The 72,089-nt window shown below is 44.8% G+C and overlaps 1 protein-coding gene and 2 long non-coding RNA genes across 3 annotated transcripts in view; 1 reads left to right on the top strand and 2 right to left on the bottom strand.

The window, feature by feature from the left end:
• Positions 1–42,748: 42,748 nt before the first annotated feature.
• LOC147112666 (uncharacterized) lies at positions 42,749–50,431 on the top strand. The gene is made up of 2 exons (XR_015079542.1): positions 42,749–42,945; positions 49,618–50,431. It is a non-coding gene; the product is annotated as an uncharacterized LOC147112666 (long non-coding RNA).
• A 1,917-nt stretch (positions 50,432–52,348) lies between these two features.
• LOC147112665 (uncharacterized) lies at positions 52,349–63,255 on the bottom strand. The gene is made up of 2 exons (XR_015079543.1): positions 55,256–63,255; positions 52,349–53,509 (listed from the first exon to the last, which is right to left on the bottom strand). It is a non-coding gene; the product is annotated as an uncharacterized LOC147112665 (long non-coding RNA).
• A 5,226-nt stretch (positions 63,256–68,481) lies between these two features.
• Positions 68,482–72,089, bottom strand: part of epb41l2 (erythrocyte membrane protein band 4.1-like 2) — a 165,497-nt gene continuing 161,889 nt past the window's right edge. Inside the window, 1 exon segment of the mRNA XM_085997140.1 lies at positions 68,482–68,595. Within this exon segment, the coding sequence (XP_085853266.1) occupies positions 68,488–68,595 (108 nt within the window). The 3' untranslated portion in view covers positions 68,482–68,487.

The raw sequence follows: 72,089 nt of genomic DNA, 5'->3' as shown, positions 1-72,089 counted from the left end.
ACAGCACCCGCGGTGACGCTCTTCGGGTTCAGTTATACTGTCACTGTCATGCCAATACATCGCAGCAATGCAAAAGTAAAAGTATAACTCCAGAATCAAATCCTCAACTGACTGTGGAACACAGTGGTGAGACCTTCCAACCCCCTCCCCCAACACTTGAGGAGACTGCTCACATTGCTTGGGCTTGCAGGCAAATGACACTCAGCTCAACCTCTCCACCACCTCTCCCGACCCCTCCACTGCAGTTGTTTTGTCAGGCTGCTTGTCCGACATCCAGTCTCGGCTGAGCCACAATTTCCTCCAATTAAACATTGGAAAAACTGAAGCAATTGTCTTTGACCCCCACCACAAACTCCGTATTCTCACCACTGACTCCATGTCTCAGGTTGAACCAGACTTTTTGCAACCCTGACATCCCATTCGACAGGGTGGGATGTGTAATGTATATACCTTTAAGGAGGGAACTATCTTTTACAGCTCATGTATACTGCAGTACCGGCAGTGACCACACCTGTATATAACACTGAGTAGTAATCTGTACAGATCAGTTCCACTATGAGCCACGTTTAGTAAACACCTGTTGTATCGTTTCTCCTGCAGTCTGTGTCTTATTATACACGGACGCAACATTGGCGACGAGACAAGTTCGAACCGACCTGCAACTCTGCATCATCTCCCGGGGATTCGTTCCTGGAGATCAGTGGATTGGAGGTCAAGGCCAGAGACTCGGGCGTCGACCACGGGCAACCGCCCAGTCATCCAGCAGAGACTCGAGAATTGCAGGGGAGGCTGTCGAGAGCCAGGCTTGGCTTTCCAGTTGAGGTGGTCCAGCGAAACGGGCTGGCAACAGGTAGTGCGCAGACCCTTCCCGGACAGCGGCGGGCTAGAGCCCAACCGAGCGGCACAGCAAAGGGCTGAGCAGCGTCGACGGGGGAGAGAGAGAGAGGGCAGAGCGCACAGGGCGCAGCCGGTGTTCAGGGGCCGAGCAGCGTCGAAGAGAGGGAGAGAGAGACGCGCAGAAACCCGCGAGGCGCCGCCATTGCCACGAGGACCGCCGAGAGCGGCGTTGGCAGCAGCGCAGGAGAAGCACGCGAAACCTACAGGGCGCCACCATTGCCATGAGAACCGCCGGGAGCGGCGTTGGCAGCAGTGGGGAGGAAGGAAAGCGCGGGAGACGCCATTTTAAGCCATTGGGAGACACCATTTTAAACCACATCCAAAATGCCGAAGAGTGGCAGTATCACCGCATTTGACAATGAAGTCAAAGATTGGACTACATATGTCGAACGAATAGAGGTGTACTGCAAGGCAAATGAGGTGTCAGATGACAAGAAAGCGTCGGTATTGTTAAATTTAATGGGTGCAAAGACGTATGGTTTACTACGAAATCTAATAACCCCAACGAAGCCAATGGAAAAGAGTTTTGAAGACATAGTAACGATACTACAGGAACATTTAAACCCCACACCGCTGCTGATAGCAGAAAGATTCAAGTTTCACAAACGGAACCAGCATAAGGATGAAAGCAATGCTGATTATTTAACAGAACTGCGCAAACTATCGAAACACTGCCAGTTTGGAGCGGGACAAGTTTGTGTGTGGGCTTCAAAGTGAAGGAACCCAGAAACGGCTTTTATCTGAAAAGGACCTTACGCTGGAAAAGGCTTTCAGCATTGCGGTATCATATGAAGCAGCAGCACGTGGCGCTGCAGAGATACAACAGAGACCACAAGAATATGGCACAAACGAAATGTCATATGGAACAGAGAAGTGCTATCGCTGCGGCAGAACAACACACGACCAGAATGATTGCTGGTTCAAAGACAAAGTGTGCAGACAGCGTGGAAAAGTAGGACACATAGCACAAGTCTGCAGGTCGGGAAAGAAAACCAACAATAAGGAACCTACCAAAGAAAAGTACAAGAAGGTACATAAGATGACGGAGAATAGGCCAGACGAACAAAAGAGTGATAACGACTCTGAAAGCAGGGAACTGAGTTGTCTGAAACTACATAATGTGATCACAATGGAGGACCACCGAACCATTTGGGTCACTCTCAAGATAGCAGGAGTCCAGGTAAAGATGGAATTGGACACAGGATCCGCCCTAACAGTCATAAACCGACGGGACTACGAGCGGCTATTCTCACACATACCCTTGAGACACAAAAATTATTTTGAAGACGTACACGGGGCAAAAAGTCTACCCCAAAGGAAAAATAAGGGTGACCGTTATATATAACGGTAAGGAAACACCAAAACTAGAACTGTATGTATTACAAGATGGAGGACCACCATTACTGGGACGTGAATGGATCCAAAAAATACAACTGGATTGGTATTCCATACAGGCACTGACTGTGGCTGACAAAAAGGATGACGACGTCACACCTGGGCGACTGTCAAAGATCCTAACTGACGCGAAAGAAGTGTTTCAGCAAGGACTCGGAACACTAAAAGGCATGACAGCGATGATTAAAATTGAAGAAAACGCAAGCCCAAAATTTTTTAAGGCCAGACCGGTACCTTATGCGATCCGCCCAGCCGTCGAAGCAGAGCTGGAGAGTTTGGAACTTTCAGGTGTACTGTCCAAGGTAGACTGGAGCGAGTGGGCTACACCCATCGTCCCTGTGATGAAAAAGTCGTTGAGCAGCGTGCCTGGGGAACCAAGGAAGGTTCGCATCTGTGGGGACTTTAAGGTAACAGTGAACCCGGTCCTTCACACCATACAATATCCACTTCCGCGGATTGAAGATATTTTCGCCTCGCTATCTGGAGGGAAACGTTTCACTAAGATTGATCTGGCCCAGGCGTATCTGCAAATGGAGGTAGAAGAAGCATCAAAAAAATACCTCACAATCAACACCCATAAAGGTCTCTACCAATACAACCGGCTGGTATTCGGGGTAGCATCAGCTCCGGCTATTTGGCAGAGGGCAATGGAACAAGTCCTGCAAGGGATCCCAGGGATCCAGTGTTATTTGGACGACATCCTGATCACGGGCGAAAATGACAGTGATCACCTTGCCAACCTGGAGCAGGTGCTCACTAGATTGCAGGAATATGGGCTCCGAGCTAACCGCCCCAAATGCGAGTTTTTTAGAAAACAGATCTCGTTTTGTGGCCACGTTATCGATAAAGAGGGGTTACATAAGTCCCCAGAGAAGATTGAGGCAGTAGTCAAGGCTCCAGCACCGGAAAATGTGTCACAACTGAGGTCGTTCCTCGGGCTGGTAAACTACTACCATAAGTCCTTGCCAAATTTGTCTACAATACTACACCCACTGAACACCCTACTGCAAACTGGGGTGCCATGGAAGTGGAGTGACGAATGTAGACGAGCTTTCCAGAAGAGCAAAACACTAATCACATCGAAAGAGGTATTGGCCCATTACAACCCAGCATTACCAATTCAGTTGGCATGTGATGCGTCACCCTACGGCATTGGAGCGGTGCTGTCGCACAAATTCTCGGACGGCTCAGAGAGGCCAATAGCCTTTGCGTCACGATCACTAAGCTCAGCCGAGCGTAACTACGCCCAGATTGACAGGGAGGCCCTCAGCCTAGTGTGGGGAGTGAAAAAGTTCAATCACTATCTGCACGGGCAGAAATTCACCTTGCTGACTGATCACCAGCCTCTTGTCTCCATTTTTAATCCGAAGAAGGGCGTTCTGGTGATGACTGTGCAACGACTATAAAGATGGTCACTTTTTCTAGGGGCGCACCACTATGAGATTGAATATAAGGGTACGAAACAGCATGGAAATGCTGATGGGCTATCACGCCTGCCACTGCCTACTGCGGAGGAAGCACCAGCAGTGGATCCTGTCGAAATATTCCATTCGACTATAGTTGAATACCTACCGGTAACTAACGCTTGTATCGAAAAGGAAACCCGAAATGACCCGACACTGTCTCGGGTATATGATTTGATGGTGAAGGGATGGCCAGCACATGGCGACTCACTGTTGCCAGCATTCTCGACAAGGAGAGAACAGCTGTCAGTGTGCCGGGGGACCTTGATGTGTGGATCCCGAGTGGTAATTCCACCCAAGTTAAGGGATAGAGTGCTCAATGAGCTTCATGAGGGTCATCTGGGAGGGGTAAAAATGAAAAGCCTAGCCAGGGCTTATGTGTGGTGGCCGGGAATCGATAAACAAATCGAGGACCTGACCAAGAGTTGCTCAGGATGCCAGAAAGTCCAAAATGCACCACCACAGGCCCCTCTACACCCATGGGAGTGGCCCTCATCTCCATGGCAACGGGTGCATATTGATTTTGCTGGTCCATTCATGGACTCAATGTTTTTAATAGCCGTGGATGCGCACTCGAAATGGCCTGAGGTCATCAAAATGTCCTCCACCACCACGGAGAAAACTATTGCAGTCCTACAGACCATTTTTGCTAGGAATGGCTTGCCAGAACAGATTTGCTCCGACAACGGACCACAGTTTGTGTCCGAAGAGTTCCGGAGGTTCTTGAAAAAGAATGGGGTAAGGCATTACACATCCGCCCCGTATCATCCAGCCACAAATGGATTGGCTGAGAGGTTCGTACAAACCTTTAAGAAGGCAATAAAGGCTATGTACAATGACAACATTCCACTGCAGCACAAGGTGGACAATTTCCTGTTCGCCTACCGGAATGCGACACATGCAGTCACCAACCAGGCTCCAGCCATGATGTTCTTTAACCGAAGGTTAAGATCTCGCCTGGATTTGCTCAGACCAAACGTACGAAGAGATGTTGAGAGTAAGCAATTCCAGCACATCCATGAGAAGCCAACAAGGAGCTTCAATGTAGGGCAACCAGTCTTGGCTCGCGACTACCGAACAGAAAAATGGCAGCCAGGAACGATATGCACACGGCAGGGCCCACTAATGTACACAGTGGACGTTGGGGAGAGCATCGTGAGATGCCATGCTGACCAGATCCTAGAGTTACAGGAACAAGTCAACCCCATGCCTCGCCCATACATACCTGGTGATGAACCCGACATACAGGTCGCATCTACCCCAGAAACAGTAGCATCGGAAGCTGATGAACCAACCGACGACAGGGGGCCAGAATCGCCTCCGCACCAAGAGCAAGACACTCGGGAAAGGCGCTATCCAGAAAGTATCAGGAAGCCTCCCCAAAGACTGAATATATAAATAGACTATTTTCAGCTAATGTTGCATGTTAAAAGTGTTAATTGTAATTAGTTTGATATTTAATTGTTAAATGAGTGTTATGGTACTGTTAATCTAAAAGGGGAGGAATTGTAATGTATATACCTTTTAAGGAGGGAACTATCTTTTACAGCTCATGTATACTGCAGTACCGGCAGTGACCACACCTGTATATAACACTGAGTTGTAATCTGTACAGATCAGTTCCACTGTGAGCCACGTTTAGTAAACACCTGTTGTACCGTTTCTCCTGCAGTCTGTGTCTTATTATACACGGACGTAACAGGATGCACAAGAGGCCAGAGTTGGAGGAACACGGAGTTCTGGATGGAGGGTTGTAGGGCTGGAGGAAGTTACAGAGATAGGAAGGGGAGAGGTTATGAAGAGATTTAAACATCAGGATGACAATTTTAAATTGAAGGCGTTGGGTGACCGGTAGCCAATGTAGGTCAACAAGGACAGGAGTGATCTGTGACTGGGTCTTGGTACAAGTTAGGATACAGGCAGCAGAGCGTTGGATAAACTGATGTTTACAGAGCATGGAGGATGGGAGGCCGACCAGGAGAGCATTTGAATAGTTGAGTCTGGTGGTAACAAAGGCATGGATGAGGGTTTCATCAACAGGGGGCGGAGACGGGCAATGTTATGGAGGTGGTAGTAGGTGGTCTTTGTGATGGAGAGGATATGGGGTCAGAAATTCAGCTTGGGGTCGAATGGGATGTCGGGGTTGCGAAAAGTCTGGTTCAACCTGAGACAGTGGCCGAGGAGGAGGGATGGAGTCAGTGGTGAGAATACGGAGTTTGTGGTGGGGCTCAAAGACAATGGCTTCAGTTTTTCCAATGTTTAATTGGAGGAAATTATGGCTCAGCCGAGACTGGATGTCGGACAAGCAGCCTGACAAAACAACTGCAGTGGAGGGGTCGGGAGAGGTGGTGGAGCGGTAGAGCTGAGTGTCATTTGCCTGCAAGCCCAAGCAATGTGAGCAGTCTCCTCAAGTGTTGGGGGAGGGGGTTGGAAGGTCTCACCACTGTGTTCCACAGTCAGATGAGGATTTGATTCTGGAGTTATACTTTTACTTTTGCATTGCTGCGATGTATTGGCATGACAGTGACAGTATAATTGAACCCTAAGAGCGTCACCGCGGGTGCTGTTTTTAAAAATCAGTTACATCAGACATAAAAAGGACGTGCAGCCTGTAAGATTCGCAAATTTAATATTGTCAGATAAGGGTCCTTTGGCAAAAGAGGCCTTTACTTTTAAAAGACTGTTTTAAAAGAAGCCCAGAAAAGGAACACATAAAATGGCCGCCAGACCCCGTGACTAGCTTTCTGGACACTTTAAAATGGTTCCTGCAGTCCCCAGACAGCGTTTGTGGATTCAGCCCACAGTAAGTTCTGGAAGGCCATTTCGGAGAAAACGAAACCAGACACAGCCACATACATATGGATTGGATGCAGATCCAGTCAGATCGGCCTGTAGATATAGGCCATCTAAATGTTTACCCAGACAAAGGGAAACAGTTTTATATTCATAAGGGGAGCATCAAAGACCCATTAAAGACATCAAGAAGACATTCAAAACAATACAAGGTAATTCCAGACCAGAGATGGCCATCACCGGCCATCCCAAAAGCAGTTTAAATATAACAACTACCCGTTGTGATACAAGCCCGCCAAAAGTTAAACAAAGACTAACCTTGATTTGGCGGGAGATAAAGGCTTCTCTTGAGAAGTATATTTGGAGTCCCGGGTAGCCATCGGGAGCGAGCAGCCAGACGCACTTTGAGCTTGTCCTTTAGAGAACCGTGGAGGAACGTCAATCCAGAGACCAAGAAGGTGATTCGAGTCTGTGTCCCGCCCCGGGGTAACCATCGGGAGATCATCAACAAACCCCGGGCCATTGACGAGACAAAGGACAGCATCCCTACAGAAGAAATCTAGCTGAAAATGGTAATCAGCTAGACTCCGTGAAGAGACCTCTTCAACCATGGTCAAACAGGTGGCCGCCATCCCCGCCGACGTCCGGGCCTGCCAGTGTCCAGCCTGTCCATGACCTTCACCTCGAGGAAGAAGAGAGAGTGTCGCAGCCTGCAGCGCTGACCACGTGGAGACAGGACACCTGAAAGGATCAAAACACAGATCTGTTTTCAAAACTGTATACTTTCCAACTGGATTGGTGAGCATGTTTCTGGTCCCTCACAATCTGATCTAGCTAGGCTTAGGGGGTGGGCATTTTAGGGGTAATGAATTGTTGTCCCTCGATGTTCCGTGTGTTTCCCCATTTCATGATGACTGTTGTAAAGTATAACATGCCTGTATCTATTTCAGTTAGTAATGTATTATGAATTTGTTTTTCCCTCCCATGTACCCTTTTATTGACTTGCATTTGATTTGTTTTACTCTATGCAATAAAATATTTCATTTCGTTTCCATTAAACCTGGCCTATCGAGTATTCTCTACATTGTAGTTCCTGCATCAAAGTCCAGTGTCTAGAACCTAAGGGGTGAGTGGGTCGAACCACTCAAGGTTTTACTGTGCAAGAGAGAGAGGCCTCTAGAGAGAGAAACCTCTCCGATCTAAAACCCCTTAAAAGCCCTGGGATGTTTTTCTGTTAAAGGTGCTACATAAATATAAGATGTTGTCATCGTCACTGGAGGACAATTCTAGTGTATGCAAAATTGTGTTTAAAAAGTGTGCAGGCAGTTCATTCCACTTCATAAAATCTAACTGCTCAATCTTTCCATTATTCTAGGAGTGGACAAGGCATCAAAATGTTAAAAATGTACCAACTGAGAATGGAGCTCCCTGCATGCATGTAAGCACAGATGTGGCAGAGCTCTTGACTGGCAGTAAGGCTGATTCACAGCCAGGCAGTATAAAGGGTTTTTGCCAGCTGCACATTGAACTCTGCAGCTACTTGTCTCAGATTGTTAATGCAGTATAAATGTATCTTAAGATGATTAATAGGAATTCTTTCAAACTGACAGCAGTCCTGGAAGAGTACCTGAAATTACATAAATGATGCAAAGAACTTACTGCCTTACTGCCAGTCAAGAGCTCTGCCACATCTGTGCTTACATGCATGCAGGGAGCTCCATTCTCAGTTGGTACATTTTTAACATTTTGATGCCTTGTCCACTCCTAGAATAATGGAAAGATTGAGCAGTTAGATTTTATGAAGTGGAATGAACTGCCTGCACACTTTTTAAACACAATTTTGCATACACTAGAATTGTCCTCCAGTGACGATGACAACATCTTATATTTATGTAGCACCTTTAACAGAAAAACATCCCAGGGCTTTTAAGGGGTTTTAGATCGGAGAGGTTTCTCTCTCTAGAGGCCTCTCTCTCTTGCACAGTAAAACCTTGAGTGGTTCGACCCACTCACCCCTTAGGTTCTAGACACTGGACTTTGATGCAGCATGGTGGCATAGTGGTTAGCACTGTTGCCTCACAGCGCCAGGGACCCGGGTTCGAATCTGGCCTCGGGTGACTGTCTGTGTGGAGTTTGCACATTCTCCCCGTGTTTGCGTGGGTTTCCTCCGGGTGCTCCGGTTTCCTCCCACAGTCCAAAGATGTGCGGGTTAGGTTAATTGGCTGTGATAAATTGACCCTTAGTGTTAGGGGGGATTAAATACATGGGGTTACGGGGATATGTGTCGGTGCAGGCTCGATTGGCCGAAATGGCCTCTATCTGCACTGTGGGGTTTCTGTGTGATTCTGTGAAAGTGTCTGCACAACTGATGCCTCACAGTCGGTGGAGACACTGGAGTCTGGAGACCAGCTTCACCATTATTGAGAAACAGCAAAGTGTAAGATCTTAATGATCTCTCAGAGTTCTTGGACAAGATACCAATAGGCAGTAGCCAGTATGTTTGAGCAAGAGATCAAGATTTATTAAGCGTAATCAATACTTAACAAAAGGCGATAGTTTTAACGAATAGCTCGCAGGCCTTAGTCTCTGGAACCTCTTGGACACAGATGACATAAGTCTGTTCCTTTGTTCTCGCAGTAAGTCTGTGTAAAGTTGTTCTTTGAGTATCGAGGTTTTAACCCTTTTCTTATCAAAAGTTGGTTTAGCCAGTGTCCGTATATGGTCTTTAACAAAATCACCTTTTTTAATTGGTTCTAATGGTCAAAATACCATTGTCACTCAGACTAAGGTAGCATCCCGCCTTTCCAGTATTTTTCTGTCAACCCTTTCCTGCTGTCTTGTTAATAGTTTTTCACCCCATTTGAATTTACTTTATCTCTTTCATTTCCTACCTCCCTGGTACAAGGCCTTTATACCAAGGGCCCATATCAGCGCAGTTTCACTAGTCTTGAGGTATCCAGACTATCTCACTTTAATCATACAATTTCATACAAAAGCAAATACTGAGCTACTTTCCCAGAGCTGGAGACGGACACCCATTCTGCACCCAATGACTAGGAGAATTGCTGGTGCCGGATCATTAAGAATTAGAAACTTTGACCTTCAGAAAATTGATAAGCAGTCGATAAATGGCATTGTGTACATCACTGTCACAATCTCTGACCCAGATTGTGAGCTTCCGATGGGTGTAATGTACTTGGTCCCTGATGGTGCCTAGTAGATTAGAAAATGAAGCACACAGATTGCCTAGTCTACCAAATGATTGAGGGGAAATTTAAGAAAATTCAAACTAAAATGAATACTATAAAATAGGATGATCTGTTAAATCAGTCATTTCTGTATTTGAAAAAGATTCCATCAATAGTCCCAGCTTCACTTTTCTTCCCTGCATTAATATGCAACTTATTCATTTCTTTAATTGGCACAACCTTTATTAATTACCTCCACCGAATTGTTCAGAGAAAACACTAAAATTGGCAAATATTAATGGAGGCGTGGCTGCATGTATTAAATTACCTCGCTTCCCATACAGCTGTCTTCCTTATTCAATCTATTACTTTTCTCAGTTTATTGACTAAACAATTTTCCATATCAAGTAGCTGCAAATTTCCTTTGTTTAAAAAAATATAACTTTTTACGACCCTTTGATTAATGCCCACTGGGAAGATTTTACAAGGTACTTAACAACACTGAGACACCTAGAAGTGTCACAGATAAACCCAGCAGCTGCTATTAGATGTTACATCTCTGCATTAAAAAGCAATGAAACAACGAGGGTTCACTCCACAAGTTTTCAGAGAGTTACAAAAACCAAACTTGAAGCTAAACTTTGATAAGTGAGTGAGCATCAAAGTTACAAGATGTATGTTCCAAGGCTGTGCTTGCACTGTTACTGGTATGATACCAACAGCTGGCAACACCAGCGTTATACTGCAGGCTGATGTGGGTTCTGCCACAAGAGAGAGAGGAGAGAGCTCTGATCCTGGCCAATATTTTTTAAATGATTTGATCACACAGGCAGAAACATTATGGGGGGAATTTTAACCCGGTGGAGCATGTGAGATTTGTGTATGGGTGTGGGGGAGGGGGAGGGGGGTTGGGGAAGCTGGGGAAATTAATAGAGCGTCGGGAAGCTGGCTCCAACCCTCCGACTTCTGCCTTTCATTATAGCACGTTAGGTTTAATGAAAGGGAAATTGTGTTTGACAAATTTATTAGAGTTCTTTGAGAATGTAACTAGCAGGGTGGATAAAGGGGAACCAGTAGATGGATTTGGATTTCCAAAAGGCATTCAATAAGGTACTACATAAAAGGTTACTGCACAAGATAAGAGCTCATGATGTTGGGGGTAATATATTAGCATGGATAGAGGATTAACTAACTAACAGAAAACAGAGTCGGGATAAATGGGTCATTTTCAGGTTGGCAAACTGTAACTAGTGGGGTGTCACAGGGATCAGTGCTGGGGCTTCAACTATTTACAATCTAAATTAATGACTTGGATGAATGGACCGAGTGTACTGTAGCCAAATTTGCTGACGATACAAAGATAGATGGGAAAGCAAGTTGTGAGGAGGACACAACGGGATGGATTTTACCAGCCCTGAGGAGGCGGGTTTGAAGGCGGGACTGCTGGGAAAATCAAAAAGAATGGGAACGGATCCCGAACCCGCTCCCAACCCACCTCCAACCAATCTTCCCGGGAGTCGGGTCCCCGATTTGTGCAGGGACCCGACTCCTAGCGGCGGGAAGAGGCTTCTAGTCACTTAACTGCCTGTGAACAGGTAGTTAACAGGCAGTTAAGAGGCTTTTTCCCATTTTGCGACTTCTGCTGTGGGCTTCCTGACATCGGGGAACCCCGCCAGGGTAAGTGTGGCGTGCTGTGGGTCGGTTGTAATGTTTGTGTATAGATGACAGCTGCAGAAGTGGTGTGAAGGATCCAATGGGAGACTGGTGACTATCAGGAGGTAAGGAAATGTTGGGAAAGTCATTTTGAATGTGTTTAGATTTTCTGTAGGTGACAAGCTTTGAAGTGTTTGTGTGGCCTCACCTCATTGGGAGAAGTGACAGATCCCTTCTGTACCCTCACCTGCAGCTGCCATCTATTTTATCCTAAGGAGAGAATCATTGGAGAGCCTGGGTACAAGGGCTCACCTTTGTACAGTGATTATCAGTGTTTGACAGCACCTCAATGCTGTCAAACACTGTCAAATCATTTGTCAAAAATAGATGGTTCATGTCCCTTTAAGAAAACCGGCAGATGAAGCGTCATCAACTGATGTCATCTGACACCGGCTTTCCCTTAATTGGCCAGCAAGCTTAACAAGGCCAATCAGGAGAAAATAATGTCTGTGCGTCGGACGTCGCTGGGGGCAGGACTAGAACCTGGAAGGCAGCAGTCCCGCCCCCAACTCATCTCGGTTTGTAAAATCCAGCCCATAGAGTTTGCAAAGAGATATAGACAGGTTAAGTGAGTGGGCAAAAATTTGGCAGATGGAGTATAATGTGGGAAATGTGAGGTTATCCACTTTGGTAGGAAGAATAGAAAAGTAAAATATTATTTAAATGGAGACTACAGAATGCTGTGGTACAGAGAGATCTGGGTGTCCTCGTACATGAAACACAAAAAGTTAGCATGCAGGTACAGCAAATAATTAGGAAGGCAAATGGAATGTTGGCCTTTATTGCAAGGGGGATGGAGTATAAAATTAGGGAAGTCTTGCTACAACTGTACAGGGCTTTGGTGAGACCACACCAAGAGTACTGCGTACAGTTTTGGTCTCCTTATTTAAGGAGGGATTTACTTGCATTGGAGGCAGTTCAGAGAAGGTTCGCTAGGTTGATTCCTGGGATGACGGGGTAGTCTTATGAGGAAAGGTTGAGCAGGTTGGGCCTATACTCGTTGGAGTTTAGAAGAATGAGAGGTGATCTTATTGAAACATATAAGATTCTGAGGGGGCTTGGCAGGGTAAATGCTGAGAGAATGTTTCCCCTCGTGTGGAATCTAGAACTAGGGGGCATAGTTTCAGAATAAGGGGTTGTCCATTTAAGACGGAGATAAGGAGGAATTTCTTCTCTCAGAGGTCTCGTGAATCTTTGGAATTCTCTACCCCAGAGAGCTGTGGAGGCTGGGTCATTGAATATATTCAAGGCTGAGATAGACTTTTGAACTACAGGGAGTCAAGGGGAACAGGAAGAAAAGTGGAGTTGAGGCCAAGATCAGATCAACCGTGATCTTATTGAATGGCGGAGCAGGCTCAAGGGGCCGAATGGCCTACTCCTGCTCCTATTTCTTATGTTCTTATGTTTTTATGTTGCGTGCACGCAAGCCCCTCAGGTGAGGCAGGTTGCCAATTACCATATGTTAATCGCTCAATTAGTTATATTTACACAGACTTTTGAGTTTAATGTTGGGGGCCACAGCTTTCCTGGAATTCCTGAAACTCGCCAGTGAAAGCAAACTGAGAACACAGCGGCAATTGAGGTGGCTCAACCAATCTCATGGAAATATGACGTTAAATACTCAGTACTCACAGCTGTTTTCTTACCTGTTAGTGGGAAAGGGTGTTCACAGTACTTTTGCTGAGCGTTTACTTTCTACACTTTGGTAGATCGTTCTATCGCATCAGGATGGGTGGCGCTTTGGCTGCCTTAGATTGGACCTCAAATGAGGAGCAACGTGACCAGCACCAGCAGCCTGCTGCCTACCAGCAGCCTACAGATGTGTAGCTGCACAGCAGAGAGGGGAGCTGCAGAGAGGGGAGCAGCAGAAAGGGCAGCAGCAGAGGTGTGCAGCTCACAGGAGGCACTATCCATGAAACAGGGCCTACAGGCAGAGGCTGAGTTTCCTTGACATGTCTGAACATCAGAGTCTCAGGAGGCTGAGGTTTTCACGTCAGGTGGTGGCAGACATCTGCAGCCTGCTGGAAAAAGACTTGCTCACTGCTGGATCCGATGGCCATGCTTTACCAGTGGCTGTCCATGTCACCACCACCCTCAACTTTTTAGCCTCCAGATCCTTCCAAGGCTCTGCTGGAGATATATCCAGAATCTCTCGGTCAGCCACCCACAAATGCATAAGACATGTAACTGATAACTTGTTTGCTGGCCCGACAATTATGTACACTTTTCCTGCAATGACGCCAGTCAGAATGAGCAGGCACTCGGGTTTGCAGCTCTGGTTGGCTTCCCACCAGTGCAGGGCATCATCGACTACACACATGTGGCAATTAAGGCACCCCCCAGATCACCCAGGAGTGTTCGTGAACCACAAGGGCTTCCATTCCATCAATGTGCAGCTAGTGTGTAACCACAAAAAGATATTTATGCAGATGTGCACAAGATTCCCGGGCAGCTGCCATGATGCTTTCATCCTGCGGCAGTCCAAGCTTCCTGATATTCTGTGGAACTGCAAGAAGACTTAAGGGCTGACTGTTGGGAGACAAGGGATACACACTTCAAACTTGGCTGATGACACCCGTCAGAAACCTGCCAAATGAAGCACAACAGTGCTACAATGAATGCATTATCACCACCAGATATGTGATTGAAGAAGCCATCAGCATACTGAAGATACATTTCAGGTGCCTGGACAGATCTGGAGGCGCCCTTCAGTATGCACCAACCAGGGTCTCCAGAATGGTTGTAGTTGCACAGCAGCAAGGTTTGGATCTGCAGGAGGAACAAGGCGAAGGGCTCAGAACCTCCTTGAATGATTCAGAGGGGGAGGAGGCGGAGGGGAAGGAAGAAGATGAGGTGGAGGAAGATGATGAGGGCAATGCAACCCCAGCTGCTCACATTGCTGCCTAAGATAGCAGGAATGTTCTTATTAATACAAGGTTCACTTAGGTTGCACCAGTGGACCCCATCGCAAGAAAATGTAAAAGCCACATCCCCCCTGCAATACCACTGACACAAAGCAGTCCTCAAAACAACCAACCACCCCTTGCACACCCCCCATTGGTCCCTATCAATTCATATCTTCACATTCATCATTAAACAAGTTAAAAAGCAACTTGTCACCCAGCACCCAAGAATGTACAAGATGGGAACGTGGTGCAAAATAATATTTATGTGGCCTAACTAAAAAACAGAGACTTAACAACACAACGGGGGATAAATTGAGTATAGCCCCGTTTGGGGCGCCAGCCTTGCCAGGGCGCTAAAAGTAGCGCCCCGGAAACATTCGCGCCCCCGCACCGGAAATTGAGTGGTTGCGCCCCAAAGGGAAGCACGGCGCTACTGGAGGCGCCCCGCATCCCTCTTGGGGCGCTGCAAGTGAATATCGTGGTGCTACATGCCGCAGCGCCACACGCTGCGGCACGTCACGCTGCGGTATTGCAGGCCTTCCTCCCCTTCTTAAAGGGGAGGGGCCTTGTGCAGCGCGATCTGGGGCCCAGCTGGGCCCCCGAGGATCGGGAGTGCAGGCAAAAGAGCCCGGCACTGAAGAGAAGTGCCGGGCTCTTGGAGCGCAGCTGGCACTCCGCGAGGGGGCGGTTCAGGAGGCCGGGGCCGGGAGCGCAGGCAGGTGCTGGCAGGTGGCCAACAACAAAAATGGCCGCCCCGCACCTCGCCTTTAATTTGCACCTCCCCGGCCACAGGTAGGCCCCCCTGAACCCGTCGGACATAGCGTCCGGCGGTAAATCAGGGGGCGCTGCCAAATATCGCGGCCGGGGCGTCAGTGGGGCGCTGCGCACACCAATGACATCATCGGCAGCAGCGCAGCACTAACGGTTAGCGCCACCACTGACGTCCCGCGGAATTTAGCGGGAGGCGTGGGCAGTGCCGCGCCCGGGCACCAGTTGGCTTGCGACCCACTTAGCGCCCTCTTAAGGCACTAACGGGTGGCGCAACCTACTGAATTTCTCCCCCAACATTTTCTCATACACCCAGGTGCATACCCTTTTGCAACTACAAAGCTTTATTCTTCCTTTTCCTACAACTCCTATGTGATGCAACCTGTGTGGCTTCAGCAGAGGTAGAAGCAGGCTGCTCACATCCCTGCTCTGACTGCTGAGATGCTCTTGGCCGACAATCTCTGAGTTTTGGAGCCCACGAGGGACCCCGCCTTGGACTGCTCCACCCGCACCTCTGCAGGGGCAGACTCAGTCATCGGGAGATGAGGCAGCATGTGGGCTACTGACTGGGGGTGGGGGGAGCGGCAGCTGGTGAGAAGTGGGAGTACTTTGAATGGAGTCCCCACTTGCATGTTCCCTTTTGCCATCATCTCCCTCATGGTTCAGCCACACTTCACTATGCTGGAGAGCACTTTGCTCCCAATCAGTGCAGCCCAGTAAGGCAAAAGATTAAGGTATCTGTCATCCTATTTAAGGTGACAGACATGTTAGCATCCAGAGTCTGCATGGCCGTGGTCAGGGTCTGCATGGACTCATTTGATTGGAGTGTTTGATGTTCCATGGCCCCTCTATTCATGAAAGAATACATCATCTCAATGGCCTGTGGTAGCAACCCACTCATGTTCGAGGCAGACTCGGCCATTCTCTCTGCAGTCGTGGTCAGTGTGCTTGGAAGGCCTGTCAGTGCATCGCACATTATCTGCTGTTGCTCAATGATTCTCTTTTTCATCGACAGCCACTGGGGTACAGCATCTGTGTCCAAATGAGCAGAGCTTGGAGAGGGCTGCGCCCTATGACATGGACTCTCCACTGCTGTCCTTGCCACCACCATCAGCTCTTGCTCACTTGTGAAGTGTGAGTCATAAGAACATAACATAAGAAATAGGAGCAGGAGTAGGGCTTTATGCCCCTCAAGCCTGCTCCACCATTCAATATGATCATGGCTGATCTTCTACCTCATTTCCACTTTCCTGCACTATCCACATATCCCTTGATTTCCTTAATATTCAAAAATCTATCGATCGCTGTCTTGAATATACTTGACAACTGAGCCTCCACAGCCCTCTGGGGTCGAGAATTCCAAAGATTCATCACCCTCTGAGTAAAGAAATTTCTCCTCATCTCAGTCCTAAATGGCCAACTCCTTATTCTGAGCCTGTGACCCCTGGTTCTAGGCTCCCCAGCATCTACCCTGTCAAGCCCTGTAAGAATTTTTTGTTTCAATGAGATGACCTCTCATTCTTCTAAACATGTTTCAATGAGATTACCTCGCATTCTTCTAAACTTTAGAGAATATAAGCCTAGTCTACTCAATCTCTCCTCATAGGACAATTCCCCCATCCCAGGAACCAGTCTGGTGAACCTTTGTTGCACTCCCTCTACGGCAAGTATATCCTTCCTTAGGTAACAAGACCAAAACTGTACATAATAATCCAGGTGTGGTCTCACCAGGCCCCTATATAATTGCAGTAAGACGTCTTTACTCTTATACTCAAATCCTCTTGTAACAAAGGCCAATATAACACTTGCTTTCCTAATTGCTTGCTGTAGCTGCATGCTAACTTTCAGTGATTCATGTACAAGGACACCCAGGTCCCTCTGAACAACAACATTTCCCAATCACTCACCATTTAAAAAATACTCTGCTCTTCTATTTTTCCTACCAAAGTGGATAACTTCACATTTCTCCACATTATATTCCATTTGCCATGTTCTTGCCCACTCACTTAGCCTGTCCATATCCCCTTGAAGCCTCCTTGTATCCTCCTCACAACTTACATTCCCACCCAGCTTTGTATCATCAGCAAACTTGGCTATATTACATTTGGTCCCCTCATCCAAATTATTGATGTAGATTGTGAATAGCTGAGGCCCAAACACTGACCCTTGTGCTACCCCACTAGTTACAGCCTGCCAACCTGAAAATGACCCGTTATTCCTACTCTCTGTTTTCTGCCCGTTAACCAATCCTCAGTCCATGCTAGTATATTACCCTCAATCCCATGAGTCCTAATTTTGTTTAATAACCTCTTGTGTGGCACCTTATCGAATGCCTTCTGAAAATCCAAATACACCACATCCACTGGTTCCGCCTTATCTATTCTGCTAGTTACAACCTCAAAAAACTCTAACAGATTTGTCAAACATGATTTCCCTTTCATAAATCCGTGTTGACTCGGCCCAATCCTATTATTATTTTCTAAATGCCCTGTTACCACATCCTTAATAATAGATTCTAGCATGTTCCCTACTACTGATGTCAGGTTAACTGGTTTGTAGTTCCCCGTTTTCTCTCTCCCTCCTTTCTTAAATAGTGGGGTTACATTTGCTACGTTCCAATCTACGGGACCATTCCAGGATCTATGGAATTTTGGAAAGTGACAACCAATGCATCCACTATCTCTATAGCCACCTCTTTCAAAACCCTAGAATGTCGGCCATCAGATCCAGGGGATTTATTGGCTTTCAGTCCCATTAATTTCTCCAGTACTATTTTTTACTAATACTAATTTCTTTCAGTTCCTCATTCTCGCTAGAGCCTTGGTTCTCCACTATTTCTGGGAAGTTTTTTGTGTCTTCTTCCGTGAAGACAGACACAAAGGGCAGGAATTTAACTCAGGAGTCGGGTTGGAGGTGGGACTACAACTTTTGGAGTTGTAGTCCCGCCTCCATCGAGATGCGGCCAATCCACATGATTTTAACTTGATTGACCTTGTTGAGCCCGCCCAGTGGGCTCAGCAGACCAATTAAGGGCCACCCGGCAACAGGTGACATCACAGACTGAAATTTCATCTGTCAGGAGCTTTTGACAGATGAAATATCAGTGTTTCACAGCTGTTTGAAGCTGTCAAACACTGACAGTCTTACTTCTAACCTGAGTCCTTCTCCACAGACTCAGTTAGAAATCTCTCCTGCACAGAAAGCTGAAGGCTGTCACTTTTGACAGTTCGCAACCATTCTGCTTTCTGTGCTGGTGAGATGAGGGACTCCCGATGTCCTAGGGGGAGTGATTGCTAGTGCTGTGGGGGAGGGTTTAAACTAAAAAGGCAGGGGGTTGGGAACCTGTGCAGGGAATCAAGGGGACAGAGGAAAGGGAAACAAGGACAGAAGCAAAAGACAGGAAGGAAAAAAGCAAAAGTGGCAGTCAAGAGTAATCAAGGGTTTAAATCAAACATGGCCACTGTAAATAATAATTCTAAAAGGTCTAAGAGTGTTAAAAAAAACAAGCCTGAGGGCTTTGTGTCTTAATGCAAGGAGCATTCGTAATAAGGTGGATGAATTAGCTGCGCAAATAGATGTAAACGGATATGATATGATTGGGATTACGGAAATATGGCTCCAGGGTGATCAGGGCTGGGAACTCAACATCCAGGAGTATTCAATATTCAGGAACGACAGGCAAAAAGGAAAAGGAGGTGGGGTAGCATTGCTGGTTAAAGAGGAGATTAACACAATTGTAAGGAAGGATATTAGCTCTGATGATGTAGAATCTGTATGGGTAGAGCTGAGAAATACCAAGGGACAGAAAACGTTAGTGGGAGTTGTATACAGACCCGCAAACAGTAAAGCAGAGGTTGGGGATGGCATTAAACGGGAAATTAGAGATACGTGCAATAAGGGCACAGCAGTTATCATGGGTGACTTTAATCTACATATAGATTGGGCTAACCAAATTAGTAACAATACTGTGGAGGAGGAATTCCTGGAGTGTATGCGGGATGGTTTCCTGGACCAATATGTCAAGGAACCAACTAGAGATCAGGCCATCTTAGACTGGGTTTTATGTAATGAGAAAGGATTAATTAGCAATCGTGTTGTGCGAGGCCGCTTGGGGCAGAGCAATCATAATGTGATAGAATTCTTCATTAAGAGGCAGAGTGAAGTATTTGACTCAGAGACGAGGGTCCTGAATTTAAATAAAGGAAACTACGATGGTATGAGGCGCGAGTTGGGTAGGACTGATTGGGAATGTTACTCAAAGGGTTGACGGTGGTTAGGCAATGGCAAACATTTAAAGATCGCATGGATGAACTACAGAATTTGTTCATACCTGTTTGGCATAAAAATAAAACAAAAAAGGTGACTCAACCGTAGCTAACAAGGGAAATTAGGGATAGCAAAAGATCCAAGGAGAGGACATATAAATTGGCCAGAAAAAGCAGTAAACCTGAGGATTCAGAGCAGTTTAGGATTCAACAAAGGAGGACAAAGGGATTAATTAAGAGGGGGGAAATAGAGTATGAGAGTAAGCTTGCAGGGAACATAAAAACTGACTGTAAAAGCTTCTATAGATATGTGAAGAGAAAAAGATTGGTGAAGTCAAGCGTAGGTCCCTTGCAGTCAGAATCAGGGGAATTTATAATGGGGAACAAAGAAATGGCAGGCCAATTAAATACATACTTTGGTTCTGTCTTCACAAAGGAGGACACAAATAGCCTCCCAGAGATGTTGGGGAACATAGGGTCTAATGAGAGGGAGGAACTGAAAGAAATCAGTATTTGTAGGGAAATGGTGATAGGGAAATTGACGGGATTGAAGGCCGATAAATCCCCAGGGCCTGATAATCTACATCCTAGGGTACTTAAGGAAGTGGCCCTAGAAATAGTAGATGCATTGCTGGTCATCTTCCAAAATTCTATAGACTCTGGAACAGTTCCAATGGATTGGAGGGTAGCTAATGTTACCCCACTATTCAAAAAAGGTGGTAGAGGGAAAACGGGGAATTATACACCGGTAAGCCTGACATCGGTAGTGGGGAAAATGCTAGAGTCCATTATAAAAGATGTAATAGCAGAGCACTTGGAAAACAGTGACCAGATCGGACAAAGTCAACATGGATTTACAAAAGGTAAATCATGCTTGACTAATCTACTGGAATTTTTTGAGGATGTAACTGGTAAAATAGATAAGGGAGAACCAGTGGATCTGGTGTATTTGGACTTTCAGAAGGCTTACGATAAAGTCCCGCATAAGAGATTAGCGTGTAAAGTTAAGGCACATGGGATTCGGGGCAAGGTACTGACTTGGATAGAGAACTGGTTGGCAGACAGGAAGCAAAGAGTTGGAATAAACAGGTCTTTTTCCGAGTGGCAAGCGGTGACTAGTGGGGTGCCGCAAGGATCGGTGCTAGGACCCCAGCTATTCCCAATATATATGTTAATGATCTAGATGAGGGAACTAGATGTAATATCTCCAAGTTTGCAGATGACACAAAGCTGGGTGGGCGTGTGTGCTGTGAGGAGGATGCCGAGAAACTCCAGTATGATTTGGACAGGTTGGGTGATTGGGCAGATGCATGGCAGATGCAGTATAATGTGGATAAATGCGAGGTTATCCACTTTGGTGGCAAAAACAGGAAGGTAGATTATTATCTGAACGGCAATAGATTGGGAGAAGGGGAAGTGCAACGAGACCTGGGTGTCCTTGTGCACCAGCTGCTGAAGGTAAGCATGCAGGTGCAGCAGGCAGTTAAGAAGGCAAATGTTGGCCTTCATAGCGGGAGGGTTTGAGTACAGGAACAAGGATGTCTTGCTGCAGTTGTACAGGGCTTTGGTGAGACCACATCTTGAGTATTGTGTGCAGTTTTGGTTGCCTTATCTGAGGAAGGATATTCTTGCCATGGAAGGAGTTCAGCGAAGATTCACCAGGCTGATACCTGGGATGGTAGGAATGACGTATGAGGAAAGATTAGGACGATTGGGCTTGTACTCACTGGAGTTTAGAAGAATGAGAGGGGATCTCATTGAAACTTAGAAAATTCTAACAGGACTAGACTGACTAAATGCAGGAAGGATGTTCCCGATGGCTGGGGAGTCCAGAACCAGGGGTCACAGTCTAAGGATAAGGGGTAAGCCATTTAGGACAGAGATGAGGAGGAATTTTTTCACCCAGAGAGTGGTGAACCTGTGGAATTCTCTACCACAGAAGGCAGTTGAGGCCAATATATTCAAGAAGGAGTTAGATATATTTCTTAAGGCTAAAGGGATCAAGGGATATGGGGAGAAGGCAGGGACAGGATACTGAATTTGGATGATCAGCCATGATCTCATTGAATGGCGGAGCAGGCTCGAGAGGCTGAATGGCCTACTCCTGCTCCTATCTTCTATGTTTCTATGTTTAACCTAAAGGAAGGAAGGCTGAAAAAGTAAGAAAATGTATGTAAAACTCATTTAGTCACTTTAGACACACTAAACACACTTACCTTTGCACTCATGCACACATCACTCACCTGAACACCGACATATCGACCCCTCCAAGTCCTTCAACCAGATGGCCCGCGTCCTCTAACTTGGCGTGGTTTGGAGCCATCGGGAATCCCACACTTCAACATCAATAATAGGGATTAGGCTAAAAACTGCCTGCTAACTACCTGTTAACAGGCAGTTAATTGGCACTAATCCCTTCCCGCCTCGGGTCGGCGGGTCCCAGTGCAGGGCGGGTACCCGCCTCCTTTGAAACTGGCATGGAGGCGAGTTTGGGTGCGGGATGGGGTCAGGACCCCTGATTTCGGGATTTTAACCCCCCGCACGCCTCCAATCCCGACTCCACGGCACAATAAAAATCCTGCCCAAAGTATTTGTTTAATTTCTCTGCCATTTCCTTATTCCCCATTATAATTTCTCTTGTCTCAGCCTGTAAAGGACCCACGTTTACTTTCGCTAATCTTTTCCTTTTTACATACCTATAGAAGCTTTTACAATCTGATTTTATGTCACTTGCTACTTTACTCTCGTTTTCTATTTTCCCTTTCTTTATCAATTTCTTGGTCCTTATTTGCTGAATTCTAAAATTCTCCCAATCCTCAATGCTACTACTCTTTTTGGCAACAATATAAGCCTCTTCCTTTGATCTAATACTTTCTTTAACTTCTTTTGTTAGCCACAGTTGGACCACTTTTCCTGTGGGGTTTTGGTGCCTTAAAGGAATGTATATTTGTTGTAAATTATGTATTAATTCTTTAATTGCTTCTCTACCATCATACCTTTTAATGTAGTTTTCCAATCTACTGTAGCCAACTTGCCCCTCATACCTACGTAGTTTGCTTTGTTTAGATTTAAGATCCAGGTTTCGGATTTAACTAAATCACTTTCAAACTCAATATAAAATTCTATCATATTATGGTCACTCTTCCCTAAAGACCCCTTTACTACAAGGTTATTAATTAACCCTTTCTCATTGCACATTACTAGATCTAAAATAGCTTGTTCACTAGTTGGTTCCTCAACATACTGACCTAGAAAACTATCTTGCATACATTCCATGAATTCATCCTCCACACGATTACTGCAAATTTGGTTTGCCCAGTCTATATGTAGATTAAAGTCCCCCATGATCACAGTATTACCCCTGTTACATGCGCCTCTAATTTCCTGATTTATACCTTGCCCTACATTACAACTACTGTTTTGGGGCCTATAAACAATCCCCACCAATATTTTCTGCCCTTTGCTGTTTCTTATCTCCACCCAAACTGATTCTACTTCTTGATTTTCAGAGCTAAGATCCTTTCTCTCTACTGTCTTTATCCCATCCTTTATTATCAGGGCTACCCCTCCTCCTTTTCCATTTTGCCTATCTCTTCTAAAAGTTAAGTGTTCTGGAATATTTAGTTCCCAACCTTGGCCACTTTGCAACCATGTCTCTGTTATGGCTATTAAATCAAACCTGTTCATTTCTATCTGCGCTATTAACTCATCTATTTTGTTGCGAATGCTTCGCGCATTCAGATATAATGGCCCCGATTTTCAGGCAGCTGTCGGGCGACTTTTCATGCGGCCGTGGTCCGAAAATCGCGGAAAAAGCGGGTCGGGACCCCCCCCGCCTGATTCCCCGCCCCGTCCGACTTTCGGACTGCCGTTTTCACGCGCCCCGCTTCAGTCCCGCCCGCCGCTGGCGGGACTGGTCGTCGGAGCACTAACAAGCAATGATCTGCTTGTTGAAGTGGATTTTCCCGTGCCGTTGCGACTTTGGGGCTTTCCCCACCTGAAACCCGCCTGCGGGGAACCCCGCCGATGAGAGCTGGCGTGAAAACAGCTGGCTTGCTTGCTTGCAGCAGCAGGTCGCTGAGGGCTGAAGATATTTAAAGAGGCAGCATTTGCAGGCTGCAGGACCTTGTTGATCAAGGCTTGAGTGAACTATTTGAAGCCTTAGGAGCAGCTGCAGAAAGTTGGAGCCTCACACACTTCTTCAGTGTGAGCTCCTGGGAAGCCCCTCTCACCACCCTAACTCAGGACCTCCTCAACCGAGGCATCTGCTAGAAGCATGGGAGGCCTTTGGCACCTTCCCTTCCTGGCATTAGAGGATCTCCAACAGCAGAGGCGGCAGCAGCAGAACCAGGAACAGCAGGATGATTACCAGGAGCACCAGGCTGCTGCTCACTCACCTGAAGCTGCACAAGCCAGAAGGGGCCAGCACTTGGAAGTGGCTTGAGAGCACCTTGCTGCGCTTTAGGGGGCCAGTGGGAGCTGTTTCTGCACTGGCAGTCCTACTCAGAAGGACTTCCATGAAGATCTGGTTTCTCTGTTCAACAGATGGCCAACGCTCCTCAAGAGATGTCATTCTCTTATGAGCACTCACCATGTTTTCCGTATGCTGGCGAGTTATCTCCTCCATGGAGGTTGCCAACCTTTCCATGGTGCTGCGTTCATGCACCAATGACTCCACAAAGGCTCTGCTCATGGTCGCTATGGACTCCTCCATTTGCTCCACACTCGCAGCGACCCTGGAGACAAAACCTGCCAGAGACTCCTGCATCTGTGCATGGAGATCCATCACCTCTTCTCTTGCGGATGGACCCAGAGGCAGAGGGTCGAGATGCAGCGCAGCTGAGCTGAGCTGGCAGAGCCCTGCGCCCTCCGACGAGGACTCTCCACTGCTGTCCCTGTCTCCAGAATCTGCTGAGGCTCACTTGTCAGCTGTGAAACACCAGGTGACAACACTACTCTATGTCCCAAAGGTCCCCCCGAGGTGTGAGTGTCTGCGCTGGTGCTGGGTGCACTTACTTCTGATGACGCTGCACCCTCAGAGGTTGGAGCTTCCTCTGAGGAGTCTGGCTGCACAGCCTCTTCCTCCTCCACAGTGAGGACGGGGGCTCTGGATGGTACTGTGGGGGAGTAAAGGAAGGAGTTAGAGATATAATGCCAAGGTTCCTCTGGTGACTCCCAGCGAGTTGGCATCTGCTGACACCTGCATCCATGCAGCCTTGGTCTCAGTGGGAGGTCCTCTTCCCTAGGTCAGGGAGGAAGAGGCCTCCCTGACCTAGGGAAGAGGACCTCCCTGTGGGCCCTAACCCCATCCAATAATGCCTGCAGTGAAGCCTCGTCGAATTTGAAGGCAGCTCGGGGTCTGGCACTGGCCACAGCTGCTGCAGGCTCCTTACGCCATCCTGTATGGTTCATTTAGAAGCCTTCAGAGGATGCAGTGCTTGCCATGGACCTTGAAAGCACCACGAATGATGACATACTGTGGGGATTCCTGACTCGATTTAGACAATTAGCAAGGCTTCCCACATGCTGGGAATTAATTGGCCAATTGAGGGAAAATTGCGTGGGGCTGGCTGACACTTTTTTATGTGTGTCAGAAACCCCACATTCGGGGAAATCCGACCATTTCCCACACAAGCCGAAAATCGGGCCCAATGCCTTTAGCTTTAACTTATTTCTATTTTTCCCTGATGTCACCTTAGTCACTGATGCCCTATTACCTTTGTTGCTCTCTCTGTCCCTTCCTGACCCATTCTGCTTATTTTTACCCAAAACTCTACTCTGCTCTAGAGCCTTGACATTTCTCTTGCTGCTTTTAAATTTACTCTTTCCTGAATCCTCCCACCCCCCACTTCATTAGTTTAAAGCCGTGCCTACTGCCCTAGTTATTCGGTTTGCCAGGACACTGGTCCCAGCCCGGTTTAAGTGGAGCCTGTCCCAACGGAACAGCTCCCTCCTTCCCCAGTACTGGTGCCAGTGCCCCATGAACTGAAACCCCTTCCTCCCACACCACCCTTTGAGCCACACATTTAAACCTCTAATCTGTTTGTCCCTATGCCAATTTGCACGTGGCTCAGGTAACAATCCAGAGATGATTACCTTCGAGGTTCTGCTTTTTAATTTGGATCCTAGCTCCTCAAACTCCCTCAGCAGAACCCCATTCCTAGTTCTACCTATGTCGTTGGTTCCCACAACAACTGGATCCTCCCCCTCCTACTCCAAGTTCTCCTCCAGCCGCGAGAAGATGCCTTTAACTCTGGCACCGGGCAGGCAACACAACCTTCGGAACTCTCGGTCGTGGCTGCAGAGCACAGTATCTATCCCCCTGACTATACTGTCGCCTACCACTACTACATTCCTTTTCACTCCACCCACTTGAATGGCCTCCTGCACCATGGTCAGCTTGCTCATCCATCCTGCAGGCTTTTCCTTCATCCACACAGGCAGCAAGAATCTCATACCTGTTGGACAAGGGCAAAGGCTGAGGCTCCTCCTGCACTGCACCTGGGGTCCCCTTACCTGCCTGAGTTACAGTCACGCCCTCCAGTCCCTGACCACTAATCAGGCCTGTACCACTACCTAACCTAAGGGGTGTGACTGCCTCCTGGATCAAAGTGTCCAGGTAACTCTCCCCTTCTCTGATGCCCTGCATTGTCTGCACCTCAGACTCCAGCTCAAAAACTCTGAGCTGAAGTTCCTCAAGATGCAAGCACTTACTGCAAACGTGGTTGTCCGGGATCACAATGCTCTCCACAAACTCCCACATGCTGCAGTTGCGGCACACCACCTGCACTGCCATCCCTATATGCCCTTATTTAATTAAATTAAATTAAATTAAATTTGTAATTAGGTAACTTAGTTTACAGTGTAGTTTCTTGACTACTTAATTGATCTAGCTTAAGTTAAGGGTATTGAAATTAAATATCTATCTGTAACACAAAGCACTACAAGTAGTGTAGGCAAAAAGCAACAACTCCTTCCCCCTCTTCTCCAAATTCCCACTCTTTCCAAATTCCCAAATAAAACACTCTGTTCAAGTCCACTCCGTTTAGTCCCGCTCTATGCAGAGTCACCAGGGAAAACCCAATTATCTGTCTATGAGGTCCCACCGAAGTGCGAGTATCTGAGCTGGTGCATGGTATGCATGAGTCCTCAGAAGGATCGTCATCCGCGACCTCTATCAACTCCTGCTGCATGCGTGAAGGCCCTGTCGGAGGTAAAAGACATGAATGAGTACTGGCAAGGTAAGAATGTTGCAAGTTATTATTATGAACATGATCGTATTTCACTCGCTGTTGAAATCAAGTCAACATGACTGAGTGCTGTATGACATGTGGGTGGCTGATATTTTATTGTGTCACCAGGTAGCTGGGAGCTCCCCATTGTTCCATCTCCAATGGCCAGGGATGCCGAAACTCCACTGATCTTCAGTACCTCCTGCTCTGCAGTTGTTAGTTGTGAGATGCTGGAGGGTAACCTCTGGTTCTCTGCCTCTCCCTGGTGTTCTTTGCTCTCTTTACCTGCAACAAGGGAAAGAACTGGCTTATGAGTGAATGTAAAATGACCTTTCGTCAGAAAGGTCTAAGGAAAGGTCATCAACCTGAAACGTTAACTCTGTTTCTCTCTCCATAGATGCTGCCTGATCTGCTGAGTATTTCCAGCATTTTCTGTTTTAATTCCAGATTTCCAGCATCCGCAGTATTTTGCTTTTATGTTATGCATGAGTGTAATGGCATGTGTTCAGCCGAAAGATGGAGAGCATTTGGTGAGGGCGACTTTGAGGGAGTGGCATAAAATTTCATAAGGATAAGGGTGAGTAGGAGTGATGGATGGATAGATGGGGATGTGAGGAAGTGCATAGACAGAGAAGGATGGGTGCACCTGCAAGGTAAGCGGGTGTGAGGAGTGCTGGAGTAGGCTTGAGAAGGCAGAGTGAGAATTTGGGGTGATGAGCACAGCAGGGATGTAGGTGAATGTACAACTGTACTCACCTTTCCTGACCTGGTTAGGTCATTAAAGCGCTTCCTGCACTGCATCCATGAGCGTGGCACCACGCTCCTGCTGCTCACCTCCTGGGTAACTTCCAACCACGCCGCCTTTGTTTCTGCCGCGGGTTTCTTCCTCCCGTTGTTGGAATATTATCTCCCTCTGGCTGCTCACTGCCCTTAGCAGCACATCAAGGAAGCGTGGCACAGCCTTGGAATGTCTCGACTCCATTCTTTAACATCTTTGGATTGGCCCTTTAAATACCAGAGTTGACATCATGTCATTTGGGTCCACATCACGCCTGCTGTCATGCATTGGACACCAAACCCGGAAGTAAAACGATAATGAGGTGGCTGAGTTAAAAAGCCCCTGACAGACACGCTGAACATAATCCACCACCCCCACCACCTGTCCCCACCCACTACCCCCCACCACTGGAGGTATTTGTTGGGAATTTCTGTAGGACTTCTCCTGATCTTCCACTATAACTTTGAGAGGAAGATTGGCAAAAACCCCAGGGGAACGGTGTAAAAGGCTGTTTTCCTGAGGTTTCTGTTGATCCTCTGCCTAAGTTATGGTGGGAGGTCAGGGAACCCCATGGAAGTTCTACCCTGTACTCCTACTGTCCATGAGGCGTTAGCTGTCCTCCCGGAGGGGCCTCACACTCCTTAGTGTTACTGTCCATGAGGCGTTAGCTGTCCTCCCGGGGGGGCCTCACACTCCTTAGTGTTACTGTCCATGAGGCGTTAGCTGTCTTCCCGGAGGGGCCTCACACTCCTTAGTGTTACTGTCCATGAGGCGTTAGCTGTCCTCCCGGAGGGACCTCACACTCCTTAGTGTTACTGTCCATGAGGCGTTAGCTGTCCTCCCCGAGGGGCCTCACTGCTTCGCTATAAAGCCATTTCAAAACAATGTAAAAGTGACAGTGACCTGCGCCCATAACTGGGTTTAAGGAAAGCTCCAGTAATGAGGTCGATCTTGATTCAGAATGTAACTGAAGTCAAACAGAAGGTGCCTATTACCGATTGTATTCAAGCCAAACTAGTAGCTTAAGGTCATCAAGTTTAGGTGAAGCACATCTGCTCTAAAATATTATGCATTGTGCCCAATCACTATGCCAAGTTTAAACAATGATCATGATTATATTTAAAAGCTGTTGCTTAGCATAGGTTAGTTAATCTGTTGCTTTCTATTATTGATTTAGGTCATGCACCTACCCAGTCCTGTTATAAGCTTGAAACCTACTGGTTTTGAATTTTAAAACACTACTTAAAGAGAGGTGGCTGTATAAGTAAAGATGGATTGTTTGTTAGTTTACAATGAACAAGGACAGAGCACTCACCTTTACAGTCACCCATTGGCTGAATCTTGGTTTATACCCGTGCATTATACATAACGAAAACTTCTTAATCGACTTTCTGTTGGAGAAATCTGCTGAACATGGGATTCACAATTGTGAAGGAGATTTTGTCCCAGTAATGAGACAACAAACTATGTATTAAACAGTTTGTTAAACATTGGGACAGTAATTACAAACGACAGTTAATAAATCTGATTATGAGCATCTTAAAGCATTTTGAGGAAAATTATAATTTTATTTTAGAGGTTATTTATACTGGTAAATTTAGTTGTCATTTTGTGTATGGCTCTGCTGAACTAAGTGTGCCACAGGGTGGCAGAGAAATGTTTGGAGCCACAATTCCTCAGACAGTAAGTTCTTGATTTTGGCCGAGCCTTCGGGTAATTGCAGTCACTCTAAGCAGCTCTTGCACGTCTCCTAGTGGCCAGGTCCAGTGCTCTGGGTTGTCTGCTCATCCTATCAGCTAGGGAATGTTGGTGACAGAGGGAGGTGATCCAAAGTTCAGTAACAACATAGATTAAAAATGGGGGAAATTATTTAAATATTTTGATATTTATAAAATCCATCCAGTACAATGTGCTGTAAACTATTTTCTTTATTTAGACCCAATTAATTAGGGAACAGGTGCTTTGAAGTGAATAAAGGAAGCAATCGATTTGAGTGGCTTGGTTGACATCATTAACTGCTGAAGTGATAGTAATTTACAACCATCGTCAGAAGCCCAAAATTAGAATACAAAGCTATAACCTTTGAATTTATCCTCATCCCCCTGGTAATGGGCTGGAATTGGTGGTCGGAGGTGTACCTCCGGAGTACGCCTCCGACCCGAAAAAAAAATCCCAACCTACCTGCTGGCTCCTGGGCTTCGGAGACTTTGGGTCTCAGGCCTCCAGGCGTTGTCTGTGTAAAGGCCCACGGATCCCAGGGATGTAGGCGGTTCGGAAGCATACCCAGGATCACGTGGGCCAGGTCCTCCAATCAGAAAGGAGGATTCCTCATATGCTTATGGGGATTCCATTTATGAACGGAATCCCCATAAGCATATGAGGAATCCCCAAATAATTAAGAATTTACACAATTGGAATAAAAATAAATGTTCCCATTTTCAAATTTAATTAAAAGTCCCTTTAATGAAGTATTTACAATAAAAATGTAATTTTTACAAAAATAATATTAAACATTTTTAATCCGGGCCAAAATTTACATGAACTAATTTTAAATGTTTGCAGATGATTTTTTATTATTAAATTTTTAATTTAACATTTATATTAACCCGTATGCTGGTGAAAGCAGACCCTACGCCAGCCTTTACCAGCCGTAAGGGTTTCGTGAGCATTTGCTGTCAGTAGTTGGGCAAATAGCCCAACTCTGCGCCAGTGAAAGTGATTTTAGGGTCAGTTTGTATCGTCCGTCAAGGCAAACCTTCACAGATGACAAGTTCCGGGTTTTCATGTGTGCGCAAACCTGGAACTTGCAGGGCCTTTTACAAAGCTTCCGAAAAGTAATTCTTGGGGCCTGAGTTTAAGCAATAAATTAACAATTAGTTTCAAGGAAAGACAACCCACCTCCATTTATGTTTTTGCATAAACATAAAATCTAATCAGGTTTTAACTTGTCTGGTCAATACCTCCATTTTGTGAAATGATGATAAATGCATGTTTGCCACAATGAGAGGACACAGGCCTCATTGATTGTGACTGGCACTACCACTATGCTATGCCATGCATAAGCTCCAAAAGACTTTATTTCAGAATTGAGCGAATTACCATCTGTTCAGACAGTAATGAGGCTGCTATCATCATCCACTCAGGAAGTTGAAATAATTATTATAATTACCAGCCTGATGAGAAAGCCTGTGTGAAAGATCTCTTTTAATCAGGCTTCATGGGCAACCTGGTACTCAAAGACCTCTCAGTCTGTGATTCATTCTCTATAACATCGAAGCCTCTGGTATTAGTGGTAATATATTGAGCTGGATTGAGAACTGGCTGGCAGGACATAGGCAAAAAGTGGTTATAGATGGATTTGGATCCATTTCGAGACCGGTCACCAGTGATGTCCCACAGGGGACTGTTGTTCTTTACAATTTTTATTAACGACCTGGATGTCAGTGTTGGGGGCACAATCTGCAAATTTGCAGATGATACCAAGATGTGTGCGAGTCTTAGGACTGTAGACGACGCTCGTCGACTTCAGGAGGACCTTACTGTGTTGGGAGATTGGGCTCATGACTGGCAAATGATGTATAACTTGGATAAGTGCAGTGTTCTACATGTGAACAGGGCAAAAGCTCAACATACATACACCCTTCAGGGAAAAGCATTAAAGAAGGTGGAGATACAAAGAGATTTGGGGATTCTAGTGCATACATCTTTAAAGGTACATGAGCAATGCCATGAAGCGATAGCTAGAGCAAATAGGGTGTTGGGGTGTATCCATAGGACAATTGAGTATAAGACAAGGCATACTATTCTGTCTTTGTACAAGTCTTTGTACAAGTCAGGCAGCACTTGGAATACTGTGTCCAGTTTTGGTCTCCTCATATGGTGGGTGATATTGAGGCTTTGGAAAGGGTGTAGAGGAGGGCCACTAAACAAATTCCCAGTTTAAAGTAGCTTAGTTATCAAGATAGACTGAAAGAGTTGGGAATCTACACTTTAGAGAAGTGTAGACCTGGGGGAGGGGGGGGATCTGATTGAGGTTTATAAGATAATGAAGGGAACAGATTGTGTTATTGTTGACAGTTTGTTTCAATTACAGTAAATAGGTTAGGGAGGACCAGGTGTCACAAATTTAAGTTGTTTAAGGCCAGATCTAGATTAGATATCAGGAGGTGGTTCTTTTCCCAGAGAATAGTGGACCTCTGGAACAGGCTGCCGCCTCGTGCGGTGGATGCTGATTCGCTGAATTCCTTCAAGCGAGAGCTGGACCTGTTTCTGGCTGGGGCGGAGATCACCTCTTACAGGAGGTAGGTACTGCAGGGAATTCAGGGCCAAAGTGATCTCGTGGGCTAATTTTGATTGCCTAGATGGTTTGGAGAGGAATTACCCTGATTTTTTTCCCCAAATTGACCTGGGGTTTTTGTAGTGTATGTGCCTTTAAGAGCCCCATGTGTACTGTAATGCCGGTAATGGCCACTCGGGCTATATAAGCCTGTATATTGTGTTGTATCAGTTAGTTCCCCTCCAGACTTTGTTCAGTAAACACCTGTGAAACCAACTCCTGTCTTCAGTGTCTCTATTAACACACGGACACAACAGTGGCGACGAATTGGAAACGGACTTACCTGCAATTCGGCAGCACCTCAAGGACATCGATTCCTCTGGCGTCCAAAGTTGAAGAAAATCAAGAAAAAGAAAAAGCTGTGGTTTCACCAGCTAGCCAAGCTGGTGGCAGGTACTGCAATAATCCTTCCTGGGTGTCGGGCTGCGGCTCCAGCGGCTGGCTCTGCAGCTAGGCCAAGCAGCGACGGCAGAGGCAAGCAGTAACAGACGGGGAGGGAGCACTCGGGAGACGGCCGGCGCTGCAAGCAGGTCGGCATTCAGACCTAGAGAGAGAGTCCGGCGGGAACGAGTCTCCAACTGTAAATAAATAAATAAAAAGAACGGAAACCCGCGGGAAACAGCGTTGCCATCGGCAGCGGCGGCGGGGAAGCGCCATATCTTTTCTGCAGAAAAGAAAGAAAAGCGCGGGAAGCGCCATTTTTTTTCTAGGATGCCTAAGTCTGGCAATATTGATGCTTTTGATAACGAGATAGAGGATTGGACCACATATGTGGAAAGAGTGGAGGTATATTGCACCGCAAATGGAGTAGAAAATGAAAAAAAAGCGTCAGTACTGCTAAATCTAATGGGCGCAAAGACATACGGGCTGTTACGAAACTTAATCACTCCAGCCAAACCAAAGGACAAGAATTTTAAAGAAATTGTTGATACCCTACAGGAGCACTTAAACCCAACACCGCTGCTGATAGCGGAACGATTCAAATTCTTCAAGAGGAATCAACACAAGAATGAAAGTAACGCTGATTACCTCACCGAATTAAGAAAGCTATCAAAGCACTGCCAATTTGGAGCAGGACTAGCAGATTATCTTCGAGACAAATTCGTCTGCAGTCTCCTAAGTGAAGGAACACAGAAAAGGCTGCTTTCTGAAAAAGATTTAACACTGGACAAGGCTTTCAGTATGGCTGTATCATACGAAGCAGCCGCAAGAGGAGCTGCAGAGATACAACAAAAGACACAGGACTTCGGCACCCATGAAATGACACAGGGTTTCGAGAGATGTTATCGCTGCGGCAGATCCACCCATGACCAGAGGGACTGCTGGTACAAGGACAAAGCATGCAGGCAATGCGGAAAGATTGGACACATTGCACGGGTATGCCGATCTGGACAAAAAAAATCCACGGACAGGAAAAAAAAATCAATAAAGAAAAGTACAGAAAGGTACAAATGATGACGGACAGTAGCTCCGAAGACCAGAAGAGCGATAGCGACTTCGAAAACAAGAGACTAAGCTGTCTCAAATTACATAATGTAATTGCCAAAGAAGATTACCAGACCATTTGGGTTACCCTCACGATAGCAGGGTCCCCAGTTAAAATGGAGCTAGATACAGGATCAGCTCTGACCGCCATAAATCGACGGGATTACGAGCGGCTATTTCCGCATATACCTTTAAAAGACACATCAATTATCTTGAAAACATATACGGGGCAGAAAGTATACCCCAAAGGAAAAATAAGGGTGCCTGTTGTATACAACGGCAAGGAAATACAAAAGTTGTATTTATACGTTCTACAAGATGGTGGTCCACCGCTGTTGGGACGTGAATGGATCAGGAAAATACGTTTAGACTGGCACTCCATTCAGGCACTGACGGTGACCAGTAAGGAAAAAAACGATGATGACGTCATACCTGAACGATTAAAAGACATCCTGGCCAACGCCAAAGAGGTGTTTCAAGAGAAACTAGGAACCTTGAAAGGCATCACCGCCTCAATAAAAGTGGAAGATGCAGCAATTCCCAAGTTTTTTAAGGCAAGACCGGTGCCATACGCAATTCGTCCAGCAGTCGAGGCAGAGCTGGAGAATTTGGAAAAGGCAGGCGTATTATCCAAAATAGATTGGAGCGAGTGGGCAACACCCATCGTCCCAGTCATGAAGAAAGCATTGAATAATGATAAATCTGAAGAACAGAGAAAAATTCACATCTGTGGAGACGTCAAGGTGACTGTAAACCCGGTCCTTCACACGGTACAGTATCCTCTTCCGAGGATAGAAGATATTTTCGCCTCACTATCCGGAGGGAAACGTTTCACCAAAATTGACTTGGCACAGGCATATCTACAGATGGAGGTTGAAGAGGCCTCTAAAAAGTATCTCACGATAAATACACACAAAGGTCTATACCAGTACAATCGACTGGTTTTCGGAGTAGCATCCGCTCCAGTTATCTGGCAAAGAGCTATGGAACAAGTCCTCCAAGGGATTCCGGGTACTCAATGCTACCTAGACGACATCCTTGTAACAGGAGAAAATGACAACGAGCACCTTGCCAATTTGGAGCAGGTGCTCACTAGGCTGAGAGAACGGGGCCTACGAGCAAATCGCCCCAAGTGCGAATTTTTCCAGAATCAAATGTCATATTGTGGCCACATAATTAATAAGGAAGGGTTGCATAAGTCACCTGAAAAAATTGAAGCGATCATAAAAGCCCCAGCACCTGAAAATGTTTCACAATTAAGGTCGTTCCTGTGATTAATAAATTACTATCATAAATTTTTACCGAACTTATCAACTCTTCTACACCCTCTTAATGAACTGCTACAAACAGGAGTAATTTGGAAATGGAGCGAAGACTGTAAACGTGCCTTCCATAAATGCAAAGACTTAATCACGTCCAAAGAAGTTTTGGCTCATTACAACCCATCACTGCCAATCAGACTGGCGTGCGATGCATCCCCTTATGGCGTAGGAGCAGTATTATCACAAAAATTCCCTGATGGCTCGGAACGGCCGATAGCTTTTGCGTCACGCTCATTGAACTCAGCTGAGCGTAACTATGCCCAAATCGACAGGGAAGCACTCAGCCTGGTATGGGGAGTGAAGAAATTCAACCATTACCTACACGGACAAAAATTTACCTTGTTGACTGACCATCAACCCCTCATCTCCATATTCAACCCTAAAAAGGGTGTTCCCATTATGACAGCGCAAAGGCTACAGAGGTGGTCCCTTTTTCTAGGGGCACACCAATACAACATAGAATACAAAGGATCAAAACAGCATGGGAATGCTGACGGGTTATCGCGCCTACCGTTGCCAATGGTAGAAGAAGCACCTACCGTAGACCCAATGGAGATTTTCCACTCTACCATAGTCGAATGTCTACCAGTAACAAATTCTGCCATTGAAAGGGAAACTAGAAATGACCCGACTCTCTCACGAGTCTACGATTTAACAGTGAAGGGATGGCCAGCACATGGCAAACCACTGTTGCCAGCATTCTCGCAAAGAAGAGAACAGCTGTCAGTGTGCCGAGGAACCTTGATGTGTGGATCCAGAGTGGTGATTCCACCCAAACTCCAGGATAAAGTTCTAAAGGAGCTTCACGAGGGGCATCTGGGTGGAGTGAAAATGAAGAACCTAGCCAGGGCGTTTGTATGGTGGCCAGGTATCGATGGAGACATCGAAGAAATGACCAAGAGCTGCCCAGGATGCCAGAAGGTCCAAAATGCTCCAACACAAGCCCCTCTACATCCATGGGAGTGGCCCTCATCTCCCTGGCAAAGTGTACACATCGACTTTGCTGGTCCATTTATGGACTCAATGTTCTTAATCGCGGTTGATGCACACTCCAAGTGGCCGGAGGTAATAAAGATGTCCTCCACCACCACGGAAAAAACCATCACAGTATTAAGGACCATATTTGCCAGGAATGGGCTGCCTGAACAGATCTGTTCTGATAATGGACTGCAATTTGTGTCCGAAGAATTCAGGAAGTTCTTAAAAAACAATGGGGTTAAGCACTACTCGTCCGCCCCATACCATCCCGCCACCAATGGATTGGCTGAAAGGTTTGTCCAGACCTTCAAGAAGGCCATAAAGGCCATGGGTAATGAAGACATAAAACTTCAGCACAAGGTGGATAACTTCTTGTTCGCATACAGGAATGCAACACACATGGTTACAAACCAAACTCCCGCCATGATGTTCTTCAATAGAAGCCTAAGATGCCGGCTGGATTTGATCAAGCCAAACATCAGAAGGGATGTGGAGAACCAGCAATTTCAAGGCATGAATGAAAGGTCAACTAGAACCTTCCAGATAGGTCAACAAGTTTTGGCCCGGGACTACTGTACCGAGAAATGGCAGCCTGGAACTATCTGCACACGACTAGGACCGCTGATGTATACCGTGGACATTGGAGAAAGCATAATAAGGCGCCATGCTGACCAAATCAGTCATCCGAAAAGGGACAACCTACACCACAACTCTATACGCCTACTGATGAAGTAGAGATACCCATATCTACCTCCGATCCGGTGATACTGGAACCCGATGAACCCGACACTGGCATTCAAGCCGAATCAGCCTTGCCAAAAGAACCTACTACACCACCAGAAACTACTACACCACCGAGGCGTTATCCGGACCGAGTCAGGAAGCCTCCAGAGAGACTGACTTATAATTAATTAACTGCAGCAATGTGTAGATTATTTTTCTTGTAACATGTAATTAATGATTACTTAAAATATTATGTACTGGTTGGCTAAAAGGGGAGGAATTGTAGTGTATGTGCCTTTAAGAGCCCCATGTGTACTGTAATGCCGGTAATGGCCACTCGGGCTATATAAGCCTGTATATTGTGTTGTATCCGTTAGTTCCCCTCCAGACTTTGTTCAGTAAACACCTGTGAAACCAACTCCTGTCTTCAGTGTCTCTATTAACACACGGACACAACAGTTTGAATCTGTTTTTTTGCCTCTCCCAGGAGATCACAGGGTTTCAGGTGGGGTGGAGTGTATATTGTAATACACAAGATATCATAATTGTGTGGGACAAAAGGGTCTTTACCTGTCCGTCATTTTTCATATGTTCTGTAGGCTAGTTCTTCATATCAGTTTTGGTCGTGTCAAAGGTGACATCTGATCTCGATGAAGATGGCAGGAGCAGTGCTGTTCCCATGTTCAAACATAATCAAAATATATTGTAGTTTATTGGGCTATTTAAGAAATATACTGTGGAGCAGTCATTTTATTTATTTGTGCATTGATCTAAATCTTTGTTTTTTTATAAGGATCTATTTTACTAGTTTCTTCCTGTTTTCTTTTCTTTCTGTGTAAAGTTAATGTTTCAGATAAATCTTACTTGTAGCTTTAGCCGAAATAATAGTCTCACAGCATACCCCAGAAATTCGGGTCGGGGGCTTCCCGCAGGTGCAAGCCCCCGACCTGCACTTACCTTGCGCGCCGGCCGTTGAGCTGTGGGCCCCTGTGGAATTACGATCCTGGGCCTCCTCCAACTGCCGGCGCGCAGTGCTTGCGTATCCCAGGGGCGCAGTTAGTTCGATGGATCACATGGGCCATGGAGAGCCAATGGTAGCAGGGAATGCTTCATTCATAAGTTTGACAGGAAGACCTGTCAAACCTATAAATACTATAAGCCCTAAAACATCACTAAATCTTCAAATAAATTTTTAAAAAATCACATTTTTAAAATAAACTATAAATTACATGAAATAACTATTTTAAACAATAATTTAAATTTTTGAAAATTTTTTTTTTATTTTCTAACGGGGCTAAAAATAAACTTACCTTTCTTTAAAGTATTTAAAAATAATAAACCTGTGGAAAAATGTTTTAATTTTAATTAATTCACCACTTACCTTGTAAAAAGCAGGCCCTGTGACTGCTTTTTATATGTTTAACTATTGGAGACTTACCTTCCCGGGAAAACCTGCAAAAAAAAGTAAGTTCGATGCACACACGTTCCACCTCTTACCCCCTTCTTTCAGGGGAACGGAAGTGCCGGTTTCCCGCACATGCGCAGTGCATGCACAAAACCGGCACTTCCATTGAGCTTACGGGTGAGTACCCCATGCGTACTCACCCGTGGAGACCCAAATTTCTGGGCCAATATATTTTTCACCTATCCAAGAGTATAGGTGTGCAGGGTGGGCAGACTATGCAACTTATGGTGTGAAACAGGCTGGTAAAAGGGCAATCGTTGGTCCTGAGGTACATTACTTCCATTTGTGGTAGACGTAAGATTGCAAGTTTTAGAAACTGCAAATTACTGTGAACACAAGGCTGGAAGAAAGCCTGATCACAACCTTTAAAGGCCACTTTCAGACAGCAAAATCCAGTATTTGGAAAGTTGCCCCACCTCCAAAATGGGCAGTGAGAGTCATGAGGAAAAGGAAAAAAAATAAGCAAATGGTTTAAAGTTAATTTATAGACACGGTTAGTTAATAGATTAGGTTAAATTTGTTAATAAATAAGTAAAAGTAAAGTTAAAACAAAAATAGAATGAAAGGAAAATGGGGAGATGGCAAAGTGTTTCAATTTGCGATTTGTTTCTCAAATGCATATTTTTGTAGTTTAAGGCTAATATTCAGTCAGAAAGCTGCTCCTGATATTTGTGTACCTTTAGTACTCTAATATTAGTGCTTGTATCAGTGTCAGTGTGTGAACCGTATAAATTTCATAGTTACATTCTTCACACGTTCAGAAAATAAATTGAAATAATCTACGGTGATCAGATTAACAGCCACAGATTTACTTCACAGCCACTGCATGTCAGGTTCACAGTAACAAAGTGACACACAATTCCCTACTGCGAATGCTTGTATTTGATGTCAGGATTGACCTTTCACCTCCAATGTCAGTATTGTCTTGAGACCTGCCATGTCCTGTTTTACAGGTGTTGTTTTAATTGCTGCAGGATGTGGAGGTTTTCTGCTCAAAAATCACATCTTCTGATCGTGCAGTGAATCGCGAGTGTGTGAACATTTTAACCACTGTAATACACTTGCACTTTACGGAAGTCACACTTCATATTAATTACTGGATTCCATGCTACATTATCTAAGTCTTAAAGGCTTTGAACAACTTCCACTTGTACAAGCCTTTAATACAGCAAAATGTCCCAAGGCACTTTGTAAAAGGGGGATGGGTGGATGGATGGCAAGAATCAGGCAAGTTAGCATAAGAGTTGGGGAGGGGGTGGTTGAAGAGACAGATTTTGAGGTTTTTTTTTGAAGGAGGCGAGAGAAGTAGTAAGATGAAGGGGTTTAAGAAAATAATTTCAGAGTGTAGTGTTGTGATGCTTAATGACTCAAACTTAAAATTTCTCAACTGACAAATTAAAATTAGCAATATAGAACAGGGGTTTTAGAATGTGATTGTAAGCCTCTGGTATTAGGGCATTAAACTTAACAAACCCAGGACAAATATAAAGCTAAAAGTAAATGACGGGTTCCACACAACTAATATGTGTACTAGATATGAGATTGTTTTCCAGAAACGAATTACATACATAAGGAATTGCAGACTAAACTATTACAGTGGATGCTGATTATTCTTTTATATTTAATGTAAGGAATTCTTTTTTATTCATTCTCGGGATATGCACATCACTGACGCGGCTGGCATTTATTGCCCATCCCTAACTACCCTTGAGAATGTGGTGGTTTTTTCTTGAACTGCTACAGCCTATGTGGTGGAAGTACTCCCACAATGCTGTTAGGTAGGGAGTTCCAAAATATTGACGCGACGATGATGGTAGGCGATATATGTCCAAGTCAGAATGACGTGATTTGGAGGGAGCTTGGCGGTGATGGTGTTTCCATGCAACTGGTGCCCTTGTCCTTCTAGATGGTGGAGGTGCTGCCAAAGAAGCTTTGGTGAGTTTCTGCAGTATATCCTGTAGATAGTACACACTGCAGCCATGGTACGCCAGTGGTGGAGGAAGTGGATGTTTAAGCTGGCGGATGCGGTGCTAATCAAGCGGACCGCTTTGTCCTGGATGGTGTTGAACCTCGAGTGTTGTTGCAGCTGCACACATCCAAGCAAGTGGAGAGTATTCCATCGCATTCCTGACTTGTGCCATGAGTGGTGGTTAGGCATTGGGGGGTCAGGCTATGAATCACTCACCACAGAATACCCAACCTCTGACCTGCTCCAGTAGCCATGGCATTTATGTGGCTGATCCAGTTGATATGATCAATTGTGACCCCCAGGATGTTGATGATCTGGTGATGGTAATGCCATTGAATGCTAAGTGGCTGTGGTTAGGCTCTCTCTTGTTGGAGATGGTCATTGCCTGGCACTTGTGTGGCACAAACCTTACATTATTTGTGTTCATAAAACTGACTAGTGTTGATTTTGTTTTAATTCATTGGGCGTCGCTGGCAAGGCCAGCATTTATTGCCCATCCCTAATTGCCCTCGAGAAGGTGGTGAGCCAACTTCTTGGCTTGCTAGGCCATTTCAGAGGGCAGTTAAGAGTCAACCACATTGCTGTAGGTCTGCAGTCACATATAGGTACGGGCAGCAGATTTCCTTCCCTAAAAGGACATTAGTGAACCAGATAGATTTTTATGACAGCCAGTAATTTCATGGGCACTATTACTGATACTAGCTTATTTTTAATTCCAGGTTTATTTAATTGAATTTAAATTCCTCAGCTGCCATGGTGGGATTTGAACTCGTTACCAGATTACTAGTTCAGCAACATAACCACCATGCTCCCGTACCACTAGATTAATGCAGGATCCAATGACCAATCCCTTCAATTTTGTCTTGTTTTTGCCTCACCCTCAGTCCCTTTCCCAAACAAAATGTCCTTTTTCTCCACAAGGAAACAATCTAAATTAAAGACAATTAAAAAAATTCTTTTGAAACTTACAGACTTTCTCAACAAAGGTAACAAATTGTTACAGCTTATGATAAAAGGCCAATTTATTTCTCATTCACCCTCAGATGTTTCATGCTGATGCTCAGCACAACAACAAATGAAAGCTACCTTATATGGATTAATAGTTAGTTTTATTTTTATTACCTAAATTATAATAGGATTAGATGGAGGAAAACGGCTGTTTGACTGGGCGGGATAGTTGGAGATGTGATGAAACCTCCCACCAACCAGATATGTCTAACCAGAGGTGCCATCCTTATGCATCTTACCCCGCACTTTACTCTCCTGTGACCATTTCCCCCACCCCACCTGTTCTTGCCATACTTCATCACAACCCGACTAACCTTCCCCTAACACCGCCTCCTCGGTCCCAACATCTAGCCTATGCCATACCTTTATGATACCCACTCACCCTCGCCATTTCCCCATCCTAAAAGCTTCACCCTTGAATCGTTCCCTTCCATTTCCAACCCCTCAGCCCATCCCTTATCTCACTTAACCTCATTCCACCTTCTCCCTTTTTGCACTAGACTGATCCAAAGCATTACGCTGGCAAACCACAATTTGCATAGCACTATAAATAGAACATAATGCTACAAGTGTTTTTAAAAAAACAAATTGCTGATGTGCAGTAAATAAGGAGCTTGATGGAGGCCCGGGGAAGGGGCAGGAAAGTATGTGAAATAGGGAGGGGGAGCACAAAGCTCAAGGCCTGGTGGGCAGCTACACCAGCAGCTCCAACTGCCCAAGGCAAGAGCAGGGCCATGGGCAATAGCAAATGAGAATTCAAAATATTACCAATAAAGGGGTTCACAGAATCACAGAATCTACAGTGCAGATAGAGGCCATTTTGGCCCATCGAGCCTGCACCGACACATATCCCACCCTATCCCCGTAACCCCACGTATTTAATCCCCTAACACTAAGGGTCAATTTATCATAGCCAAATCAACCTAACCTGCACATCTTTGGACTGTGGGAGGAAACCGGAGCACCCGGGTCAAGGGCGTGATGCTGGGTGTGCAAGGCTGGACCACTAACAAGGGGGTGGGAGGTGACTGTAACACCAACGTGGCAGCCAGAAACAGGTCAAGTGGGTAGACCCAAGTGGTCAACTTGAGGCTAAACCCCATTGGGTGGATTGGCAGGCCACAAATGAATTGGGCAGATAGGCAAGGCAAGTTCTATGTGCTCCAAAAATCAGCTGTAAAATCTGAACAGCACATTTGAAAAACTAACTAAAAAGGGGGAAAAGAACACCTCAAAATATCATGAAACAACAAACGATAAGGGTATCTGGACATCTTGCATCACAGTGCCACTTAGTAATGGGAGGCCTTCAACCAAAGAATATCAGGCAAAGAGGTTTTCACCATTCTAAAATGTTGATGTAGGATAGAGCTATTATAAATGCCAAGAAATGTGAGTCAAAAAATCATGACACAGGAGGTAAGGTTATTGTAGCCAGTAAATACACGTCACATGTAAGATGTTTAATATATCCTAGATAAATATGATCCAGGGGTTCTTTGCTTATGAAAATTAATACAGTACAAACTAGACCCGATTTCCAGATTGGTTGGAAAAAGCAGCCGTAATTGTGGCAGTCACACGTGGTTCCACAGCGGTAAAGAGATTGGATTGTCGTTGGAGTCAATTTAAATAATTTAATCATAATCAGTGTACAAGGAGCTCTTTGGGAACAAATGAGCAGGTTAGGGCACTACTGTCTCTGCTTCCATTCCTAATAGCAACACCTGATATTATTGCTTCTACATTTTTTCACTGAAGTAATCAATATTCATAATTCACACAGCAGGAAAAAATAAGGAGACAAGTTTGTTTTGATAACATTAATTTAATTATTTTGGGATGATTAACATTCAGTAACAAAATATAAAAGTGAAAATGTGTCTTTATTGTTAATAAACTTATTACAGACATTTGCTTCGAACAAATTTTAATAAGTGAGAACGTGAATAGAGAAGATGAAAAAAGATATAGCCACGTGATGTAATCATCAATGTTTATCCCAGGGCATAAGGTTATAAATCACAAGCTTACTCAAACAGACCAAAGTCCACAAAGTGCACTTTGGTATCTGATTAAAGCAGAAGAGATGCAGTGACTGCAACTGAAAACCAAAGACTATATCATGGTGTACAGATTTTCAGGAATTGTGGCAGTGTTTCAAGCTCTCCCACTGTGGTTTCTTATATTTGGAGTATTCATCCCAGTTGTTCTGCTATTGTTGCTGATAATTGCTTACCTCAGATTGGAACTAATGGAAGGTATGTTATTGAAAGCAAGTGAAAGGAATACAGCGTTGGTCCACGTTTCATTTAATGTACACAAGAAAATATCAAATTAGAAAAATGCATGTTATTAACCTCATAATTCTAGTATCAGAACTAATATTTAAATATAAAAATAGTTCTAATAATGAAGTTGATGTTGAGGATAAACTTTTTACATAATCCCTACAATCAAAATCCTAAGAGAAACAGAGATTGTTCAATCATTAACTTTTGAGGCTGGGAAACTGTATGAACTTTACTACAATTCAGACACTGGAATGAGTAGTTTATCTCGCAATAGTGTCTCTTTAAAAGGTAATGTTCAAAAATTGCCACTTAAAAAATTCTGCAGTCAAAGATGTGTTAAAACCAGACATTTAGTTTGGAACTAGGCTTTATTTTTTAAAATTTGTATACTTTACAGTAGAGATCCATCATCAAGTAGAAGCCAAGAACCTTTCCAATAGGACTGGGGAGTCATCATTACAGTATCTGAGTGCCTCCTAATATTTCGAGTGTCTTCAGAAGAGACCCACGATAGGGTCACAGGCCTACCTTATAGGTGCAGTGCTAGGAGACCAGGAGTGAAAGAGGGCACTAGAGTGTGACATCCTCTTCTAATGCTCATAATTTTAGTTACTTAACTATCATGTAGAAACGTAGTATACATGATGAAAACTTATTTTATTTTGGATACTTTTAAAAGCCCATGTTAAATGTACTTTTATCTCCTCCTTTGGGCACCTCTGTGTTTTGCAACATTTTCCAGACTTCTGCTCGAGCCCATCATGTGGCTGTGTGTGGAAGAGTGCCTGTGCCTCAAGGCACCAGCATATTTCCCTTTTTATAGAGAAATTCCTCCACTCAGCACCTTCTCTAATCCTATCTGTGGCAGGATTAAACAAGATAATTACAGATGGAGGACAACATTTGGTTTATTCTAGTTCATCCATCTAGAGAGATGTTAACCACCATTGCCTGTAGCATCCAATTGTTTCTTAAATTATTTTATGACTTGGTTAAATGTTTGTCTCCTTTTAATATTTTATGGCATAAAAATTGTGTACTTTGTTCATATTGGGCTGGATATTCCGATCCCTACGGGTGGGTACGTGCTGTGTACTCGCCCGTAGGGACATCGGTAATGCCGGTTTCAGGCATGCACTGTGCATGCGCTGAAAACTGACATTTCCGATCTGTCAAGAAAGCTCTTGACAGATCCTCCGGCTGTCCGAGAGAAGGGCCTCTGCGGGCGGATAGTTCCGCTTTTTGGAGACCCTCCGCCTGCAGAAAACCCTTACAATTCTTGCGTCTGGTAAAAGCAGGCATAAGGCCTGTTTTTACCAGGATAACAGTAGAAAAAAGTTTTAAAAATTTTTTTTCCCCGATTTATCATTTAAAAACTTTTAAAAAAGTTTATTTTTAGCCCCGTAAAAAACGAATTATTTTTTTCAAAAATTTAATTTTTTGTTTAAAATAGTTAATTTATTGTAATTTCAAGTCATTTTAAAAATGTGAATTTTTAAAAAATGTATTTAAAGTTTTACTATGTTTAGGGGGTGATCTCCATTCATATATTTGGCAGGTATTCCTGACAAGTGTATGAAGGGAGATTCCCTTGTGATTGGCTCCCCACGACATCCCAGGGACGCTGCGAACTACCTGCGCCCCTGGGATATGTGGGCCCTGCACACCTGCAGTTTGGAGAGGCCCAGCATCGGAATTGTGCGAGTCCCGGGAGTCCTCAGGTAAGGGCGCAAATTTTTCCAGATTGCAGTCCTCTGCCCACGGGAGGCCTGCGATCAGAATATCTGGGCCATGTTTTTGGAGGTGGAGGCATTGACTCTGAAAATTCTGCTATTAAGGAATAGGACATTAAAGACAGAAAGGGAAATTTTGTTCAAATAAGGGGCAATTTGAGTTAGAAGATTCTCTTAAAGACTATTGAGAGTTTGAAAACTTCAGAAAATTATAAAAGATTAGATTTTAGAATTGCAATCTTATGCTTTTGTCTACTTGGATTTAGATGAAAGGTGGGCTACTGAATGATGTATTAACTATTAATATCACAGATTATTTGCTTGATCATGTGTGCAACAAATTCACTTCATTTACTGAGATGCTTGTTTCATTTCTGAGCACTGAAGCAAAATTTAAAACAAGTTGAATAGCAGCTTTACAGTAGAAAAAAATGGCACAAACAAGATTTCAAAGAGATAGAAGAATTAGGACTCTAACTGCCAAAGAGAAAGTAAAAGAATGAGTTTCAATTAGAGTTGCTAAGATGCAAAGAAGAGAAAGAGCACTGTTGATGGGTAGAATGAGAATGGCAGAAAAAGGGGAGAGAACAATGGGAATTTGAGATGAAGAAGGGATCTGGCAGAGAAACTCTACAAGTCTATTAGACGAGGAAACAACGTCTAGCACTCAACTGTTGAATTGAAATGAATTTAATTCAAAAATTTAAAGAGAATATTGACGATTTGTGGTGCTGGGATTCACCTGTGAGTTATCTGAAATCAGAGAGCCAAAATAATGTTGGCTAAGGTTTAAAAAGACCCAAAAATGTAAAAGGAATGATGGAATAGGAATTAGATTTACAAGTTGAAGCTATTCAATTTGAGCTTTTGCAGCTTTAAAGAAATTCTCACCTATTATTGTATGATCTGATTGAAGTGGGGTGATCTGATCGAAGTTTTCAAGATATTAAGGGGAACAGATAGGGTAGAGAGAGAGAAACGGTTTCCGCTGGTTGGGGATTCTAGGACTAGGGAGGTATTGTCTAAAAATTAGAGCCAGACCTTTCAGGAGTGAAATTAGGAAACACTTCTACACACAAAGGGTGGTATAAGTTTGGAACTCTCTTCCGCAAACGACAATTGATGCTAGAGCGATTGTTAATTTTAAATCAGAGATCAACAGCTTTTTGTTAACTAAAGGTATTAAGGGATATGGGCCAAAGGCCCAATGGAGTTAGGTCGCAGATCAGCCACGGTCTTATTAAATGACGGAACAGACTTGAGGGGCTGAATGGTCTACTCCTGTTCCTATGTATACTCAAGACGATTGTTACAAAGGTGAAAAGTGCTGGAGAGAAATACTGGAGAGGTGTAGCCACTTCAGTTCCAGCTGCACTGTGTACAAAATGTAGCTTGAATCTCAAATGCAAGGAGCATCGTGCCTTGGCAGCACTGTTATAGGTCAGTGCTCCCAGATCAGGATTAGGTTTATCTTGTGTATATCAGTTTTCCTATGTTGCTTGTAACAATGGGGTAGATTTTCCCTCCATGCGGTTTTCAGGGGGCTAGCCAAGAGTGCCAGTGGGATTCCCGCCCATTTTGAAGGCTGGGCTTCATGAACATATGGCTGGTGGGCAAAGTACAAGCAGGCCGCTGGATCAAGGCCACCCTAGTGCCAGTCATTCTCGCCAGCTTCCGGGCCCGTGCTCTGGTCTCGGGATGGGCTGAGGACCCGGGGCAGCAGTTGCCAGCTTGTTCTGAGAAGACAGGAAGAGCACTCCTGTTCCTGCTGGCCGCATAGATTAAATTTATCTTTCGAGCTCCGCTTCGGCTGGACCTCAATTTGCACGTTTAAAAGGGTCTACCGCCGGACTCAGGCAGATGTTCTGATCGCCCAGCAAGCGGCCGGTGGGAAGATAGCATAGTCAGGGAGAACTAGGCAGTTAAGTCATAAACCACTATAGTTGCTTTGCTGCCATCCTCTTTCTGCCAGGCAGGAGGCCTCAAAACCACCCCCAATATGTCTGTTGCAGTAAATAATAATTGCAGTGGGTTAACAGCATCTCAAACCCTTACGGCAAGATGGTACAGCAACCCCATCATTGAGCAAATTAATCCATGATGAGTTTAAAACCACATTGATCCAATAGTTTGCTGAAGTGGTAGTAATTTAACAAGGACAGTATCTTCACGAAGAAAGGTTTAACTTTTTGGTGAAAGAGCTGAGCCATATGTCAATTTCATCAGCAGGGCATTACGTTACATTTTGACAATTCAACTCAGTGTATTTTGTTTGCAAATGTCCACATTTCTAGGGTTTGATTACTATTAAGATTTTTGTCTTATTTGGGAGATTGGTCCTAATCCATATCTCCAAGAAGAAAGCAATAAAAATAAAACTGCAGGAATCTGTAAGCTCAGTAAATCAGAAAAAATCTGTTCCTGTGACTACGGGCTGGATTTTGTTGGCGCTCAAAGGGCGGGTCCGCTGTCAAAATAGCAAAAATTGACAGCGGGTTTGAAACCCACCTCCACGCGAGTCTCCCTGGTGTCGGGTCTACCTGTGCAGAACTGACCCGATACAAAGTGGCGGGGGAGACAATTTAGATAATTAAATGACTTAACAGCCAATTTAATGCTATTTTGAGCCTACCTTGCAATTTTACGTGCTCCGAGTTACCCGCTGCTTGGGGAACACGCCAGCTCACCCTGTCAGGAGTTGAGTTTGCTTTGATGTATTGATAAGCTGACAGCTGCAGAAGTGGTGTAAAGGATGCCATGTTGCAGATGTTCAGTTTCAGAGCTCAAACAGTTGGTTACTGCATTTGTAAGTCAGATTTTTTTTTTAGCTTGCAAGTGTTTAGAGCCAACTGTATAATCAGTACCACCTCATTGGAACAATCTCTCTCACCATTGACAGATCACTTGTGTCATCTCACCTATAGCTGCCATCTATTGCAGCATCGGTGACCTTGGTCCTCTGAATCCTTCCACTATCAGCCCCAACACCATCACCACCAGGCACGCCATCACCAACCTTCTCAGACATCACCTGATGCTGCACACTACACAGGGCATCAGCCCCCGACAACATTGCTGCCCGGGAGGCCAGCGATGGCATCACCATGGCCAGCTTTACTTCACTTGACGCTGTAAATCCTGGCTGCCACGTGTGCCAGGTTGACACCATCCCACACCAGCACCATAAAGCATCCCTTTAATGTCCAAGCCATTCCATGCACACTCATCACTATGGCAGGGGGAATGGTGAAGTTATGTTTCAACATTCACTGGAACTCAGTAAGACACTTCTCAAGGTGCGCACAGATCTGTCCAATAAGGTGAAGTGTTGAAAATATAGATTTCACTGTATGACAACACATTACCAGAAACTTCACATAAACATTGGCTAAACCTCTCAAGTGCCTACCCTTAGGTGTTGTTAGTTGGTATGCTTGCAGTAGGATGATGGCGAGTGTGAGGGGTGGCTAGTGAGATGGGGAAGTGATAATGTAGATAGAGGGGGATGGGTGGAGGTGCAAGGTAAGTTGGTGAGAGGATGTGCAGGAGTAGGGCATGGAAGGCAGAGTGATGGGGAATCGATAAGTGGCACAGCAGGGTGACATTGAGTGTGGCATTGCAATAACGTTTGAAAGATTTGCACCACTGCAGCCAGGGACTCCTGATGACATCCCTGCTTGTGTCCTCCTGTGCAATGTGCAACCAGACTGCGTTGATCTCCTGGGGAGGTCTCTTCCGCACATGGGAAGGGTTGAGGAATCTCCGTGTGCCGTGACTCCCTCCATAAGCATATGGAGGAAGTCATGCGAGAGCCTGGGTGCAGCCGTGCACCTTTGTGCAGTGCTCGTCGCGGTTTGCAGCACCACAATGCTGTCAAACACAGACAGCACAACTGTCAAAATCAAACCAGCCGATGACACGTCATCAAATGACATCATCAGACCAGCTTCCTGTTAATTGGCCAGGAACCCCGCAGGGCAGGCTTAGCAAGGCCAATCTACGGAAACGGTTGCAGACATGAGCGGGACTGGAAGCCGCCATCCAGCTCTCCCGCCGCCGTCCCGCCTCTGCAGGGAAAATCCAGCCCTACATGTCCGACACTGAATTTTCTTAAACCAATATATGCAAATGCTCTTCTGTAATTTTTTTCAAATTTGCAGAACTCATTTTTCTAAGAGTTGACCAATTATAGGGCTGTTTTTCCAAATCATTGGTTACAGCATTAGAGCCGCATGTCACTCAATCCACCTGCGAGTCAGATGGAAACTCTAACTAAAATTCTTGGATCGGGCTGGATGGAGGTACCAAGTTTATATTATCCACATTGCTCCGCCTCAAACCAAAGCTCGCTTATTGTCCACTGATCACTGAGTGGCACCGGCAGCAGCCGTATATCGCATGGCTTAATACGCAAAATCAGCTGCAAGTCAAGCAACTTGAGGATAAAAACGAACATGTTCATGAATGGAAAAAACCCAGAAAGTCGCTATCTTTTTCTGTAGATTAACCCTACCTGCCTTCTCACCAAACCCTCAATTCTTTCTCCAGAAAATGCGAGAATGGGTCTCTTTAACCCATTTCATATCATCTGTTTCAATGAAATGGGGAAACATGAAGGGGGAATTAAAAACAATACCAACTTACTGGACTGGTGTAGTTCTGAACATACTATATTTAATAATCCTACATTGGAAACAAATGACCAGAAAAGGCAGTTCCATGTTTTAATTTGTGCGTAAATAACTGCAGTTTGACACTGATGCTGGCAACCTTCCTTACCACTTTTCTGCCATTGCACAACAAACTAATTTGTTTTCATGATCAGTAATAATCTGTTTCTCAACTTCTGCCATTGTACAACAAACTAATTTGTTTTCATGATCAGTAATAATCTGTTTCTCAACAGTGAACAATGAGCTGGCAATGAATCAAGATCCTAAAGACATTAAGAAACACTACTTCAACAAGCAGGATCATCACCATTCTACTGAATATAGATTACGGAACATAACCTGTAACAATTAAATCTCAGCAAAGACAGAGGTTCACTTAAATAAGTAGACTGCTGTCATTAAGGTACCTGCCATACCATCACTGAAGAGGTGACCTGTACAACAGAAATGGCTCAATCAAAAATTACCAAGTGAGGAACCACTTCATAGTTTTACCAAATACCACCTCAATGACAGACTGTTTTCTCAGTGGATTCATGTTCAAAAGAGGATATCCTTTCAATGCCCCATACAGACCGGATGTAAAAGTCACCAAGAGACAAAGTTTAAAAAAAAATCTCAGCCATGCAAGTCTGCCCAGATGAAATATTCAGTTCATGTTTAAGATTATATGAAGATCAACAAATAAGTCTAATTTCTTCTGTCCTGCTGTTAACTTTTTTCTTCAGCCACATTTGAATATTTCACATTCAGGAATGGATAATGAGCTCCAGCATTTCATTAAAACTGTTGATTTTTAAACTCAGCACACTGGATCCATTTTCCCCCCCAAGAGAGGACCGGTGGCACGATGGTTTGTTATAACTAGAATTATACATGTTCATAGACTGAAAAGCAAAATAGGTCTTTAGAACTTTTTATACAAGAATAAAGGGTTTAAAGTCAGTTCTGTTGTGTATTAGTTGAAAATGTACATGTGTAAGTTAGGTCCCCAGAGCTTTGCAGGAAAGTGGGGGAAATTAAATTCCTTACATTTTGTTTAATAAATGTAGCACTCAATTTATTTTGTATCAGCTCTACTTCATAGTCACCCCCCTCCACAGATCGTAATGTAACTGACAATTAAAAGAGCAGTAAGATAAAAGTTTATAATTTTATCCACAATAATTTGCACAGAATTATTTAAGGATTTGCATAGTCTAAGTTAGCATTTCTATTATTATTCCTGTGCTCATGCACTATTAATGCACTGGCTCATTTAGTTACATCCTTTTAAAAATAAGTGCTTGACATTTTATCATTCTTTTAAAAAAAAAAACAAATGACTCTCGCATGACATTATTCAAAGTGAGTCAGAGGACTCCCTATTTTATAACAACAGTGTTACAAGACACAATTATAATATAGTTGATCTCCAATGGTTCTCAGAAAAATTATACATCTCTAACGGTTTCTGGTTTTTTGCTAATTCTTTATGTTGTTCAGGTCTCTGACTGCCTCCCTTGCTCGCTCTCTCCCAAGGTTGTGGCACTTTCCTCATTGTGGGGTCTATATCATTTGATCCAATTTTCTTTTCATTGCTTCCGTCTAACTCTTTCAATCTTTCATTATCTCCAATATCACAGTGCAGTTCTCACACATGCCCTTACTAATGTACTAAATCACTTAACTTTAAGACCTAGGATATGCAAGATGGCAGAAGGCGACATATACCTGGATGAATGTGGCACTGGGAATCAGCTATCAAAAACATACTGCATCATAGGTCAATTGAAAGAGAAAGTGGGACCGAATGTCAGGCCAGGAGGGACTGGCTGCGGCAGGAGTAAGGAAGGGATTGGGATTAAAGTGTGCACAGAACAGGTGAAGGGGACCAGGATCTGTGAGGGTATAAGGGAGAAAGCTGAACCCCAGAATAATTGTGGAAGTGCTCGAGTCTGAGAATATGCGATTGGAATGCTGTCTGGGGAATTTTATGGGTGGCCTATGGTATGGGAGTAATATGGCTGCCCTGTGAGGCCTGGAACTATTGGGGAAGGTGGAAATGGAAACACTCGAGGGTAAATTTAAGACTAGGAGGGGGATGGGTTCTAAGAGGTTGCTGGGGTCTGTGAGCAATCAGGGAGAGGTTTAGGGCACAAGGTGGGGGAAATGGGAGTGCATAGCATTTAGGGGTCAGTACTAGGGTAGGCTTGCTGGAGAAGGATGGAATTGTGGGAGTAATGAAGGGATAGAGGAAGCGGTGGGGGCTGGAAGTAATCCAGGACACACACTGAAAGGAGCTCAAATTTGGGGTAGTCAAAACCAGGAATGAAGCACAGGCTGGGAACACAGTACCAAAGTATTCAATCTCATGCTGCAACCCTCGGGATGCCCTTTCTTGTGTGATATTCTATATCTATCTTTTCCATTGCTTTTCACAACTGAATGTGCCGATATTAATGTTACTAATATACCTGCTGTTAGTCTGATGGCATTATGATATGTTGCCGTTGTTTCCAAGTTATGAGATTTGGTAATGCTATTGTAGTCTTTGATTGTGGACAGTTTCACGCTAATCAGTTTTGTGAATTAGTTAGTGATATGAGGATTATTATTTTGAACTTATGCTTTCTCTGCCTCTCAACATTTTTCCTCAATTAAAACTTGGTCAGAATGTAATGGTATTTGGGCTAACATAAAAACAAGGGAGTCAAGTCAATGATACATTGCTAACCAAAGAATCACATGTAAAAATATTTAAAACTATACTTTTTTTTTTATATAAAGTGCAATATTTATAACTTTCTTTATAACATTCACACTTTAATACAACAATTCTGCTGGAACAGCAATTAAAATAACGTTCCACTGGTGAGCTGTGATAAGTTTGGATTCCCCAAATTATTAGTGCCATATGTACCATTTGAGGTGTTCAACAATGGATCTAAATGTAGGAAAATAGAATATAGTCAGAATAACAAATGTATTTTAAGTGAAATTTATTTTCAACAGCATTACATGGAGCAAGAATATCACTCAACACAACTTTTAAGCTGCTAAAGTACTATTTTGCTGGTTTACCTATATATAAGGGTCAAAAGCATAATGACACAGTCATCAGGATTCAGTATAGTTTTTAAACAAATGCCAAGCAAAAGATTCTGCCATATTATCTACAGAAAAGACCAAATATTAAACAGATTATTTTTTCTTCAAAACCATCCTCAAACATTAGACAAAGCCATCAGAAATGCAACACAATTTGCCCATTAACAGCTATACTATAAAGCTTAAGGTTCCATATCAAGATCAAGAATGTAAAAGAATTTATAGAAATGTATTCAATATAATGATTTTTTTTGCAATTGAGGAAATATGATTTAAAAGTATTAATTTTAAGCTGCCTACAAAGTTATGTTATAGAACTGTTAAGTAAATAGAAAAGTACTCCTTTCCAATATGGATCTCCCAGTTCCATGGATGACTTAAGAAAATATTATATAGTAAATGCACAGTGCAATTTTTTTTTATTGGAATGATGCTTGCTTAGCGTTAGGTCCCCTTCAAATTTCTGCAGTAATAGGTGGGCCAGGAGATACTTTATAAACAGACTTAATTCATTTAAACTGACATGTTAAGAGTTTGAAGTGACACTGGAAAAGTTTGACCAAAGTCTTTTCATATTTCTCTTTTCCACAGTATTTGGTAACTACTTGATCATGCTAAAAAATGTTTTTGCAACAACAGGTTTACACATACTTATTCAGGTTCTGAAAGTGAGCCACTTACTGTATCTAAATTAATTAGTCAACATTCTGTACAAAACTCTTTTCTAAAGGGAATCCTACTTTTAGCCTTTTTTGTAATATTTGCTTGTGGTTATTAAATTATATAAATTGTGGTTTATAGAAGTGGTAGGTTAATGAGCCATCACATTAGTAAAGAGTGAATGGTCAAATTGCAGGCTAATGATTTTAAATAACTAACTCCAATGATGCGTTTCTGCAGGCCTCTGACATCTTCAAATATTCAAACTGTGTATGTAGGACGTCATTTGCCAATGCTGAGGCAATTTCTCTATTATTCATGGCAGTGGTCACTAATGGTCAAGATCCTTCATTTAGTTTCAGGCAATATTTATTTCTGAAAGTAAAGAGCACAGAAGATTAGCTAATAGCATCTAAAATAACTTACAAAACTTAAGATATAGTTCACAGAATGTTCAGTGAAACTGTACGTGTGTATTTTGTCCTGGTATGTACCAGTTCCTAAGGAAAAGTACAAAAGGGCTGTCCTGCTGGGAGAGCAGGATATTGTTATAATAATTTACCTTCAGCATTTAGCCTGGTGCTGGGGGGATGTGTCTTACAACGAACACGAACAGCATAATAGTTGCAACCATCCCAATATATGTAACTGATGCTTTAAGATTCAGAATGGAACTACCAAAAGCCTATATACTGACATCTTTCAAACTAATGAAATTCAACTATGTAAAAAGGAAAAAAAATCAGAAAATACTCGGCACACAAATGCAATTTTAGTTAACTTTCTTTAAAGGTTTTTTTTTTTTTTAAGGTCCTAAAACAAGTGAAAAATAAGAGCACTTTGACTTTTCCCTCCTGTGCTAGAAACTGTTCAGCCCAAGTTTCAATTGCGGTCAACTCAATATTCCATGTGTAAAGTGTTCATGGAATATAATCATATATTTTGTGTCCAAATTCAAAATAGGCAGATTTAAAACCAAAATTTTACATTTTAACTTCAATTTAAAAAAAATCAAACATGAAGAATTTGTATGTACAGGAATCGCTCTTTTAACCGGCACCTAAATATCCGGAAATCTCTTAAGCGGCAAAATTCAGGAGTAGGCTCAGGTAAGTTTTACTATATATTAGTGGCCGTGTAACCGGGGTTCCTGCACCTGTGGCTGTGTAACCGGGGTTCCTGCACCTGTGGCCGTGTACGGGGCGCTCGTACCTTGTTAAGTATACCTCTCTGTAATCCGGACTTCTTGATCAACCGGCACCACGCTGGTGCCGGATAAAGAGAGAGTTTCCTGTACATTGATACACATTTTAATTAATTCTAAATGGACATTTCAGCAGATATTACATAAACGAAGTCCGGAGTTGATTTGGGTACAATGTGTATATTAAGTCCAAAATCAATGGAGATTAATTTCAGGCATTAATTTTTAATCTAGCTTTATCAGGGCATTTTATCAAGGACTGAGACAGAAGAGTTCTTTCACAAGAAAGATAAATTCACATCTGTTGAACAAAGCGAGAATCAATTTGCCTTACTTGAAATCCAGTCTTGAGAGACACAATTTCGTCCAGCTAAACACTGGGAAGACTGAGGCTGCTGTCTTTGGCTCCTGCCAAAAACTCTTACCCATCCCCAGTCTCGGGCTGAATCAGTCTGTGAAAGTTTAGCATCCTGTTCAATCCAGAGTCAAGCTTAGGACCCCATAATATCTTCATCACAAAGACAGTCTATCTCCATAATATTGCCCATTTCGTGCCCCACCTCAGCCTATCTGCTGCTGAAATCCCCAACCATGACTTATGTCACCTCCAAACTTGGATTGCTCCAAAGCGCTCCTAGCCAGCAAAGGGATGGACGTCGTCGTCAACAGTGCAAAAAAGCAGCAATTAGTCACCAATAACCTGCTCACAGAAACTCAGTTTGGGTTCCCCCAGGACCTTTCAGTTCCAGATCTCATTACAATCTTGGTCCAAACACAAGTGCTGAATTCAAGAGGTAAGGAGAGAGTGACTGCCCTTGATATCAAGGCAGCATTCCACTGAGTGTGGCACCAAGGATCCGGAGTAAAACTGAGTCAATGGGGATCAAGGGAAAACTTTCCATTAGCTGGAGTCATACCTGGTACAAAGGAGATGGTTGTGGCTGTTGTAGGCCTATCATCACAGCCCCAGGACATAGCTGCAAAAGTTCCTCAGAGCAGTGTCCTTGGCCCAACTAGCTTCAGCTGCTTCATCAATGACCTTCCCTCCACCATAAGGTCAGAAGTGGGGATGTTAGCTGATGATTGCAGTGTTCAGCTCCATTCTCAATTCCTGATAATGAATCAGTCCATGACCACCTGCAGCAAGACCTGAACAACATCCAGGCTTGGGTTGATAAGTGGCAAGTAACATGCACGTCACACAAGTGCCAGGCAATGATCATCATCTCCAACGAGAGAGAGAGAGAGAGAGAGAGAGAGAACTTAACCACCGCCCTTTGACTTTCAACGGCATCAACATTATCGAATCCTCCACCAATATCATCTTGGGGGTCACATTGACCAAAAACACAACTCAACCAGTCACATAAATGCTGTGGCTACTAGTACAGGTCAGAGGTTGGGCATTCTGCAGAGTGGCTCACCTTCTTAACCCCCCAAAAGCCTCTTCACAATTCAGGAGTGCGATGGAATATTCTCCACTTACCTGGATGGGTACAACTGCAACACTAAAGCTCGACCTCATTCAGGACTAAGTAATCCACTTTATCGCACCCCATCCACCAGCTTAAACACTCTCTCCCTCCACCACCATCATCATACCAGGGCTGCAATGTATCCTATCTGCAGGATGCACTGCAGCAAGGCACTGAGGCTTCTTTGACAGCACCTCCTAAACCCATGATCTCACCACCTAAAAAGGACAAAGGCAGCAGGTACATGGGCACACCATTACTTCCAAGTTCCCCATAGTCACACACCATCCTGACTGGGACATGTATTGCCATTCCTTCTTTGCCACTGGGTCAAAATCCTGGAACTCCCTACCCAACAGCACTGTGAGAGTACCTTCACCACATGAACTGCAGCAGTTCAAAAAGGCCCACCACCACCACCTGCTCAAGTGCAATTAGGGATGGGCAATAAATGCCAGCCATGCCAGTGACCTATACCCAAGAAAGAATTTTAAAAAGCATACCATCCTCCACCCTCCGTAAACTACAGCACATCCAAAACTCTTGTCTGTTTTCTATCCCAGACCGAGTTATATTTGCTCATCACTCCTGTCCTCATTGAGCTACACTGACTCCCACAGGGTCCCCCAATACCTCAGATTTAACATTCTTATCGGTGTTTAAATCAATCATTCTATGGCTTCACCCCTCCATCTCTGTATCCTCCTCCAGCTCTGCAACTGCTCCAAACACTTCACCTCCAACCCCAGCCTCCTGTGCACCCCCTGCTTTTGACCCACCATTGGAGGCTTGCTTCTAGGTTCCCTGCTTTAGAATGGCCTTCCTAAACCCCTCCACCTCCCTGTCCTCCTTTAAGACCCTACTTAAAACCCATCTCCTTAACCAACCTCGAAGTCGCTCCTCCTAATCTCTACTTACCTCACCCATTTTTTCCTTACACTGCTGTGAAGCACCTTGGGATGCACTTTCCATATTAAAGAAGCTGCATAAATGCAAGCTGTTGTTGTTGAAAGAATATCACAGATCACTAGATATAGATGTAATTTCCCCTCCAAGTTTACAAAGGAATTCTGAATCACTGCTGCTGACTACAGTAATTCAGATACCTGAATTCTTGAGCAGTAATTTCCATATGCCTAGCACATCAATTCTGTGGTCAGTTACCAATCTTATTCATAGGGTAAAACTACAGAAAAAAGAAAACCAACGTTCAGTATGCAGAAAAACATTAAAAATGTCAGAAACACATTTTCTCGACTGTGCTGAAGAAGTTCCTGTCATGGTTTGTGGGTCATTGTCCAGATTTTGAGGACCCAGCTGTTGCCGTCCCATCAAAACTGCCGGACAAACCAGCGCGAATGTTAAAACATACAGAAGCTTTTGAGCTCAGTATAGCAATGTCCTTTAGGGAAGGAAATCTGCTGTCCTTACCTGGTCTGGCCTACATGTGACTCCAGACCCACAGCAATGTGGTTGACTCTAAATGCCCTCTGAAATGGCCTAGCAAGCCACTCAGTTGTAAACAACCGCTACGAAAAGCAATAAGAATAAAACCGGACGGACCACCCGGCATCGACCTTGGCACCGGAAACGACAACGGCAAACCCAGCCCTGTCGACCTTGCAAAGTCCTCCTTACCAACATCTGGGGGCTTGTGCCAAAATTGGGAGAGCTGTCCCACAGACTAGTCAAGCAACAGCCTCACAGTCATAATTACTGAATCATACCTTACAACCAATGTCCCAAACACCACCATCACTGGGTATGTCCTGTCCCACCGGCAGGACAGACCCACCAGAGGTGGTGGCACCGTGGTATACAGTCGGTAGGGAGTAGCCCTGGGAGTCCTCAACATTGACTCAGGACCCCATGAGGTCTCATGGCATCAAGTAAACATGGGCAAGGAAACCTCCTGCTGATTACCGCCTACCGCCCTCCCTCAGCTGATGAATCAGTACTCCTTCATGTTGAACACCAATTGGAAGAAGCACGGAGAGTAGCAAGGGCACAAAATGTCCTCTGGGTGGGGGACTTCAATGTCCATCACCAAGAGTGGCTCGGTAGCACCACAACTGACAGAGCTGGCCAAGTCATAAAGGACACAGCTGCCAGACTGGGTCTGCGACAGGTGGTGAGGGAATCAACAAGAGGGAAAAACCTACTTGATCTCGTCCTCACCAATCTACCTTTTGCAGATGGATCTGTCCATGACAGCATTGGTGGAAGTGACCACCGCACAGTCCTTGTGGAGACGAAGTCCCGTCTTCATGTTGAGGATACCCTCCACCATGTTGTGTGGCACTACCACCGTGCTAAATGGGACAGATTTCGAACAGATCTGGCAACTCAAAACTGGGCATCCATGAGGCGCTGTGGGCCATCAGCAGCAGAATTGTATTCAACCACAATCTGTAACCTCATGGCCCGGCACATCCCTCACTCTACCATTACCATCAAGCCGGGAGATCAACCCTGGTTTAACGAAGAGTGCAGGAGAGCATGCCGGGAACAGTACCAGGCATACCGAAAAATGAGGTGTCAACCTGGTGAGACTACAACATAGGACTACTTGCATGCCAAACAACGGAAGCAACATGCGATAGACAGAGCTAAGCGATCTCACAACCATCGGATCAAATCAAAGCTCTGCAGTCCTACCACATCCAGTCGCGAGTGGTGGTGGACAATTAAAACAGTTAACAGGAGGAGGAGGAGGCTCCAAAAATATCCCCATCCTCAATGATGGTGGAGCCCAGCACGTGAGTGCAAAAGACAAGGCTGAAGCATTTGCAACTACCTTCAGCCAGAAGTGCCGAGTGGATGATCCATCTCAGCCTCCTCCTGAAGCCCCCAGCATCACAGATGCCAGTCTTCAGCCCATTCAATTCACTCCACGTGATGTCAAGAAACGGCTGAAGACACTGGATACTGCAAAGGCTATGGGCCCTGACAACATTCCGGCAATAGTACTGAAGACTTGTGCTCCAGAACTAGCTGCGCCCCTAGCCAAGCTGTTCCAGTACAGCTACAACACTGGCATCTACCCGGCAATGTGGAAAATTGCCCAAGTATGTCCTGTCTACAAAAAGCAGGACAAATCCGACCCGGCCAATTACCGTCCCATCAGTCTACTCGCAATCATCAGCAAAGTGATGGAAGGTGTCGTCGACAGTGCTATCAAGCGGCACTTACTCAGCAATAACCTGCTAACTGACGCCCAGTTTGGGTTCCGCCAGGGCCATTCAGCTCCTGACCTCATTACAGCCTTGGTCCAAACATGGACAAAAGAGGTGAACTCAAGAGGTGAGGTGAGAGTGACTGCCCTTGACATCAAGGCAGCATTTGATCGAGTGTGGCATCAAGGAGCCCTTGCAAAACTGAAGTCAATGGGAATCAAGGGGAAAACTCTCCATTGGTTGGAATCATACCTAGCACAAAGGAAGTTGGCTGTGGTTGTTGGAGGTCATTCATCTCAATCACATGACATCACTGCAGGAGTTCCTCAGGTCAGTGTCCGAGGCCCAACCATCTTCAGCTGTTTCATCAATGACCTTCCCTCCATCATAAGGTCAGAAGTGGGGATGTTCGCTGATGATTGCACACTGTTCAGCACCATTCGAGACTAGTCAGATACTGACGCAGTCCGTGTCCATATGCAGCAAGACCTGGACAACATTCAGACTTGGGCTGACAAGTGGCAAGTAACATTCGCACCACACAACTGCCAGGCAATGACCATCTCCAACAAGCGAGACTCTAACCATCTCCCCATGACATTCAATGGCATTACCATCGCTGAATCTCCCACAATCAACATCCTGGGGGTTACCATTGATCAGAAACTGAACTGGACCAGCCATATAAATACTGTGGCTACAAGAGCAGGCCAGAGGCTGGGAATTCTGCGGCGAGTATCTCACCTCCTGACTCCCCAAAGCCTTTCCACCATCTACAAGGCACAAGTCAGGAGTGTGATGGAATACTCTCCACTTGCCTGGATGAGTGCAGCTCCAACAACACTCAAGAAGCTCGACACCATTCAGGATAAAGCAGCCCGCTCGATTGGCACTCCATCCACCACCTTCAACATTCACTCCCTCCACCACTGGCGCACTGTGGCTGCAGTGTGTACCATCTACAAGATGCACTGCAGCAACTCGCCAAAGCTCCTTCAACAGCACCTTCCAAACCTGCGACCTCTACCACTTAGAAGGACAAAGGCAGCAGATGCATGGGAACATCACCACCTACAAGTTCCCCTCCAAGCCACACACCATCCTGACTTGGACCTGTATCGCTGTTCCTTCACTGTCGCTGGGCCAAAATCCTGGAACTCCCTTCCTAACAGCATTGTGGGTGTACCTACACCATATGGACTGCAGCGGTTCAAGGCAGCGGCTCACCACCATCTTCTCGATGGCAATTAGGGATGGGCACTAAATGCAGGCCTAGCCAGCCAGCGACGCCCACATCCCATCAATGAATAAAAAAAAACCCTGTTGCTTAGCAACAGCTTCTAAACAGTCGGCCGTAGCTTGCAAGCGCCTCTGTAGCTAAGCAACAGCTTTAGCTAGACCTTGCAGAGTCTGACTGGTGGAAAAAAAAGCAACGAAAAGAAAAAAAACTTACTGAACCGACTCCTGAATTTTGCCGGTGGCTCGAGCATTCCGGACAGTTAACCGCCGGATAAACCAAAGTTTCCTGTATCCTAATTTCAAAATTGACCTTCTAGTGTAAAAATACAATTCAGTGATTTCAAGTGCACAGTCTGAACCCAAAGTTAAAAAATCAGCTACCAGCACCTTAAAACACTTTCAATTAAAATTCCAAGGAAGTGAAATGTCTCTAGTATTTTGTTTTCTCTTTAAACCGTCTTCCCCGGCCCAAATTTTCAGCGTAAAGTCAGTTTTATACATTATAAGTCTGGTCAGCTTAATATAAAGTCAAGAGTTTCTTTATAAACAGACATAATTCCTTTGAACAGATGTTAAGAATTTGAAGCGACACTGAAAATGTCTGATCAAAGTCTTAATTCCTATTTTCAAAAGTTTTTGGAAAATTATCGTTCATCCCTCCACTTTCTCCTCGTCCAGTGTTAATCTTAGCCTGGTGTCTCTAATTTTAGTCACATTAATTTTTCATAATTGTCTTCTGAATATTCATCTCCAGCAGAGGTTCTTCTACATCCTCCTTAGGCCTTCCGACAGTCTCACAATCGGCTTCCTCTGTAAAAATGGAGGCAAAAGGCTCTTCTGACTCAAGTACAAAATGGCCTCCTTTCATGTCCAACTGATCCCAGCACTTCCTCGACTATCCTTTTACTTGTGTTTAAAGCCCTTGTAATTTCCATTTATGTTGACTGCCACCCTGCTTCCATACTCCCTCTCATCTTTGTAAACCTAATTTTTGCTTCCCTTCAATAATTCATCTCAGTTTTCTTCTCTATTATTTCCCCCAGTACTGTCATAAGACATTTTTAGACTTCATTTTTGTTCCAATCACACCTTTGATGCACCCCTTCCCTTCTCCTCAGAATGTATTTAATCTGTATCTTACTCACGTTTAAATATTTCCCATTGCTGTTTCACCTGCCATTTTTTACAACCAATTATCTTCAACTCCTCTTTTTCTTTAGATTCACATTGAAAATAATTAACAAGGTTATTGTCACTATTTCCAACTGTTCTACCTTTAGATCACTTCCTGCCCTGCTTTGTTACTCAGATCTAGCACTGCCCCCTTCCTTGTTGGAAATTCAGCACACTGGTTAAAGAGAGAGCCTTGGATGCATTCCAGGAACCTCACATTTTTTGACCACAATCTTATTCCAGTCTACCTCAGAATTGTTCAAGCCCTCCATTATCACAACTCTCTTACATCAGCACACCTCCCTTCAAATATTCTTTATTTCTTTCTCATTGTCCTATGGTCTGTAATGTATTCCCAATATAATAGATCCTTTATTATTTCTTAATTTAACCCAGACAGGTTGCGCCTGAACACCAGTAAAAACGAATAATGCCTTTAATTAAGATCATCCTTTGTCACGTTTCTGGGTTTTTGACTATCCACAGAAAGGAGTTACTTTTAATGCTGGGCTTTTTAGAGCAATCTGTATCCTTACAAATTAAAAAGTTAGGTACATAGAAGAGGAGGCTAACTGCTAATCAGAAGTTGCTTCTCCCAAAAACTAAACAATAAACAATTTATTGCCTGCGTATTTGGAAAGAAACCTCACCCCCCCCACAATTGTGTTGATAACCCTCTAATCTTGGTTAGTCTAACAGGCGGACAGGCTTTTTGACACAGCAAGAGGCCTTTGGAAACAGGACACTGCACAAGCAGGCAGGCAGCAAGACAGGAGATTGCAAGGAGACTGGTTCGGCCCTGGGCTATAGTATAGGATTCAGAAGGATTCTTGGCCTAGAAATTCGAGTGTGCTGGAAACCTGCTGGTGGCACTGCGGGCTGCAGTTAATGGCTACCGAAATTAATAGCGCTGGCAGCATATTAGTGCTGCTTCCTAATTAACATTAGTGCAGCACTAAACTCACTATGCAAGCCAGTTTTTGTGGCGGCAGTATCAGCAGGAGGCCCAATATAGCGTGGCCATAGCGTCATTGCAGCAAGAACAGCCTTCTCTCCAAGCAAGGCTGTCATTTTAGAAAGCAGTGCAGTCCCTTAAAGGAGAATGGCCTCCTAAAATGAAAAAATAAAAACCATTTAAAAAAGACAGTTTTAGCCCTTAGAGCGCAACTGTCTTATGAAAAAACATTAAAAACAATTCCCAAATGGCAGTCTTCAGCTCTAAAAGCTGAATTGTCTTCCGCACCTAAAAAAAGGGAAAAGTGCTTCAGCACCAACACAAATGGCTCAGCAAGCCAGGGAAAGGGCATCCAGGGTCTCATACGCAGCACTTCAGCTTTGTGCAGGAGGGTCAACACTGCAAGAGAGATCTTCTACCCACAGGGGCAACGAGGCCCTCCAGAAAGAAGGATGTGGGACCAGATCACCAAGGCCTTCACTGCCAGCAGTGTCGCCCCCGCGACCTGGCTCCTGTGCCCAAAGAAGCTTCATGACCTCAGACGAGTGGTCAAGGTCAGTGAATGCATCTTCAAAAGTCGTCTCCTATTAACTGCACCACCAGCCTCTCACTTCCCAATGCACGGCTTCCGCCCGCCCCTAATCACTCACCTACCAACAACCTGTACCAAACACAAGGCACACCTCCCATTCCTAGCTTCACCTCACCCCTTTGGAGGAGACCGTGCTGGCCATTCTTGGCAGGAGTATTGCAGAATCCTTGGCCAGCAGCAGGGCTGAAAGAATACAAGGTGCTGCTATCCTCATACGTTATCCTCCTTCTCATATTCAACTTCTTCCTCATCGCACACTCTCTTCTGATTTACAAGCTGCACATGGTGCAAGCATGCACCTCTTCCTTAACCCCTCCCACCCACACCCCCTCACCACAACCCTACCCTTGTGCCTTCCTCATTGCAGACACCCAAGAAATCCAGCCTGCAGCAGCAGTGGCCGACAATGACGATGACGAAACACCGTCACTCAATTTGACACTCCCAGCCACCAGCTCCTCAAGGTCGACCAGCAAGGCCATCTGTATTGTCCCCCAATGAAAGTCAGCAGCCTTCCACCAGCCATGCTTCAGCCACTGGGGTAGTACTGCATGACATCAGTAGGATAGGCAAAAGCATACACAAGACAGTCACTAAGGGAATGCACAAAGGTGATTAGTTGATTTCTTGGCATCATATTGGATGAATAGACGTATAAAGTTGGATTGGAAAGTTTGCTTTGTGGAGGCTTTTATGGCTTAAAAGGGAATTAGATAAGTAACTGAAGGAAAAAAAATTGCAGGGCTACGGAGAAAGGGTGGGTGAGTGGGACTAACTGAAATGCTCTTGCATAGAGCCAGCACAGGCGCGACGAGCCGATGGTCTCAGGTGGACGTAAAAGATCCCATGGCACTATTTGTGAAGAAGAGCAGGCGAGTTATCCCCAGTGTCCTGGCCAATATTTATGCCTCAATCAACATAGCAAAAAACAGCTTATCTGGTCATTATCACATTACTGTTTGTGGGACCTTGCCGTGCGCAAATTGGCTACCGCGTTTCCCACAATACAAGAGTGGCTACACTTCAAAAAGTACTTAATTGGCTGTAAAGCGCTTTGAGACGTCTGGTGGTCGTGCAAGGTGCTATATAAATGCAAGTCTTTCTTTCTTCTGTGCTGTAACCATTCTATGATTCTGGCTAAGAAGACGGTGTGATGGTCAGTAACAGAGGGAAGGTAAGGTGTGGGACAAATGTTGAAAGGGGACTTCAGGTTGTGGTCACTGGTACCACAGGCGGATGATTCCATCCCAGATATCCCGGCCAGAAAGGGGCCGTCTGGTTGCGTCGTCCCCTTCTCCGTCCTCCCTTTCCCTCTGCGAGTGGATGCTGGAAATCTGAAATAAAAGCAAAAAATGCTGGAAATACTCAGGTCAGGTAGCATCTCGACCCGAGACATGAACTCTGTTTCTTTCTGAATGGATGCTGCCTGGCCTGCGAAGTATTTCCAGCAATTTGTGTCTTCTCAAAGGGCTTCCTTTACATCTGAGGCCTTGCAAGCGTGTTGCACCAAGCCACTACTTCAATAAAATATAGAAAATCCAGTCCAAAAGCTTAAATGCAAACTTACCTGAAAGATGTGTGTGTCCCTTTAAGAAGTGCCAACAGCATCTCAGTCAGTCTGCTGCACGCTAGCTTTTCAGAGCGAGTTTAGGACCCAGCGCCACGGTCCAAGTTTGCAGAGCATGGCGTTAAGTTGGCGTTGCACGCAAACTGATGTCACGCTCTCCAGATCTGCATGTCCAGGGCCAGCGCTGCTAACGGCAGAATGATGGCCCTCACCAAAATGGCGGCCGCCGAGTTCCGCATTGGAGGTGGGCGTTAGAGCAACGGCCGCCATTTTGTCCCAGGATTCCGGCGCAAATGGTGACGGTAAGTAGCCCAATTTCTCCCACCTTGTGTTCACATAGGACCCACTGAAGTGGGGTTGTGTTGCACTTTTATTTTGTATCACTGTGAACTTAAGTTGTACCAAACAAACCAAGGTGATTCCAACTTGTTTTCTAATGGGTTGCACATTTATATTTAAGCACTAACGTGAAATATTGATATACTCAATACCCTATCCCCTTTTATTTCTTATTCTTCACTGTGCTTCTTAGCCTCTTATTTGCCTCAAGGTACATTTTTCCATATATTCCCTTCGAGATTATTTAGATTTGTCCCATTTCTCGATCTTACTTGACAAACATTCACTATAAAGCCCGCCGACTCCGATAACTACCTGAACTACACTTCCTCCGACCCCGCTTCCTGTAAAGACTATTCCATTCTCCCAATTTCTCCGTCTCCGCTGCATCTGCTCTGATGATGCCATCTTCCATATTAGTGCTTCCGAGATGTCTTCAGTTTTCCTCAACCGAGGATTCTCCTCTACCGTGGTTGACACGGCCCTTCACTGTGTCCGTTCTATTTCCCCCACTTCTGCTCTCACCCCTTCCCTTCCGGAACCGCGATAGGATTCCCCTTGTCCTTACCTTTCACGTCACCAGCCTCCACATTCAACAGATCATCCTCCGCCATCTCCAGTGTGATCCCACCACCAAACACATCTTCCCCTCACCTCCCCTTTCATTATTCTGAAGGGACCGCTCCCTCTGCGACACCCTGGTCCACCCCTCTATCACCCCCAACACCCTCCCACGCAAGCGCAGGAGAAGCAACACCTGCCCTTTTACCTCCTCCATTCCCACTGTCCAGGGCCCCAAGCACTTCTTCCAGGTGAAACAGCGATTTACTTGTTGGACTTGCAATTTAGTACTGTATTCGCTGCGGTCTCCTCTACATTGGGGAGACCAAACGCAGATTGGGGGACCACTTCGCGCAAGTCCTGTCACTTTAATTCTCTGCTCCACTCCTACTATGACCTCTCCGTCATCGGCCTCTTGCACTGTTCCAATGAAGTTCAACGTAAGCTCGAGGAACAGCACCTCATCTTTCGATTAGGCACTTTACAGCCTTCTGGACTCAACATAGAGTTCAACAATTTCAGACCATAACCTTGCCCCTATCATTTTTTTCCCCCTTTCTCACATGGCAGCTGTCGATTATTCTGCCAGTGCCATTTACACTTCATCTAGTCATCTTTTGTTTAACTTGTCCCATTACCATCTCCTTTGGCCTTGCAGCATCATCCCTTTTGTCTCTTAATCGCTCCTACCTTCCATCCTATCACAGACCTTCCCTTTTGTTCGTTCCTCCTCTCCTCCCCCGCCCCCCTTGCTTAAAAACCTGTTACATCTCCAACTTTTTCCAGTTCTGACAAAGGGCCATCGACCTAAAAAGTTAACTCTGTTTCTCTCTCTACAGATGCTGCCTGACCTGCTGAGTATTTCCAGCATTTTCTTTTTTTTTCTCTCTGCCTTGCATGTTTAATTCCTCCTCCACTTAATCTTTCTGCAGAATATTGAGATTGATTTGGTTAGTTAAACCTTATACAGAATGTAGAGTTCCTCTATCCCAGAAATCATCCCAATGCCCTGGAAATCTGAAACACACTGTCAATGCATAAATTCTGTTTCTCTCTAACTCGACCAACAAGCAGCACTGGAGTAATCCTACAGCCCTGCTTTTTAATGTAATACCCAACTCCTCAAACTTCCTTTGAAAGGCCTCCAGTCTGATACTCCCTTAGTCATTTGTTCCAACTAAACCATATCAGGCTACTCACACTTCTTCCCTTTCCAGAATCTTCTGTCTACATCATACAGCAAACTCTTTTATCCAGCACCGACAGGACCGGCGTGGTGCCGGTTTATCAAAAAGTCCGGATTATAGAGAGGTATAGTTAAAAGGTGTGAGAGCTCCGTACACAGCAACAAATCCAGGCTTCCCTGTTGCTTAGCAACAGGGGCAAGAATCCCGGCCACAGACCAAGTGTCCCTGTTGCTTAGCAACAAGTGCACGAACCCAGATTACACAGCCACAGATCCAGGAACGGCCACTAATATGAAGTAAAACTTACCTGAACCTACTCCTGAATTTTGCCGGTTAACAGAGATTTCCGGTTATTTAGGTGCCGGTAAATCGAGAGCTTCCTGTAGTTAAGTCCCTGCATATAAAGCTGATCACATACATCCAACTGCTTTGATTCTGTGGGTGGCTCAAAGCTGCACTGCTATTGCCCCCTGGGAAAGAAATTTATACACCTGCCCACTAAAAGTTTTCTTTGAAATTGTTCAGCCATTTTCATTTTGTGTACTCAGAATTTTTTTTTCATTAAAGCACTGTATTTTTATCCCTATTTTCAGTCAATTTCAGCTAAGAGTTTCAATATCGCCAGCAGCTCCACCAAGGAGGTTCTTATTAGACAGTTAAGAGTTCTTAAATCCAACTCAAGGTGGCACCCAGTAAGTTTTTCTTCCTCCCACTTGCAAGGAAGTTTGTCTCCACTTCAGTATATGCTCCATTCACTTGCCATATATTGACTGCCTCACACCAATTGTTTTCTTTAAAATAATTCTTCTTTAAAAATGGTGCATTTGGTTTGTGAACACAGTCAATAGTAGTAGGATCACACATTTGTAATCACTGCATGATTGAAAGAAGTGTTTGTTGACAATAACTTACTTATAGGAGGAAGCTCTGGAGGAGAAAATTCAGTAAAGATAGCATGAAATCTCCATTACAAATTTCTGAAGCTTACAATATTGTGTTGCTCAAACAATTTTTTCAAATTCTGGGACACAGCACCTTTAGCCTGGGAACTCAAAGTTAATCTACATGTTGCAACTATGACTTTAAACATACTTCTATTAACAGATGCTGTTCAAACAAAACAAGCAAAATAAATACAACATTCATAGCAAAACAAAGAACATTGCAACATGTACAGTATTGCAAAAATAGTGAAATCAAACAACTTAAATATGGATCTTAATACAACTTAAATATGAAACTCAGGAAACATGCACTTCCCATTTAACTGGAAAGTATTCAAATAATTGCAGGATGCAAGGCAAAAGGGAAGAAATTGGGCCCAATTCAGTAAATGCTATTCATTTAGCTGGCTAAGGGCTGAATCTATTTGGTTTGTTACAGTTCCTGAGCATTTTAATTTTAAGATAAATGTGGTTATGCTAACATTATTCTACTGCATTCTAGTTTGCAAATTTTCACTTTGTCCTTTCAACTAAAATAGAACTACACTTGGTCAAATTGCTGACAATTAAGTTTAAACCTTTCTCTGGTAAATGTTTGGTTTCAGACTTTTTGTTGAAGCCTTGCTGATTGTGTTCAGACAATAGTTCAACACAATGTAGACTAGACCCATTCATAGCACACTGGAACCAACTGCAGTACTATCTCTTTGATTTGACAAAATACAAAAAAAGTGAAATTATAGGCAGACATTGCTAGCTAGTAGACAACTAGGGACCAATACATGTTCCAAGCATGCATTTCTCCCTCAAGTTAATTGAAATAGCCTGCAAAAGAAAAGAAAGCACGCTTTTAAAAGAATGGCGAGTTGCGAAGCAAATATCTGCTCTCATTAAGTATTAAATTTGCTGCCTCAGTAGATGCTGTGTTCCCTTACCTTAACTTATTCCTCCCCGTCCTCAGTGAGCTCTGTCTCTTTATGTACCACTACCCTGGTGACTGACATGTCTGGGTGCTGCTCTTTGGCTTCTTTTATTGCCTGGGCCAAGGCCTACCCAGTTACAAACAAAAATGATGGGATTGGAAAAGAAAAGTTACAAGTCAAAATACACAACAAACAATGGCATGATTAAAGCAAGTTAAATTTACTAACATTTGTGTGGGAAAGTAAATGTAACAATTTAATCTTGTATGAAAAAATCTTCTAAAATCAAAAAAACTAAAGAAAGTTTGTTTATTTAGAACGAACTAATCAAAATTTCCAAATGAAGGTATCCTTCATAAATCAGTGGTTGCCCAAAGGTCAGCAGTCCATTTCAAGGTTGTGTGCTTACCCTTTTCAGAACTTGTTCCTTGACCATTTTTGGATTAATGTATCAGATTTCCCCACATATTATGAAAAGTATATAAACATACACACCATGTTGGCTGTTGTGATGAGCTAATTTAAATTTATTATGTATTATGAAACAAGGGCTAGAGGGAGTCTGGAGGGCTCTCAAACTAATTACTCAGACCCATATCTTAAGGAGGTATTAGGTTAAATGGCCAAGAGGTAGGATTTAAGGTATGCCTTAGAGGGAAAAAGAGGTAGCGGCGAAGAGGTTTAGGGAGGGAATTCCAGAGCTTAGGGCCTCAGCAGCTGAAGGCACGGTCACCAATGGTGGAGTGATGAAAATCAGGGATGCACAAGATGCCAGAATTGGAGGAGTGCAGATATCTCGGACAGTTGCATGGCTGGAGGTGGTTACAGATATAGGTTGGGGCGAGGCCATGGTGGGATTGGAAAACAAGGTGAGAATTTTAAAATCAAGGCGTTGCTTAACCGGGAGCCAATGTAGGTCAGCGAGCACAGGGGTGATGGGTGAACGGGACTTGGTGCGAGTTAGGATACTACAGCAGGGTTTTAGATGAGCTCAAGTTTATGGAGGATGGAAGATAAAGGCTGGCCAGGAGAACATTGTAATAGAGTCTGGTGCTAACAAAAGCACGGATGAGGGTTTCAGCAACAGATGGACTGAGGCAGGGGCAGAGATGGGCAATATTAGAGGTGGGAGTAGATGATTCTGTGATAAAAATATGGGGGGGGAAAATTCGGTTGATTCGCGCCCCCCGTTAGCTTGTTAAGAGGGCGCAAAGCAACTAGCGCCCGGGCGTGTAATGCTTGCACCGTTTGTGAAACTAACCAGACATTTTGTGGCGGCGCTAAACACCAACGCCACCATCTTCTGCGCCCGCAGATCGTGACGTCAGTCGAGTGTGCAACGCCCTGGACCGGATATTGAGTGGCGCCCCCTGCCTTACCGCCTGCCGCTAGCAACGACAGGTAGAGGGGAACGTTTTGCAGTAGGGAAGGGACTGGGGGAACGCTATTTCAAGGCGGCCGCTTCCTGTCTTTTTTTGTCGGCAACATTTTTGCACCACGCATTCTGGGAGAAAGAGAGTGAGGTGGAGTGAGGAGTGAGTGTGAGTGACTTCTGGAGAGATTCAACGCTGTGAAGGAGTTTTGGGTACTGAGCAGCACTTTGCAGGTTCATTTTGATTTGACCTTCATTGCAGCGATTTAGAAAAGACTATGGGGGCTGCACTCCGAGCTCTTTCCCTGGGCCTCTCCATTGATCTTTCCAGCAGAATTGATGTACAGATCTCTCCAGGCCGAGATAAAAGGCTGCAATGAGCAGGGTGTGGATGGAGAGCAAGATCGACCCTCCCCTTTAAGAACTGGCCAGCGCGCGTGTTCCATTGCTAACTGAACATCACGAGCTGCGCCAGTGCTCTGAGGTAGCGCCTCACTCCTTGGCGTTAGTGCCTTGAGGTGTGTAGCGCCGGATTTAGCGCTCAAATCACCTCCAGGGATAATAGAGGCCAAGTTTGCAGTCGGAGGCAATAATTAGCGCCAGGTGCTAAACTTTGCGCCCAGCCAATAATTGCACCCCAAACGGGGTGATACCGGATTTCTCCCCCATGGAGTTGGAAACTCAGCTCATGGTCAAATAGGACGCCGAGTTTGTGGACAGTCTGGTTCAACCTGAGACAGTGGCCAGGGAGGGGGATGGAATCAGCAACGAGGGAACGGAGTTTGTGGTAGGGGCTAAAAACAATGGCTTTCCTCTTCCCAGTGTTTAATTGGAGGAAATGTCACCTCATCCAGGACTGGATGTTGGACAAGCAGTCTGACAACAGACAATGGGAGGAGTAGAGAGAGATGGTGGGGAGGTAGAGCTCGATGTCAGCAGCATACATGTAGAACCTGACGTGTTGAGATGATTTCACCAAGGGGCAGCGCCTAGATGAGAAATAAGAGGGGGCTAAGGATAGATCTTGGGAGGACTTCAGAGGTAATGCTGTGGGATCGGGAAGAAAAGTCATTCCAGGAGATTCTTTGGCTATAGGGAATGGAACCAAACGAGGGCAATACCACTCAGCTGGACAATATAGGAGAGGCTTTAGAGGAGGACAGTGTGATCAACATAACTGCCATTTTGTATGTTCACCGTACTATGAAATAAAGCAGTTTATCGATGGGTAAGCTGAGGCCTTATACCAAATGTTTGCTCAGCCAATCTGCTGAGAGATTGAAGTACAGTAGTACATGTGTGAAAGACACAAATATCCAGCTCTGATCAGAAAGTGAATACTGCTGTTACGCTCTCCTTCAGAATTTCTCTGCCGCTGCAAAGTATAGTGCTGAAACCCAAAAAAGCTGCTAATCCACCATCACAAAGCACTTCCTTTTTCCTAGGCCAGCCCAAGAACACTCAGAAATGGGTGCAATAGTTCAACACTATGCTTAAGAAAGGAGACAGTGACTATCTAATTGACTTGGGAATTCTTCCTGCCACCTGTACAAATCTTAGACTGGGCAATGGTAATTTACCTGAAATTCAAATCATAAGAACATTTTGCTGTGACTTATGAATTTGCATTATGAATGTAAAAACAGCAAAACCATTTAAAGCTCGGAGTACTTTTTTGTTGCTAAAACCAAAACAGGGGGAAGAGAGAACCGCAAGGCAGGGGGGGGGGGGAAAAAGAGAGAGAACCGCAAGGCGGGGGCGGGGGGGGGAGAGAACCGCAAGGCGGGGGGGGAGAGAGAACCGCAAGGCGGGGCGGGAGAGAGAACCGCAAGGCGGGGGGGGGAGAGAGGAACCGCAAGGCGGGGGGGGGAGAGAGAACCGCAAGGCGGGGGGGGGGAGAGAGAACCGCAAGGCGGGGGGGGGGGAGAGAGAACCGCAAGGCGGGGGGGGGGGGAGAGAGAACCGCAAGGCGGGGGGAGAGAGAACCGCAAGGCGGGGGGAGAGAGAACCGCAAGGCGGGGGGAGAGAGAACCGCAAGGCGGGGGGAGAGAGAACCGCAAGGCGGGGGGGAGAGAGAACCGCAAGGCGGGGGGGGGGGGGAGAGAGAACCGCAAGGCGGGGGGGGGGGGGGAGAGAGAACCGCAAGGCGGGGGGGGGGGGGGGGAGAGAACCGCAAGGCGGGGGGGGAGGGGGGGGAGAGAGAACCGCAAGGCGGGGGGGGGGGGGGGGGAGACCGAGGCGGGGGGGG

Source organism: Somniosus microcephalus, chromosome 9 (assembly GCF_052327205.1).
Source record: "Somniosus microcephalus isolate GS21.2 chromosome 9, FLI_Smic_1.0, whole genome shotgun sequence".
Classification (NCBI taxonomy): domain Eukaryota; kingdom Metazoa; phylum Chordata; class Chondrichthyes; order Squaliformes; family Somniosidae; genus Somniosus; species Somniosus microcephalus.
The sequence above is the reverse complement of the archived record's forward strand: the minus strand, read 5'-3'. Positions and strand labels throughout refer to the sequence as shown.